A 72,089-nucleotide genomic window follows, 5' to 3' on the forward strand; every position below is an offset into this window, starting at 1 on the left:
TTTCTTTCTAAACACAGCAATGTTCTGGTCACAAAAAATTAGGCTTGTGGACTTTCATGTGAAGCTCTGCTGGTGCAGTTTGGTAAAATTCGCTCTCACGTCGAGAAATAAAACCCTCCTTATGCAGGTATATGGACAGATAGACTCGGACCTGAGCAGACAGAAGAGCAGTGTGCAAGTTTTGGCACCAGAAGCAAACAAGAGGCACAAAAATTACGGTTAAAAAAATCTCTCCGATGAAATACATTCTACAGAAGGATTGAAACACAAAGGGAAAAAAAAAAGATACTAGCAGGTATAGAAAAGCGCTCCACACACACACACACACACACACACATCCTACACTAACAGTACACCTGGTTAAATATAAAGCCCTGATAAAGCCCGCTGCTGATATGATGGATATTTAAGCCTTTATACGTTTTTCCAGATAAAGATACTCTGTTCTGTCAGGAAACTCTCCCAGCTTCAATAATGTCAGTCAAATTCTTCTAGGGAGTTAAATCCAGCAGGTTCTGGAAAAGCAGGAAGGATTTTTTGTTTAACATTTAATTGTAAAAATCGGATTCTTCTTCCCGGAGATACTCTGCGGTGCGGCTGGGTCTCTAACTCACAGCTCACGGTTTGATGCTCCCATCATTTGATTTTCTGTTGCTGCTCTGACAGAACCGTCACAACAAGCCGACTGCGCTTCGTCGTGCTACAACACGTGTAAGAAAAATACAGTTCTAGATGCCGATTGATTGAATAACCAGCGGATTTATTCTGATGGCAGTGCAGAGAACGAAGCCTGCCGTGTCGGAGCTCACGCAGGGCCGCGTCTTAAAACCACAGGGAATGTTGACTTTGATTCAAACTCCGAATATGTGACAGTTCTTAATGAGGTAATTTAATGCCTGGTTTCAGGGATGCACAAATGACACCAGAGCATGACCAACGTTTAGCCAGAGACAAAACACCTTAAAGAGAAGAAAAAAGCTTGTTCTAATTATTTGAAGCGCAGCAGACGATGAAAAGTGTGTTTTTGTTTGTTTTTTAGACCCGTCACGGTGCCGTTCAGGGATCACATCCTGACTTTCAGCAGTCCTGAGGATTACTGAGCTGCCAACGTTACAAAACCAAACACTGCTGTTTTAAAGGAGAGATCGCAAAAAGCTATCACAGATACAAGGCACGGAGACAAAAAAGCATGAAAGCCATTTACAATAAGATCAAATTTTTAAAGGCACATTTCTCTGATTTCCCTTTCACTGATTTTTCATTTGTAAACATTGCAAAGATTTTCATCTCCCAGATCCAACTTCTGCAAAAAGAAAAAATATATTATAATATGGTGATTTATGAGAATAAAGGGTTGTACATGTGTGTGTGTGTGTGTGTGTGTATATTATCTACAGTCCACTTCTATGCTATGAACACTTTAACTTTCCTGCTCTCTCTCTCTCTCTCTCTCTCTCTCTCTCTCTCTCTCTCTCACACAAACACACACACATACTGTACACACACACACTCCAAAAAAAAAAAGAAGAAAAGAAAGAAAAACATGCAGTGTCACTCAGTGAAGCCATGATTGCTGAAGATCTACTCAGGGCTGTTAGGCTACTGGTGGAGTTTAAGGCATCGTCATCTAAGGCAGTCATTTTTGATGAAAGAGAAGTGGCTTGACGCTCCGGTCTTTGAATTTGGGAAGCTGGTTGGTGATAATTTCAGCCAGCATCTCAGGGAACTCCACACTCAGGGACTTGTTCACAAACGTGTAGAAGCAGAAGTTGAGCAGTCCCTCTACCATCTGCACACACACACACACACACACATTCATGAGTTAGCAAGCGTTAAATCATGAGACTGGAACACTGTATACTGAATACTGAATATAGCCTGAGAGGAAAAAGGAAAGTGTTTAATCAGAGAAAACACACATTCTAGCCTATTAATGATTGCTTTACATCATACAAATATTTACATTATATATTAACAATAAAATGCCGAAATGTTAAAATGTTCTCTACTTGACGTCACCATGTCCATCGTGTTAAGATGTGTGTGTTTACGGCTGTTAGCTACGAGGACACAGAGGTCTGGATCCCAGTACTTTTGTGGGGAAAAACTGTTCATCATCTGTTTAAGTTAAAATGTTAACAAGAGAAACACTCATTAACATGCACACTTTCTTATTCATTTCTCTACACTGCGTCTTTTTAATGGGAGACAAAGTTTGTCCAAAAAAAGACTTTGAATTACGTTGAATTAATTCCATTTTCTTATAAATGTAAATATGTGTACTGTTATGGACTGGGAAATGTGTTAGGAACAAAAGGATGCCACATCATTTGATGGAGATGAAAATGATCAACCTACAGAAGGCTTAATTCAAAGACACCCCAGAAATCAAAGTGAAAAAATGATGCAACAGGCGAGGCCATTTTACTGAAATTTCATTGCAGCAACTCAGAATGGTACTCAGTAGTTTGTATGGCCCCCATGTGCTTGTATGCGTGCCTGACAATGCCGGCGCATACTCCTAATGAGACGAAGGATGGTGTCATGGTGTATTTCCTCCCAGATCTGGACCAGGGCATCACTGAGCTCCTAAACAGTCTGAGGTGCAACCTGGCGGCGTCGGGTGGACCGAAGCATAATGTCCCAGAGGTGTTCTATTGAATTTAGGTCAAGTGAGCGTAGGGGTCATTCAGTGGTATCTATTCCTTCATCCTCCAGGAAAAGCCTGCATACTTTCCCCACATGAGGCATCGTCGTGCACCAGGAGGAACCCAGGACCCACTGCACCAGCGTAGGGTCTGACAATGGGTCCAAGGATTTAATCCCGATACCTAATGGCTGTCAGGGTGCCATTGTCTAGCCTGTATGTATAGTCTATGAATCCCCAGACCATCACTGACCCACTACCAAACCGGTCATGCTGAACAATGTTACAGGCAGCATAATGTTCTCCACAGCTTCTGCAGACCCTTTCACGTATGTCACGTGTGCTCAGGGTGAACCTGCTCTCATCTGTGAAAAGCACAGTGCACCAGTGGCTGACCTGCCAATTCTGGTGTTCAATGACAAATGCCAAACAAGCTCCACGGTGCCGGGCAGTGAGCACAGGGCCCACTAGAGGATGTTGGACCCTCAGGCCACCCTCATGAAGTCTGTTTCTGATTGTTTGGTCAGAGACATTCACACCAGTGGCCTGCTGGAGGTCATTTTGTCGGGCTCTGGTAGTGCTCATCCAGCTGTTCCTCCTTGCACAAAGGAGCAGATACCGGTCCTGCTGATGGGTCAAGGACCTTCTGCAGCCCTGTCCAGCTCTCCTAGAGTAACTGCCTGTCTCCTGGAATCTCCTCCATTCTCTTGAGACTGTGCTGGGAGACACAGCAAACCTTCTGGCAATAGCATGTATTGATGTACCATCCAGGAGGAGTTGGACTGCCTGTGCAACCTCTGTAGGGTCTCATGCTACCAGTAGCGACACTGACCCTAGCCAAATGCAAAGCTAGTAAAAACAGTCAGAAAAAATGAGTAGGGAAAACTTTATTTTGTTTTTGGATTTATTCCATTTTCTGATTTGTTATTGTGTTTTGGGATTAGTTATTGTGTTTTGCACCTCTTGGCCAGAGTATATAATATTTAAAATAATTAGCTGTTAAAGGATAAATAAAACAGTTAAAGGACAGCAAAAAATATGCAAAATAAAAGAGAGAGAATGCTCTGTTAGATAAGGTGAAGATTAAAAAATTAAAATTCAAGAAATTAAACATAAAAAAATGTAATGGCACATTTAGGCTTTTTTCCTAGTCTTTGGAGCCTGAAATCAGCAGGTAAATGTTTTGTAAACGTAAATATTTAATTCAATACAAGAGCAGTTTCTAGACTAATAAATGATTCAGATTTAATGTAAAAATGGTCCGGATGCTGAGTATCACCATCTCACCTCCTGCATGGAGTCCAGAAGTTTGGTGAGCTGATAGAACCTCTGCCAGTTCTGGCTGTTGCTCTCATCCCGTTTGACGATGGCTTTACCCAGTTCTTTAATGTAAGACATGCGGAGTTCATCAAACACAGCCTGGCTCTTCAGCCCGTCCTTCGGTACTGGAGAGAACAGATCAAAAACACAGAACACAGAAAACAAAGCTGTTATTCCACACGACATCAACCCCAGATACACAATCATCTCCACAGCTCACAGAGGCTTCTGTGCAGGAAGGGAAAAGTCACAGAGGTCTTAGATTAGATAGAGTTAGATCTGATAAGATGATCAACGTGTACAGAACATCTCGTCAGACTGTGTGTGTGTGTTTATCAGACTGTGTGTGTGTGTGTTTATCAGACTGTGTGTGTGTGTTTATCAGACTGTGTGTGTGTGTGTTTATCAGACTGTGTGTGTGTGTGTTTATCAGACTGTGTGTGTGTGTGTTTATCAGACTGTGTGTGTGTGTGTTTATCAGACTGTGTGTGTGTGTTTATCAGACTGTGTGTGTGTGTGTTTATCAGACTGTGTGTGTGTGTGTTTATCAGACTGTGTGTGTGTGTGTTTATCAGACTGTGTGTGTTTATCAGACTGTGTGTGTCTATTAGACTGTGTGTGTTTATAAGACTGTGTGTGTTTATTAGACTGTGTGTGTTTATCAGACTGTGTGTGTGTTTATCAGACTGTGTGTGTTTATCAGACTGTGTGTGTTTATTAGACTGTGTGTGTTTATTAGACTGTGTGTGTTTATTAGACTGTGTGTGTTTATCAGACTGTGTGTGTTTATAAGACTGTGTGTGTTTATCAGACTGTGTGTGTTTATAAGACTGTGTGTGTTTATTAGACTGTGTGTGTTTATTAGACTGTGTGTGTTTATCAGACTGTGTGTGTTTATTAGACTGTGTGTGTTTATAAGACTGTGTGTGTTTATAAGACTGTGTGTGTTTATCAGACTGTGTGTGTTTATAAGACTGTGTGTGTTTATTAGACTGTGTGTGTTTATTAGACTGTGTGTGTTTATCAGACTGTGTGTGTTTATCAGACTGTGTGTGTGTTTATTAGACTGTGTGTGTTTATCAGACTGTGTGTGTTTATTAGACTGTGTGTGTTTATAAGACTGTGTGTGTTTATAAGACTGTGTGTGTTTATTAGACTGTGTGTGTTTATAAGACTGTGTGTGTTTATTAGACTGTGTGTGTTTATCAGACTGTGTGTGTTTATAAGACTGTGTGTGTTTATCAGACTGTGTGTGTTTATAAGACTGTGTGTGTTTATTAGACTGTGTGTGTTTATCAGACTGTGTGTGTTTATCAGACTGTGTGTGTTTATAAGACTGTGTGTGTTTATTAGACTGTGTGTGTTTATTAGACTGTGTGTGTTTATCAGACTGTGTGTGTTTATTAGACTGTGTGTGTTTATCAGACTGTGTGTGTTTATTAGACTGTGTGTGTTTATAAGACTGTGTGTGTTTATCAGACTGTGTGTGTTTATAAGACTGTGTGTGTTTATTAGACTGTGTGTGTTTATTAGACTGTGTGTGTTTATCAGACTGTGTGTGTTTATAAGACTGTGTGTGTTTATTAGACTGTGTGTGTTTATTAGACTGTGTGTGTTTATCAGACTGTGTATGTTTATTAGACTGTGTGTGTTTATTAGACTGTGTGTGTTTATAAGACTGTGTGTGTTTATTAGACTGTGTGTGTTTATTAGACTGTGTGTGTTTATAAGACTGTGTGTGTTTATTAGACTGTGTGTGTTTATAAGACTGTGTGTGTTTATAAGACTGTGTGTGTTTATAAGACTGTGTGTGTTTATTAGACTGTGTGTGTTTATAAGACTGTGTGTGTTTATTAGACTGTGTGTGTTTATAAGACTGTGTGTGTTTATTAGACTGTGTGTGTTTATAAGACTGTGTGTGTTTATTAGACTGTGTGTGTTTATAAGACTGTGTGTGTTTATCAGACTGTGTGTGTTTGTGTTTATTAGACTGTGTGTGTGTTTATAAGACTGTGTGTGTTTATTAGACTGTGTGTGTGTTTATTAGACTGTGTGTGTTTATCAGACTGTGTGTGTTTATCAGACTGTGTGTGTGTTTATAAGACTGTGTGTGTTTATCAGACTGTGTGTGTTTATTAGACTGTGTGTGTTTATTAGACTGTGTGTGTTTATAAGACTGTGTGTGTTTATTAGACTGTGTGTGTTTATAAGACTGTGTGTGTTTATTAGACTGTGTGTGTTTATCAGACTGTGTGTGTTTATCAGACTGTGTGTGTGTGTGTTTATTAGACTGTGTGTGTTTATCAGACTGTGTGTGTGTGTGTTTATTAGACTGTGTGTGTTTATCAGACTGTGTGTGTGTTTATTAGACTGTGTGTGTTTATTAGACTGTGTGTGTTTATTAGACTGTGTGTGTTTATCAGACTGTGTGTGTTTATCAGACTGTGTGTGTGTGTGTTTATCAGACTGTGTGTGTGTGTGTTTATTAGACTGTGTGTGTTTATCAGACTGTGTGTGTGTTTATCAGACTGTGTGTGTTTATCAGACTGTGTGTGTGTTTATTAGACTGTGTGTGTTTATAAGACTGTGTGTGTTTATCAGACTGTGTGTGTGTTTATCAGACTGTGTGTGTTTATTAGACTGTGTGTGTTTATTAGACTGTGTGTGTTTATTAGACTGTGTGTGTTTATCAGACTGTGTGTGTTTATTAGACTGTGTGTGTTTATAAGACTGTGTGTGTTTATCAGACTGTGTGTGTGTTTATAAGACTGTGTGTGTTTATCAGACTGTGTGTGTTTATTAGACTGTGTGTGTTTATAAGACTGTGTGTGTTTATTAGACTGTGTGTGTTTATAAGACTGTGTGTGTTTATTAGACTGTGTGTGTTTATTAGACTGTGTGTGTTTTTCAGACTGTGTGTGTTTATCAGACTGTGTGTGTTTATTAGACTGTGTGTGTTTATAAGACTGTGTGTGTTTATTAGACTGTGTGTGTGTGTGTTTATTAGACTGTGTGTGTTTATCAGACTGTGTGTGTGTTTATTAGACTGTGTGTGTGTGTGTTTATTAGACTGTGTGTGTTTATCAGACTGTGTGTGTGTTTATTAGACTGTGTGTGTTTATAAGACTGTGTGTGTTTATCAGACTGTGTGTGTGTTTATCAGACTGTGTGTGTTTATTAGACTGTGTGTGTTTATTAGACTGTGTGTGTTTATTAGACTGTGTGTGTTTATCAGACTGTGTGTGTTTATTAGACTGTGTGTGTTTATCAGACTGTGTGTGTTTATTAGACTGTGTGTGTTTATCAGACTGTGTGTGTGTTTTTCAGACTGTGTGTGTGTTTATTAGACTGTGTGTGTGTTTTTCAGACTGTGTGTGTGTTTTTCAGACTGTGTGTGTTTATTAGACTGTGTGTGTGTTTATTAGACTGTGTGTGTGTTTTTCAGACTGTGTGTGTGTTTATTAGACTGTGTGTGTGTTTTCAGACTGTGTGTGTGTTTATTAGACTGTGTGTGTGTTTTTCAGACTGTGTGTGTGTTTATTAGACTGTGTGTGTGTTTTTCAGACTGTGTGTGTTTATTAGACTGTGTGTATATTTATCAGACTGTGTGTATATTTATCAGACTGTGTGTGTGTTTATTAGACTGTGTGTGTGTTTATTAGACTGTGTGTGTGTTTATTAGACTGTGTGTGTTTATTAGACTGTGTGTGTGTTTTTCAGACTGTGTGTGTGTTTATTAGACTGTGTGTGTGTTTATTAGACTGTGTGTGTGTTTATTAGACTGTGTGTGTGTTTATTAGACTGTGTGTATATTTATCAGACTGTGTGTGTGTTTTTCAGACTGTGTGTGTTTATTAGACTGTGTGTGTGTTTATTAGACTGTGTGTATATTTATCAGACTGTGTGTGTGTTTATTAGACTGTGTGTGTGTTTTTCAGACTGTGTGTGTGTTTTTCAGACTGTGTGTGTTTATTAGACTGTGTGTGTGTTTATTAGACTGTGTGTGTGTTTATTAGACTGTGTGTGTGTGTTTTTCAGACTGTGTGTGTGTTTATTAGACTGTGTGTGTGTTTATCAGACTGTGTGTGTTTATTAGACTGTGTGTGTTTATAAGACTGTGTGTGTTTATTAGACTGTGTGTGTGTTTTTCAGAATGTGTGTGTTTATCAGACTGTGTGTTTATCAGACTGTGTGTGTGTTTTTCAGACTGTGTGTGTGTTTATTAGACTGTGTGTGTGTTTTTCAGACTGTGTGTGTTTATTAGACTGTGTGTGTGTTTATTAGACTGTGTGTGTGTTTATTAGACTGTGTGTGTTTATCAGACTGTGTGTGTGTTTTTCAGACTGTGTGTGTGTTTATTAGACTGTGTGTGTGTTTTTCAGACTGTGTGTGTGTTTTTCAGACTGTGTGTGTTTATTAGACTGTGTGTGTGTTTATTAGACTGTGTGTATATTTATCAGACTGTGTGTGTGTTTTTCAGACTGTGTGTGTGTTTTTCAGACTGTGTGTGTTTATTAGACTGTGTGTGTGTTTATTAGACTGTGTGTGTGTTTATTAGACTGTGTGTGTGTGTTTTTCAGACTGTGTGTGTGTTTATTAGACTGTGTGTGTGTTTTCAGACTGTGTGTGTGTTTATTAGACTGTGTGTGTGTTTTTCAGACTGTGTGTGTGTTTATTAGACTGTGTGTGTGTTTTTCAGACTGTGTGTGTTTATTAGACTGTGTGTGTGTTTATTAGACTGTGTGTATATTTATCAGACTGTGTGTGTGTTTATTAGACTGTGTGTGTGTTTATTAGACTGTGTGTGTGTTTATTAGACTGTGTGTGTTTATTAGACTGTGTGTGTGTTTTTCAGACTGTGTGTATATTTATCAGACTGTGTGTGTGTTTATTAGACTGTGTGTGTGTTTTTCAGACTGTGTGTATATTTATCAGACTGTGTGTGTTTATTAGACTGTGTGTGTGTTTATTAGACTGTGTGTATATTTATCAGACTGTGTGTGTTTATTAGACTGTGTGTGTGTTTATTAGACTGTGTGTGTGTTTATTAGACTGTGTGTGTGTTTATTAGACTGTGTGTGTGTGTTTTCAGACTGTGTGTGTGTTTATTAGACTGTGTGTGTGTTTTTCAGACTGTGTGTGTGTTTATTAGACTGTGTGTGTGTTTTTCAGACTGTGTGTGTTTATTAGACTGTGTGTGTGTTTATTAGACTGTGTGTATATTTATCAGACTGTGTGTGTGTTTATTAGACTGTGTGTGTGTTTATTAGACTGTGTGTATATTTATCAGACTGTGTGTGTTTATTAGATTGTGTGGGTGTTTATTAGACTGTGTGTATATTTATCAGACTGTGTGTGTTTATTAGACTGTGTGTATATTTATCAGACTGTGTGTGTTTATTAGACTGTGTGTATATTTATCAGACTGTGTGTGTTTATTAGATTGTGTGGGTGTTTATTAGACTGTGTGTATATTTATCAGACTGTGTGTGTTTATTAGACTGTGTTTATATTTATCAGACTGTGTGTGTTTATTAGACTGTGTGTATATTTATCAGACTGTGTGTGTTGGGGTGTTAATGAAAGACTCCTCAGTTTCTCAGTGACGTGTAAAAGAATCAACATTAAATTCACGGCATTGACGCACTGCAGAAAGAACAGACAATGAAAGCAAGAGAGCGCTCTTTCTTTTCTTTTTTTTTCAAAGCAGAGATGACTTCATGAAACAAAAAAAAAACATTTTTCTTTAATGGACCTGCAATTTTCATTTCTTCAAGAAGTAATCAAGGCACACGTGAGCACGTCCTTTTTACTTTACAGAGCCGTTTTAAGAGCATTCTGAAAGGCAGAAAATGAGTGTTTTAATGCTTGTTAGCGTAAACCATTAAAAACGCTATCTCTCTGACAGACGGAACAGAAAATAGCTTCTTCTTTGCTAAAGCTTTTCTCGTTCGGAACAAACCGCATGAACACAGTTCTGTTTCTACTGTTACTGAGAAATAAAATGACAAATGTAAAAGAGTGAACATAAGAAACACTTCAGTATGTTGCGTGTCGCAGCGATGGAACACGACCTGGAGGAAAACAGGAATCTCAAACACCCCAAACCCTCAAACCTGAAAAAACAGTGTACAACCACATCGGAGTTCAATCACATTCTCATCAACATGGACACGTTTCTAAAGTGTTCGATCTGACACTGTGATGTGGGGATTTTTTATGTCGTTAGGTCAAAATATTTGCTAACTGTAAGTGTGTAATGTTCTGTACGTGGAACACACAGACTTTCACATTTCACATGAATGAACTCAGAACAGTCTCCGGTTACTGTGACTCACGAATGGAGGGGAGGGGGCGGTGCTTCCAGGTGGACAAATCATTCCAGATTCATATGTGGATTGGATCATTTCCTGTTTCTTATTGTGGAGTAAGAGACTGATGTTCTGGAGGATTTATGAGAGAGATCTCCTTCTAGTGTACTCTCATGTTAATCTCATAATATAATATAATGTAATATTATGTAATGTAATATAATATAATATAATGTAATGTAATGTAATGTAATGTAATGTAATGTAATATAATATAATATAATGTAATGTAATGTAATGTAATATACACAGAAGCCTAATGTGAACTCACTGGTACTGGTCCGGTTCTATAGGAGAACGCCGGGTCACTTCCCTCTCCTGTATTTTGTGAATGTGTTGTTGATCCTTAGTGTTTGTCTGTACAAACACGATCAGAAGTGCACATGTGGAAGTGGAGCTCAGGAACAAACAAATGCTATTCATTTAAAAATAATAATGAGAACTCTCTCTGGTTCTGGTACTGGAACTGCATCACTCTCGGGAGTTTAGACTCCATTCAATTTCCCCTGGAAATGATACTTAAATGAATGTAAACAAGTAGAGACCGAATGAGTGGTGATTTGTAGCACGACAGCTAATAAGTGTCATTTTTCATCAGCAGCTCGTTTACACACATGACAGTAACACAACAAGACAGAAAAACCATCAGGAGACAACACAACCATCACACACACACACACAGGTCAGAGGAGGTTATCTAACTGTATTTCCTCCAGACAGAGTTTTAGACTCTTCTTAGTCTGTGACCTAGTGAACCAGTATGGATGTGAGACTCCAGATTGGAAAAGATGTCCACCAAATGGCACAAAATGTGATTTAATGTTAAAGCGAGTGAACTCACCTGTACTGAGCAACAGGAGCACCTTCATACAGAGATACTCTTCATAGGAGATCTCGAGCCGCACCAGCTCGTTGGTGATCTTCAGCATCTGCTCACACTGTTCACTCATGTAAGGCAGCTTCATCCTCTCCCTGCAACACACACACACACACATCAGTAACTATATTATAATCATGTAGTTCTGCTGCTCCTGCTGCATCACAGGGCAGGGAAACATCCTCAGAGGAAATCCCTGTCTGCTCTCTGCCCTCTTCCACATGCACAAGCTCACAGATATCCATGATTTATTTCTTCTTCTTTTTTTTGCCCAAAATGTACATCTCCTGGCTACAGCTGTCTGTGGTATCTCTGTTATTCGAACCCGTGCTCCATGAGTAAAACGGCAACGTTTTCATTCCAACTTACTTATTAATGACGAGGTCAGGGGCGAAGCACAGCATGCCTCCGTTACACTGCTGGTAAGATCTCCAACCGAGGCTGAAGGACATGAGGAACAGCCAGGAGCACTGCAGCAGAGTCATCTGATCATCCAGGTGCAGATTCCGGAAACCTGCAACAGCGAAGGGATGAGTGAATAAATACACAAAGATCAATATAACCTGCACCCAGATTCCTAAAATCACAGGGAATGATCATCTTAAAGACCTTGGAGCTTACAGCTGTCCTCATGGTTCTCCACTGTAGTGTGTGTTGAGTGCTCAGGCTACAAAAAAAAGCAGATTTCAGGTCCACTTCGAAGTGTTTACAGTACCTCTGATAGTTTCTGTACAGCAGAAGGGTCTGCTGTGTGTCTGTCATGTGCCTGGTGTGTGTCTGTCGTGTGTCTGTTATGTGTCTGTCGTGTCTGTCATGTGCCTGCTGTGTGTCTGTCGTGTGTCTGCTGTGTGTCTGTTGTGTGTCTGCTGTGTGTCTGTTGTATGTCTGCTGTGTCTCTTGTGTGTCTGTTGTAAGTCTGTTGTGTGTCTGCCGTGTGTCTGCTGTGTCAGTTGTATGTCTGCTGTATCTCTTCTGTGTCTGTTATGAGTCTGTTGTGTGTCTGCCGTGTGTCTGCTGTATGTCTGCTGTGTGTCTCTCATGTGTTTTTTTTGTGTGTCTGTTGTGTGATTGTTTTGTATCTGCCGTGTGTCTGTTTTGTATCTGCTGTATGTCTGCTGTGTGTCTGTCATGTGTGTGTTGTGTGTCTGTTTTGTATGCTGTGAGTCTGTTGTGTGTCTGCTGTGTGTCTGTTATGTGTCTGTCGTGTGTCTGCTGTGTGTGTCGTGTGTCTGTCTTGTGTCTGCTGTGTGTCTGCTGTGTGTCTGTTGTGTGTCTGCTGTGTGTCTGCTGTGTCTGTCGTGTGTCTGTTGTGTGTCTGCTGTGTGTCTGCTGTGTGTCTTTTGTGTGTCTGTCGTGTGTCTGTTGTGTGTCTGCTGTGTGTCTGTTGTGTGTCTGCTGTGTGTCTGTTGTGTGTCTTTTGTGTGTCTGCTGTGTGTCTGCTGTGTGTCTGTTGTGTGTCTGCTGTGTGTCTGTCATGTGTCTGTTGTGTGTCTGCTGTGTGTTTGTTGTGTGTCTGTTGTGTGTCTGCTGTGTGTCTGTTGTGTGTCTGCCGTGTGTCTGCCGTGTGTCTGTTGTGTGTCTGTTGTGTGTCTGTTGTGTGTCTGCAGAAGATGCAGAAAATGCAGAAGCTGCTAGATGTGTACTTTTCTATGATAAGAACATGGCTGGGAAACACTAAGTGCACTGACTCATTCTGGATAAAATGTTTTTCCTCTCCAGCGATTTATTAATCCCCAAGGATCTGCGCCACGAGGTTGTTTACGCTGTGAGTGCTTCCTAATTGTTTACCCCATGTTCGTGAGACGTCATTTCCTCTGGAGCCGCGTGAGGAAGTCTTCAGAGTCGTCACAACAATGTGACTGTGTGAGAAAGTCCAAAGCTCAATGAATGGACATGAGTTACAGAAAAGAATTCACAAAACATGTTTCAATTTTCAATTCTTTTCTGCTGGCTGAAGTTGTGTAAGCGAACGTTTCTGAGTCTCGTCTGAGACCGGCAGGGGAAAGGAGTAAATACTAAATAGCGACTGAATCATGAGCGTTTCTCGTGACTTTGCTAGCGGCTGAACATCACTGATCTCTGTCATGTTTTACTGTCTGCATCATTTAACATTTAAAGACACAAATCAGTCTGGAGATACTGACACCACTGCTGACTTTCTGTGTCCAAAAAAATTGGCTATCCTCTCTGTTTGTCTGTCTGTTTCTCTCTGTTTGTTTCTCTCCGTCTGTCTGTCTCTAACTGTCTATTTGTTTCTCTCTGTCTGTCTCTCTCTCTCTATTTGTCTGTCTGTCAGTTTTTCTCTGTCTGTCTCTCTACATCTGTTTTTCTCTCTCTCTCCATCTGTCTCTCTCTCTCTGTCTGTTTCTCTCTCTCTCTCTCTCTCTCTCTGCCTGTCTCAATGTCTCAATGTCTGTCTGTTTTTCTCTGTCTGTCTGTCTTCCCCACCCTCTTTCTCTTTAGTTTGTCGTGAAAACACAAAGCGTAAACTTTTCTCTCCCCATGAGTCTAAAAATATTATAAAAGTTATAAAAATCTGAAACGGGAGACTCCTCCCTTAAATGTCACATGCACAGAAAACTGCTGCACCACCAGAAAACTGCACCACCAGAAAACTGCACCACCAGATAACTGCACCACCAGATAACTGCACCAACAAAAAACTGCACCAACAAAAAACTGCACCACCAGATAACTGCACCACCAAAAAACTGCACCACCAGAAAACTACACCAACAAAAAACTGCACCACCAGAAAACTGCACCACCAGATAACTGCACCACCAAAAAACTGCACCACCAGAAAACTGCACCAACAAAAAACTGCACCACCAGAAAACTGCACCACCAAAAAACTGCACCACCAGAAAACTGCACCAACAAAAAACTGCACCACCAGAAAACTGCACCAACAAAAAACTGCACCACCAGAAAACTGCACATCCACAATGCTAGGTTTTTATTCGCTAAATAATGTTTTTCTTTAAACAAATATCAGTTTATGTGGAGTGTCTGTCGTACACATCCCTGTGAACAAGCTGTTGCTATGGAAACGATAACAATAGAGAGAGGGCATTAATATAAACCTGTGATTTGTAGGAACAGGAAGGACAGTCAGAGCTGCTGTTAGAGGAAATGAATGGACTTGAGATCTGAGAATCAAACAGCACTGAGGTCTAAATCACTGCATCACTCTCAGCACAGGTCCATGACCTTCTACATAATAAATGAATTCATATTAAACTGGCAGAATAAATGTTGAGCTGTAACTGAAATGCAGCTAATAATCATCATTTTTCATCAGAAAACAAAAACCTCTTTACAACTCAGTCTGTTACATACACACACACACACATGCACACACTCACTCTCTCTCTCTTTCTCTCTCTCTCTCTCACACACACACACACACAAACACACCCACTCTCTCTCTAACACACACACACACACTATCTCTCTTTCTCTCTCTCTCTCTCTCTCTCTCTCACACACACACACACAAACACACCCACTCTCTCTCTCTAACACACACACACACACTCTCTCTCTCTCTCTCTCTCTCTCACACACACACACACACACACTCTCTCTCTCTCACACACATACACACACACATTCTCTCTCTCTCTCTCTCTCTCTCTCACACACACACAAACACACCCACTCTCTCTCTCTCTCTCTCTCTCTCTCACGCTCTCTCTCACACACACACACTGAACATACACACACATGCTCTCTGTCTCTCTCTCACACACACACTCTCTCTCTCGCTCTCTCACACACACACACACATTCTCTCTCACTCTCTCTCTCACACACACACACACTCTCTCTCTCTCTCTCACACACACACACACACATTCTCTCTCACTCTCTCACACACACACACACACACACACACACTGAACATATACATACATGCTCTCTCTCTCTCTCTCACACACACACACACACTTTCTCCCTCAGTCTCTCTCTCTCTCTCGCTCTCTCTCACACACACACACACACACGTAAATATAGTCAGCTTATCTGTTGCCAGTTTCTTAGAAGACATTTATATGGTGAAACATACTGTGTTACACTGTAATGTCTTCAAGTATCGTGTTGTGCTGTTATTTTTTGGATGAGTTATTTTTGTTCTTACACTCTCAAGGAAAAAGTGAGGGGTAAAAACGGTTGATTCTCGTCTTCTAAACCGTCATGTCTAACAGATTTATTTCCTGATTTGCTGAATTTAATCATGTTGAATCTTTTTTCCCAGTCAGCAGGTGATGGTGCTGCGCTTTAGTTTCACTTCCTCTCACCTGGCAGAGCTTTGGCCCACTTGACGGCGGAGATGACCTGTCGCCCCCCGAGTCGGTTCAGGGTGGTCATGAGGCGTGTGGAGGTGTCGGGGATGGTGCTGTCGTAGCCAGAGTACACGATTTCAGGCTCGATGGCCTTCAGCAGTGACAGCATGGAGGGAACGAGCCGAGGCATGGACTTGAGCACCAGTGAGGGCTGATGCTCGCTGGCCACAAAGGACGAAGGCTCGGCTGAAGCCTGCTGCACTTTCAGACGGATCAGCTTCTTATTTTTGCGTGCTGAAACAGAGAAGAGGAAAAGTTACCAGTTACCACACTAGGGTTAGTTCACCATCTGGGGAAATATTTATATCCCAAAGCCATGGTGTGTTCCTGTAATGTTACACGGTGGTATAATACTCAAACAAATCATCACCATCAGTTGCCTCCACTTTTAAAATTTCCATTGTGAACATTTCTATAGCTGCTATGAGTCTTTAAAGGTGCAGTAGGTGATATTTCGTACTGCACAAATAACACGAGAAAGATGTTGCACATGAAAAACCATGACCTTATACACAAGTGTCTGAGAAAACATTTGGAAACATGTGCCTCCTGTCGGCCATTTTACTCTCTAACACTCACATCTCAGTCTGAACTCATTAAGTGTTAAGCCAGTTAATTCTCCTGTGAGCAAAAAACATCACTCATCACTGACCGAAGCTGCTCCTGGACAGGTGTGTAAACACAATCCATATCCATTCATTCATTTTCTATACCCACTTTATTCCTAATTAGGGTCATGGGGATCTGCTGGAGCCTATCCCAGCACACATTGGGTGAAAGGCAGGGGTACACCCTGGACAGGTCACCAGTCCATCACAGGGCCACATATAGACAGACAACCACACACACACACACACCTATGGGCAATTTAGAATTAACAATCAACCTGATGTACATGTTTTTGGACTGTGGGAGGAAACTCAGGGAAAACATACAAACTCCACACAGAAAGGCTCCTGCCTGTACGAACCCTTGATTCAAACCCAGGACCTTCTTGCTGTGAGGCAACAGTGCTAACCAATAAGCCACCGTTCTGCCCCACAATCCACATGACGCTCTAAAATGTTGGAATGGCGGCTTCGAATAACGAATCATTTAGATACGTTTATTATTTCATAAAAGAAAAACAAAACAGTTTTCGAGGTGTTGTGATCGTCCTCAGAAATCAGTATGAGACTAAGTTTGTGAGTTTGTAGAGGTATAACTCAGCTTTCAAGCAGTTGTCGTCCTGCTGTAGGTTCTGGGGGTGGAGCTCCGTGTACAGGGGGTGGGGTCAAGGAGGAAAAAAAATCATCTTCAAAAAAGACATTAAATCTTATTCAACTCCAGATACTAAACTGTTTGAGACTTAATCTTGACAAATTTGGACACATTTTGCTAATGCTCCTTTATTGACAGCTTTTACACCTCCCTCCAGAATTCAAACACATTTTAATGCCCTCTGAATTCCCCTGAATACAGTCAGGCAAATCTAATCTAACTCCTTAAAGTGTCTTTGAAGAAGCTGTGCAGTTTTACAGAAAGCTGTCGTATTTCCAAACTCCTCGGTAAAACAGCTATATCAGGCGCTCAGGGAAGTTCTGCTGGTCTAAGCTAACTAAAGACCATTCTGTATTTCTTACCTTCTAGGTTCATGCCCGCTTGGAGGCATTTGCGGAAGCGGCAAGCCGGGCAGTTCTTCCTGCGGATCTTGTCGATGATACAGTCGTTTCTGCCGGCGCACAGATAGTTGTGTTGACCTGAGAGAGAAAAGGGGAGTGCGATTATTTATTATTATTATTGTTATTATCATTATTCTGATGATGTGAGAGGATTGTAGTGAAGTCAGTAGTCACTGCACCTGCAGCATTTCACATTACTGTGTATCAGAGGTGCAGAGAAAGAGAAAGCTGAGTCACTCCAGATTACCCACAGATCAGCTCCCATCACACACAAGCCAGAATGTGTTAATAAAATCACTGCTTAAACAGTTATCATAAAACCATCTCAGGATCTGTGTAGGTATTCATCAGTCTGATTTAAGATTAAGGTTATGTCTTCTACAACATTCTTATATTAGACGACAATCAGACTGTCTGTCTGCCTGTATATCTACCTGTCTGTCTGTATATCTGCCTGTATGAATGTCTGCCTGTCTGTCTGTCTGCCTGCCTGTCTGTATGTTTACCTGCCTGTCTGTCCGTATGCCTGCCTGTCTGTATGAATATCTGTCGGTCTGCCTGTTTGTATTTCTGTCTGTCTGTATGTCTACCTGCCTGTATGAATGTCTGTCTGCCTGCATGTCTGTCTGTCTGTATGTCTGCCTGCCTGCCTGTCTGTCTGTCTGCCTGTCTGTATGTCTATCTGCCTGTCTGTCTGTACGTGTGCCTGCCTGTCTGTATGTCTGCCTGTCTGTCTGTATGTCTGCCTGCCTGCCTGCCTGCCTGTCTGTATGTCTGCCTGTCTGTCTGTATGTCTGCCTGCCTGTCTGTTTGTATGTCTGCCTGCCTGTCTGTATGTCTACCTGCCTGCCTGTCTGTATGTCTGCCTGCCTGCCTGTCTGTATATCTGTATGTCTGCCTGTCTGTATGTCTGCCTGCCTGTCTGCCTGCCTGCCTGTCTGTATGTCTGTCTGTCTGCCTGCCTTTCTGTCTGTATGCTGGTCACTTTATTGGCATGTCAGTCTATACACCTGTTTGACTGCAGGGATTCAAAGGGAGGCAAAAAAAAACCCCTCCAAGAAACCTTCAATACCAGGTGATGTTACTGTATGTGACATAAACACAGTGTAACAGCGACACAAATCAGACTGCAAACTGTTCTCAAGAGGAGGAACTACACTACAGCATCTTTCTACAGTAAAGCGAAAAATGGTTAAGATTAAACCTAGAACCCAGAGCAGAGATGGCCAGGAGACACAAAAACATCTAAACACAATGCAAAGCGAGTTACAAAGAAGAAACGAAATCCCTCGCTAATGCAGCGGCTCCTTTCATACCCGCCTGAGCAAGAGAGCAGTTAATAATAATAAACCTGCGCATGTTTACAACCCGCTCCAACTCTAAATCAAATTTTGGTTCATTTAGTCACTGATATGAAATCATCAAGATCAATAAAAGGTGAGTGATGGTGAGGAAATTTCAGCAGACATGCATCCTGAACCAGCACAGCGCATGTTAAGATGTTATCTGAAGCTCGGCGGGGTTTCAGGAGGGTTAAAGCGTTATTAAAGGTAAGTTTATTTACCGTGTGTGTTTTGCCGTGCTCTCCATCCTTCACCATTGCCAGAGCAACCATAGGGAGAAAAACAAAAATAACAGATATACAATATACACCTGAATGTAGTGCACATTCTCCTGACACATGGGCTGCAGTTACAGTGAGAGTGAAGACGAGCTCATGGGGAAAATCACACCAGTTGTGTTGATTTATTCAATTTATATCTGTTATTTTTGTCATGGAAATTTTTTGGTGTTAAAGCGTTTCATTCACAAGCAGCTTCAGATCTTTGATATAATGTAATCTACACAAGCACGATGTTCATGAAATGAAAATCGGAATGAATGAAGGAGCTTTAAAGTCATGCACGCTGTTCACACCCATGTGCTTCTCATTAAAGAAACTTCTCCTGCTCCTGATAAGAGCCGCCGCTCCGTTCCGCCTCAGTGGGATGTTTTTAATAGATCAGCGGTACATGTCACTCCACTACCTGTCTGACCTGAGCTTCATCAACACACACCCAAACACACACCTTCTTCACCAGGGAAATGTGACCCGCAGCAAAGCTTCTCTTACAGAAGACTGAGCAATCTCACAGATGCAGAGATAAAAAACTGAGCAGAAAAATAACATAAACGTTTGAAGCAGATCGTGTTTATATTTTTAACATCGTCTTCTCGTTCAAAGACAAAAGGTTAATTCAGCACTTTTTAGGAAAGGCTTAATAAACGCTTCTAACTGCATCCATCTGACCAGCAAAACAACCTCAGGGTTCAGGTTTTCTCAAAAAAAAGAACAAATGTTGAATGTTTTGCTCAGAGACAAAAATCTGCTCCATGTGCTGAGTGGTGAAGATCATCAACCTCTCAAAAACTATTTAACATGCAGAACCCGACACGAGGCGTGGGCGAGGACGACTCAGATGTTCCTTTACACCTGAAATATCCTTCAGATTTACTCCAAACAGTCAGGAAGCTACTGAAGAAAAACCACTTCGGTCATTTGACTTATGAACTAACAGGACTGAAGATGAAGATGGATGGAAGGCAGGGAAATAAACATGGACATGGATTACTAGAACCTGTGACTGCTTTATTACAGTGTTAGGATTCAGTCTATAGAAATATTCAGTATAAATATTAACACAGCCCTGATCATGATGAAATGTTAGAATGATGAAAGTCATTCTAAAGATCAAGTGAGAAATGTATCCTCGTGTCGATTTTCACTTCAGAAGACTTTTATAAACATGTCGGTTTTTCTTGCATGCTGTCGAACTTTTCCAAGCCAGAAGAAGACGGTCGTGGTTACAGGAAATTAGCAGTTCGAACTGATCTGCGGTGCTCCGTCTCTGCATATAAATCGGAGAACTAACCAACAAACTCCACCTACAACCGACTTCAAGAAACTAAAGATATTTAGACACAATTTAAAGCCTCAATTTCTCTCAAGTATAAACACTCAGAGTTTCTAACATGAGATGTGTGGTTTAAATGTTCAGTCTTTCAGCATTAATCCATAATAATAATAATAATAATAATTTCAGCTAACAATTCTTAAATAATATTTATGATTGAACTGTTCAGTCAGATTACAGTAGCATCACCTGAGTCTTTGGATAACCAGGTTAAGTTGTCTTTATTCGTCACATATACATTACTACACAGTGAAATTTTTTCTTTGCATATCCCATCCTTGGGGGTTGGGTCAGAGCACAAGGTCAGCCGTGTTAAGTCGCCCCTGGAGCAGACTGGGTTGTGTGCCTTGCTCAAGGGCCCAACGTTGGCAGCTCGGCGGTACTGGGGCTTGAACCCCGATCTTCCCAGAGACTTAACCACTTGAGCTACCACCACACCAGGTTTTGTGTGTGTGTGTGTGTGTGTGAATGAATTTATCTCAGATAACTTTGTCATGTCTAAACCGTCTGAAAGACAATATTACATATAATGGGAAAAAAACCATAAACATAACAAATATTCCAAATATACTGTGTGTGGCCCGTTATATCTCTGCTCACCTTCTACAGCTCTTTTGAAGAAAACTTTGCAGCTCCCGCAGGTCAGAACGCCGTAGTGGCACCCTGACGCCTCGTCCGAACACACCAGGCAGATCTTACTGTTTGGGCCTTTGGGTCGAGCCGAACCAGACGAGCTCGAAGCGGCGGCATCCGGCCTCAGCACCGCACTGCAAAAAGCGACAACACAACGTGAGGCTCAAAACAAAACAAACTTCACAGTGTCACAATAGAGAAAAAAAATCTTTTATTTTTATTATGCCTTCACTGGTTGAATTTATGGCACTTCAAAAACTACACAAACAACAACATACCGGAAGCTGTTTCTGTGATATTTAATTGTATAATTAATATCTATGTGTTTTTGTGTAGTTTGCTGCTTTTGTGGCTAGTTCATTCTTATAAAAGAGATTTAACCTCAATGAGTTTCTCTCCTGGTTAAATAAAGCTTACTAACTAGCTATCCCTTGCAACAAAGAGGTGAAGAAGTAGGAGGAAAGGCAACATTCTGTAGGTTAAAGTCAGATTCTAAGAAAAGAAAGTAGGACAGAAGAACGGTCAGAGAAACTGAGGGGAAAAACCTGGAACTGGCTCACCGCACCGATCTGTTCCTCAACACAAGAAACGAGAAGAAATGAGACTCAGCCATTTACTAGTTTAATATCTGGTTAATATTTTCACTGGATTTACAGTTTGTTAGAGTTTTCGCATTTGGCTGAAAACAAACAGGACAAGTCTTTGATTTTTAACTGTAATGGACAGAATCCCTAATAAACACAGTAACTAAAATCAGTGGTAGCTCATGTGGTTAAGGCTCTGGGTTGTTAACTGGGGTTTAAGCCCCAGCACCAGCAAACTCCACTGTTGGGCAACTGAGCAAGGCCCCCCCGCCACCCGCTCCAGGGGTACTTTATCACAGCTGCCCCCACGCTCTGACCACAACTTCCTCATCTGGACGTGAAGAAAAGAATTCCACTGTGCTGTAATGTGTGTGTGGCGATCATAAAGGCTTTGTGTCCCCAGTTCTTTTTCTTCAGCTTCTAACTGATGTTAAATATATACAGAATTTGTCTAATGCCAGTAGAACAGTCATAGAATTTATTCCACATTAAAGAACTTATTCCACATTAATGTCTCCATTCACCAGGACAGAAAACGAGAGCACGAGGTGAAGAGCCTCGGATTCATATGACTGAATAATCAAAACCTTCTACTCATTGTACATCATTATTAAACTCTGGAGTGAATAACACACACACACGCACACACACACACACACACACAATATCATGGAGAAGCACTTGAATCACACAAGCCTAAGAGTACCTTTATAATTCGTAGGGTTTTTTGAGCTAAAAACGCTGATTAAAGTGTTTGTGGTCATTTTCATGAAAAATACAGACTAGCAACATAAAAACAAGGCCAGAAATCTGATGTAAATTCGAGCACAAGGTTTCCTCTTTAACATCAGCCAAGGCTGCGGCTCGCGGCGTCACTCACACTGTCCATGTCCCATATACTGTATACTCTTATTAACTGTGTGAAGTAACAGCAGTGTTGAGTTACTCTGGTTCATCTGGACAGAGATTTGTTCACAGCCTCCAAAAATGACTCATGGATGGATTTGGAGTCGAATGTGCACAAGAACAGCTGCAGATCAAATCCCCAATGCCATCGTTTCCCTTTTCCACTTCCTGTCAATACACAACTGTGTGCATGAGTTTCTGCAGAGCAAAAAGCAAGCACAGGAAACAAACCTGAGCATTTCTTTTATTTATTTACCTCACTGGTGTGTCCTTGAGCATTATAATATCATCATGCATATCAGATGAATTAATGAACAGTTCAATAACATGACAAACTCAGAGACAGAGCTACTGTCTCTGTCTCCTAAACCCATTTCCTGTTATTCAGCCGGTTCTGGAGAGGCAGCACAGGAAGAAATACGTCTAAAGGTTACGTGACCTGAGCTGTCACTCTGAGTTATTTCTATTCAAAATTTTTGAGTGTGTATTCATTTAAGATCAGAGTTTAAAAAGGGGAGGAAAAAACATACATGTAAACACACACACACACAAGAATTGTTTTAGTTTAGTAAAATGGCTCTGTGAATTAAAAGACTTGAATGGTTATGTCCCTAGAGATTCTGGTTATTATTGGACACACACACACACACACACACCACGAGGAAGCAGTTCAATGACCTCAGCAGTCTATACATCAGTGCTGCCTGACCACACAACTCACACAGTCGTGTAATCTCACGCTTCTAAAAACATGATGTGAAACTCTGAAGAGAAAAACTTCTTCTTGAGAAATATTAAGATAAAGGAGTATTTCCCTGTGCTCTGAGCTCTTTTTCTCCTCGAATCTGTCCTCCTTCCTCCATCTGAGTTTAGAACGATCCAGTCAGACTGTGCTGTGCCCACTCCCTGAATCAGCCAATCACATTCATAAGGTCAAGCGCGTCACAGGATTATCGGATTCACCGACCCAGACACGGCACCTCTCCCACACACAGTGCCTTGGCAGAACCTCAGGAAGATTACAGTCCTGAGGGAAAGCTGTCACGCTAGCAGAGCTGGCTCTGCTCTCCATCTCTATCTTAATCTAATACACTGATATCACATACCACCAAAAACGTCAAAATGTACAAATCCGGATCACCTTGTTCACACCTTCAAGGATTCTTCCAGGTCAAATCAGCATGTGTCTGACACAAACTGAAACTTTTCATTTTCCTAACAAATCATCAAATCACGTAGCAGGAGAAAGAGCAAGAGCAGGTCAGAACCTGTTGCTCTAAATCAGTCCCTCCAGGATTTGACAGAGATTACATGAAATCAAGTATACTGTGAAGTAACGCAGATTTTCCACAGACTCAACCCGTCACTATGCAAAGTCCTTTAATATTCATGTACATAGGGATAAAATAGTAACTTTAATTTCAACTCTATCAGTTTTTTTTACACTTCTGTAAAGCTGCTTTGAGACAACGTCTGTTGAACTGAATTGAATTGAATTGAGTTGAGGCGTGTGAACATGAGCACAGCATCGTAGAAAGTCATTACATACGGTATGGGTCTCATGGGGAGGAGAATAGCAGAATCCTAATAAGAAAGAATCTTAATATCTAAAAGGCTCAGCAAAATGAAGCCGCAGTAATCAGAAAAAATCTCGGAGGACTGTGGAAAATGTCATGTCATGATGTTAGTGTCAGAATCATTAAACACAACCGCTTTTACCTCATACCATCAGACCGGAGACGCTTCCAAGCCAACAGGAGACGGTGAAGGAGCTCCATTTGTACATTTAATCTCAGCTCAGTAGCAAACTAGGTTTAGTTAAGAATTAACAGGATTATGTTACTCCGTTAGCAAACATGTTAACATTCTCACCGAGAAGCTGTTTATCAGCAAGTCTTTAACTAGTTAACTCTTTTTAATCATGGTATAATCATCAGACATCCTGAACTTTGTCATACACGATAGCTGGGAGCATGGAGACTCGAGTAGCTTGAGTTTCTCTGCAGTATAAAGATTCTGGGAAACGAACAACAGTCTGATTCCTAAATAAAATTTTTAGGTCGAGCAGGACAGTAGGTTGCTAGGATACTCGGGTCTTTCTGAACGGACAAAAAAAGTCGTGGAATCAGACAATCCAGACAATAAGGACCTCCATGTTCTCTGGCTCTGTGGAGAGTTGTAGTGACCACACTCAGGGATGTTCTGAATGCAACCAGGCTGTAATTTAATTTCACATATGATTCAAGACGTTGGTTACCTCCAGCAGCTTAACATTAATTAGAAGAAAAAAACCATTTCTTCCACCATCTCCACCTCCTCTGCGAGCTGTGCTGCGGTTCGTCTCTTCAACCAACAAAGAACGTCCAGTAATCTCACTAAAACGGACCACAAAACCCTGCATGAACATCGTGTACAATGATGACATCACATCATCTTAAAAAGCTTATTAAGTAAAAACTGAACACAACTTTCAGACTTGCCTTAAACTTGTCACGTCAACAAACTTTCTCTAAATGTGTCTATTAAAGAGCTCTAGTTTTTCTGCTCTTCACTACATTATACATAGCATATATATGTTATTATACATTTTCTATCTTAAAGAAGGTGAAGTGTTGAGAACGTTTCCATAGAAACAACTAATTGCCATGTCGGAGGAGATGAACAGCTCCGGGCAGAATCTCCGAGTCTTCATCTTATAAAGATCTTCGTTCTGTCCAGACGTGAATGGACTATAAAAAAAAGTCCATTAGTGTTCGTTTTTTGCCCTAATGTTTAGTTACAGCTGAAACGACCACTCTGACACAGCTATACACGATACTGGATCACAATATGCTGATTATTTTATTTTACACACATTTGGCAGACACCCAATACACACGTTATCTCATTCTATACAACTGAGGGTTAAGGGCCTTGCTTAAGGGCCCAGCAGTGGCAGCTTGGTGGATTCAAATTCACAACCTCCTGATCAGTAATCCAACACCTTAACCACTAAACTACCACATCCTTATGTTTTTAAAAGCAGGAATCTGTGGTTACATCATATCGAGTATTATGTGTCAGACAGATTTTTTGTCATTTAAGCGATTAATTAATTAACTAACCACAAAGAACATCCTTTCTAACCATCTTTACGGATCTCACTCTTTCACTCTCTTCTCTGAAAGCTGGGATCATGGACCAAACTTTTCTATATCCAGGCACTTGATGCACGAATCAGATTAAAACATGGGAGGACTCATGATCAGAAGGTTATGAGTTCAAATCCCTCGACAGCTCAGGAGCTGATAAAATCCAAAAGAATACGTGGAGATTAGTGAGATTAAGGTTAGATAGATAGATAGATAGATAGATAGATAGATAGATAAATTAATACTAGTGTTTAAGGGTACAAAATATAACAAAAATATAATAAAATAAAGTATAAAAAATACTAAATACTAGAGTTTAAGGGTATAAAATATAACAAATAAAATAAAATATAACAAAAAATACTAAATACTAGAGTTTAAGGGTATAAAATATAACAAATAAAATAAAATATAACAAAAAAATACTAAATACTAGAGTTTAAGGGTACAAAATATAACAAATAAAATATTATAAAATAAAATATAAAAAAATACTAAATACTAGAGTTTAAGGGTACAAAATATAACAAAAAATATATAATAAAATAAAATATAACAAAAAAAATTAAATACTAGAGTTTAAGGGTACAAAATATAACAAAAATATATCAAATAAAATATAACAAAAAATACTAAATACTAGAGTTTAAGGGTACAAAATATAACACAAATATAACAAATAAAATATAATTAAATAAAATATAACAAGAAAATACTAAATACTAGAAATTTAAAGGTATAAGAGATAATAAGTAATAGTTAAAATAAGGCTGTGGTATGAAAGGAATAAAACACTCGCACAGTTTGTGCGATTATACAAAAATAATCCACTTCGGGGTGAAAACGGCCCTCGGATTTGCATCGGCCCGTATCCATGGATTATTTTGATCTAACAGTGTGTTATTTCTTACATAACTCACAGCAGATCAACACATCTCAGCAAAAACCCCACAAGCTTCCTGAGCTTAAAGAGTCTGAGAGACTCATTTACACAGCAAGAAGACACAAGCTGAGTCTGTGACCGTCTCACACATGAGACAAGATATGATTCTAGACTCTGCAGATTTACATAAAGAAGAGCAGCACAGGACTGAAGAGCTGATCACACTGCAGGACGGAGCTCACTGACGCACAGTAACAAGACTCAGAGAAAATGTTTTCCTTCACACTGCTACGGGGCAGAAATAAAAGATTTCGGAGAAAAACAGATTAGATTAGAACCCGACATGTTCTCAGTGCTAAAATAGATAAATGGCACGAGGACCTGTGAACATTGTGCCATTTTCCTCTTTCTTTCATGCGATTACCCTTCAGTTAACACATTACTACTGATGAAGACACACTGTCTGTGGCAGGAGAGTAAATTAGCTTAAGGGAATACTGATCTCTTCTTCCTTCTGTTTCCGGGTTGTGTCTCTTCTGGAATGGGAATAATTTCATGTTCGGTTTATTAATTTATTAAACACAAACACACTATTGTGTATTTTCAGAAGGTTGTACTGTAGGTATGACAGATGAATGATTTATAATCCCACTCTCTGGTGTTTATAATGATTTATAATTCCACTCTCTGTGTTTAAAATGATTTAGAATCCCACTCTCTGTGTTTATAATGATTTATAATCCCACTCTCTGTGTTTATAATGATTTATAATCCCACTCTGTGTTTATAATGATTTATAATCCCACTCTCTGTGTTTATAATGATTTATAATCCCACTTTCTGGTGTTTATAATGATTTATAATCCCACTCTGTGTTTATAATGATTTATAATCCCACTCTCTGTGTTTATAATGATTTATAATCCCACTTTCTGGTGTTTATAATGATTTATAATCCCACTCTGTGTTTATAATGATTTATAATCCCACTCTCTGTGTTTATAATGATTTAGAATCCCACTCTCTGTGTTTATAATGATTTAGAATCCCACTCTCTGTGTTTATAATGATTTAGAATCCCACTCTCTGTGTTTATAATGATTTATAATCCCACTCTCTGTGTTTATAATGATTTATAATCCCACTCTCTGTGTTTATAATGATTTAGAATCCCACTCTCTGGTGTTTATAATGATTTAGAATCCCACTCTCTGTGTTTATAATGATTTAGAATCCCACTCTCTGTGTTTATAATGATTTATAATCCCACTCTCTGTTTATAATGATTTATAATCCCACTCTCTGTTTATAATGATTTATAATCCCACTTTCTGGTGTTTATAATGATTTATAATCCCACTTTCTGGTGTTTATAATGATTTATAATCCCACTCTCTGTGTTTATAATGATTTATAATCCCACTCTCTGTGTTTATAATGATTTATAATCCCACTCTGTGTTTATAATGATTTAGAATCCCACTCTGTGTTTATAATGATTTATAATCCCACTCTGTGTTTATAATGATTTATAATCCCACTCTCTGTGTTTATAATGATTTATAATCCCACTCTCTGCGTTTATAATGATTTATAATCCCACTCTCTGTGTTTATAATGATTTATAATCCCACTCTCTGTGTTTATAATGATTTATAATCCCACTCTCTGTGTTTATAATGATTTATAATCCCACTCTCTGGTGTTTATAATGATTTAGAATCCCACTCTCTGTGTTTATAATGATTTAGAATCCCACTCTCTGTGTTTATAATGATTTAGAATCCCACTCTCTGTGTTTATAATGATTTATAATCCCACTCTCTGTGTTATAATGATTTATAATCCCACTCTCTGTGTTTATAATGATTTATAATCCCACTCTGTGTTTATAATGATTTATAATCCCACTCTCTGTGTTTATAATGATTTAGAATCCCACTCTCTGTGTTTATAATGATTTATAATCCCACTCTCTGGTGTTTATAATGATTTATAATCCCACTCTCTGTGTTTATAATGATTTATAATCCCACTCTCTGGTGTTTATAATGATTTATAATCCCACTCTCTGTGTTTATAATGATTTAGAATCCCACTCTCTGTGTTTATAATGATTTAGAATCCCACTCTGTGTTTATAATGATTTATAATCCCACTCTCTGTGTTTATAATAATTTATATTCACACTCTCCGGTGTTTATAATGATTTATAATCCCACTCTCTGTGTTTATAATGATTTAGAATCCCACTCTCTGTGTTTATAATGATTTAGAATCCCACTCTGTGTTTATAATGATTTATAATCCCACTCTCTGTGTTTATAATAATTTATATTCACACTCTCCGGTGTTTATAATGATTTATAACCCCACCCTCCGGTGTTTATAATCATTTATAATCCCACTCCCTGGTGTTTATGGTAATTCACACTCTCTGGGGTCACCCAAATGAGGATGGGTTCCCTTCTGAGTCTGGTTCCTCTCAAGGTTTCTTCCTCAAACCATCTAAGATGATCCACCTTGCTACAATCACCCTAGGCTTGCTGATTAGGGATTAGGGGTTAATACAAATAATTTGAAATATAAGTCTTATGTTAAGCTTGAGCTTTTTTGTCTAATATAAATATTGAGCTTTTGCATTATATTTCCTATGTTCTGTAAAGCTGCTTTCAGACAATGTCCTTTGTTAAAAACACTACACAAATAAAACTGAATAGAAGACGCAGTTTACATCTCAGTGTACAACTCTACGCTCTCTGACACAGAGTGACCTTCTCTCCTGTTTCACACCTTCAGATTTCACCATCTTCATGTCCAGCTTTTATTTATAACTAATATTAGATTTACATACATAAAATATATGAAATATCTCAGATGAAATATCAACACCTGTCAAATTTGTGAATTGCAGCTGAAATAGAAATACAGAACTGAAGTGTGTTTTATTTATGTATTTATTTATTATTTATTTATTAGTATAATTAGCATACATACACTGCCACAGATGGCACAAACGATAGCGAGGTCTTAGCAGAAATATTTTATCATAAATATTTTTTATGATGTTTACACCCAGAGCTGATATTTAGCTTAATTTGACATTTCTGAGGAAGAATTTTTAACCTGATCACTTTAAAAAAAAGTCATATAAAATCTCTGTAAATGACTGAATACACACACACTGTATACACACACTGTATACACACACACTGTATATACACACTGTATACACACACACTGTACACATACACACTGTACACACACACTGTACTCACACACACTGTACACACACACTGTACTCACACACACTGTACTCACACACACTGTATACACACACACTGTACACACACACTGTACTCACACACACTGTACACACACACTGTACACACACACTGTACTCACACACACTGTACACACACACTGTATACACACACTGTACTCACACACACTGTACTCACACACACTGTACTCACACACACTGTACACATACACACTGTACTCACACACACTGTACACACACACTGTACACACACACTGTACTCACACACACTGTATACACACACTGTATACACACACACTGTACTCACACACACTGTACTCACACACACTGTACACACACACTGTACACACACACTGTACTCACACACACTGTACACACACACTGTATACACACACTGTATACACACACTGTATACACACACACTGTACTCACACACACTGTACACACACTGTATACACACACTGTATACACACACTGTATACACACACTGTACTCACACACACTGTACACACACACACTGTACTCACACACACTGTACACACACACACTGTACTCACACACACTGTACTCACACACACTGTACACACACACTGTACTCACACACACTGTACACACACACACTGTACTCACACACACTGTACACACACACTGTACTCACACACACTGTACACACACACACTGTACTCACACACTGTACTCACACACACTGTACACACACTGTACACACACACACACACTGTACACACACACTGTACACACACTGTACTCACACACTGTACACACACACTGTACACACACACACACACACACTGTACACACACACAATGAACACACACACACTGTACATACACACTGTACTCACACACTGTACACACACACTGTACACACACACTGTATACACACACTGTATACACACACACTGTACTCACACACACTGTACACACACTGTATACACACACTGTATACACACACTGTATACACACACTGTACTCACACACACTGTACACACACACACTGTACTCACACACACTGTACTCACACACACTGTATACACACACACTGTACACACACACTGTACTCACACACACTGTACACACACACTGTATACACACACTGTACTCACACACACTGTACTCACACACACTGTACACATACACACTGTACTCACACACACTGTACACACACACTGTACTCACACACACTGTACACACACACTGTATACACACACTGTATACACACACACTGTACTCACACACACTGTACTCACACACACTGTACACACACACTGTACTCACACACACTGTACTCACACACACTGTACACACACACTGTATACACACACTGTATACACACACTGTACTCACACACACTGTACACACACACACTGTACTCACACACACTGTACTCACACACACTGTACACACACACTGTACTCACACACACTGTACACACACACACTGTACTCACACACTGTACTCACACACTGTACTCACACACACTGTACACACACACTGTACTCACACACTGTACTCACACACACTGTACACACACACTGTACACACACACTGTACACACACACTGTACACACACTGTACTCACACACTGTACACACACACTGTACACACACACACACACTGTACACACACACAATGAACACACACACACTGTACATACACACTGTACTCACACACTGTACACACACACTGTACACACACACTGTATGCACACACTGTACTCACACACTGTACACATGCAGTGTATACACACACTGTATACACACACTGTACATACACACTGTATATACACACTGTACACACACACACACACACACACTGTATATACACACTGTATATACACACTGTACACACGGTACACACACACACTGTATATACACACTGTACACACGGTACACACACACACTGTATATACACACTGTACACACGGTACACACACACACTGTATATACACACTGTACACACACACACTGTATACACACTACACACACAATGAACACACACACTGAACACACACACACTGAACACACACAGGACACACACTGAACACACACACAGTATACACACACTGAACACACACAGTATACACACACTGAACACACATACAGTATACACACACTGAACACACACACAGTATACACACACTGAACACACACACAGTATACACACACTGAACACACACACAGTATACACACACTGAACTGCAATAGTGTTTATTAACCAAAAGTGATGAATGTAACCTGCATTTAGAATGACCTGAGTAGCTCACAGTTCTACACACAACTGGTATGATTCATCTCACACACACACACACACACACACACACACGTGGTGAATGTTCAGCAGTTCACACACACAGATATAAGACATTTGTTTATAGATGAAGGTTATACGCGCATCAGTCCCGAGCTTTTTGCAGAATCACACATAAACACAAAGCAAAACTCGCTCGCAGTGCCCGGAGGATCTCCATAGCAACCGACGCCATGGAGACAGCCATTAAAAAAATCAATCATTTGTTCTGTTGTAACGTGCTGCCTTTCTGCTCCTCAAAACCACGTTATCGATCACACATACACTGCTAATTACACCCAACCTGTGACATCACCACACACAGATAAATACATCATCATTATTTTACTCTGTAACAACAGTCATAACAACCAAAATCCATCTGAAACATCTTAAACAAGCTTCTCCCTTATAAGCCACCTTGAAGAAAACAATTTCATCTTTTTCCCCTTCCTTATTTAACGGAGTACTTTTCCATGGCATACGCAATTCGCTTCCTAATTCTGCTGCAAACAGAACTAATTTCGTCTGTGGAGAAAACCATTTCGCTGTGGGGGAAAAACACAGAGAGGAATGTAATTACTAGATGAAAAGCTCTTGTAGCAGACCAGGGGAAAAAGGTTGCACAAATACATTAGTGGAAAAGCTTTAAGAGAGCAACGCAGCGGGAGATTTTCCCTTAATACCGTGTGTAGAAAAAGGAATCCGAAGTTAAACAACCATCATACAAACAGCACAGGCATAGGAAACGGAGTGTGTCGAATGTGTGTGAGAGGACGAGAGGGACGTGCTGCTACACACTCAATCTAGCCTTCTGTAGAAATGTCTCTATTGACATAACTCAATGTTTATTACCACTTTATACTAACCTACATAAATAATCCCGGAATAAATACTGACTGAATTATCGACGTCTTCTTCATCTTTTCCCTGAGACAGCGAATCGTCTCTCCACACAGATCTTCTGCATCCTCAACACTTGCACCCACTAGCTTCATATCCTCATTTATTCCATCCATATACCTCCTCTTTGCCTCCTGCCTGACAGCTCCATGTCCAGCATTCTCCTACCAATATACTCACTCTCCCGCCTCTGAACACCATCTTAATCTGGCCTCCCTAACTCTGTCCCCCAAACGTCCAACATGAGCCGTCCTTCTGATGTACTCGTTCCTAATCCTGTCCAACCGTCTCACTCCCAAAGAGAACCTCAACACCTTCAGCTCTGCTACCTTCAGCTCTGTCTCCAAACCATACACCATGGCCAGTCTCACCACCGTCTTGTACACCTTCCCCTTGATTCTCGCTGATATTTTTCTATCACAAAGAAGTCGTCTGAATTATCGACTAATGATGCGTTAAGGCGTGGACTAATCCCGAACAAATAAAGAGTTAATGTTAATGACGATGTGTCTTAGGATGAGTTTGTTAGGTAGGGCTAAAGGGAACGGTAGTATAGTGTGAATAAAATGTACTAAACACAGCACAACATATCAGAGTGTTAAGAACAGAGTGAAAGACAAAACAAAGAAGAGCCAACAGCAAATGCTGCGTGATTGATGAAATGCTCAGCAATGTGCCAAGTTACCCATCAGTCTTTGTGACTCTTTTACACTTTCATTTATTTTCTTCCTTTCTTTCATTTCTCCAAACAAATCTCTGATCCAACAGCTTTCTCTGTGGCACATCATCCAAAATCCTAAATAAACTCCAGCTCGTCCTCATCAGCTCACCGGTTCTCGCTCTCATGACCGCTTCACTCCGGGTCTTCTCCAGCATCGTGTCCCACAAAAGACAATTCAACAGAGAATTCCTTCTCTTCGCTCACAAAGCTCTCCATAAACAGGATGAATCTATCCTCTATCACTCGCCTTCCTGTTGTTACTGTTCCTCCGATGCCAAATTCCTGTCTCTAGAGAGCTTCAGGAACGAGTCCTAACACCACAGGAATAAGTTTGCATTTGAGCATCATTCCATCTGCTTCCATCATCCTGAAGTCAGCAGTTTTGTTTGAACAGGTTTTGGGTTAAATGCCTGAAATCTGAAATCAGGTCTGCGGTGATATTTTCCAAGCTCAAGATATTTTCACGTTTTATTCCACAACAGTAATCCCTCTCTCCTAATGTTTTAAGATTTTATATGGATCTGTAATGAGTGGCTAAACAGGACTACAGGGGACGATGTCAGGGACAGTAAAAGTCTTCACACCGAACAGGAAACTAATCTACTGCAGCCTCATTGTGTTTATCCTGATTTCACGCTCTTACTTTCTGAACTTCCAACTCCAACGTTTCATTCATTCAGATACTTCCACAGAAAGTGCAGAGTGGACGAGCTGGCTTGTTCTCATAACCTCCTACTGTGAAATTGTTCGTGGCGGATGTGAATGCTAATGCTTTCAACCAGAATTAGGAATTGAAGCTAATGAAAAGAAAGAAAGAAGTAATCAGGAGGCCAAACCAACAGCCCAGATGTCATGAAGCAAAAACAGGTTCTCTTCTGCGTGAGTTTGCTGACAGACAGATGATGTGTTTCCCTTTTTTTTGTCACCGGTTGCTATGAATCTGTCTGCCGCGGGTTCCTGAGAGTCTCGGGTATGACATTTTAACAGGAGCATGCTGACCAGAGGCCAAAACAGTCATCACATGGAAGGAGCCACGGATGACATCAGCAGATAGATTTGAGCAGGAACATGAGGACCAGGAGTCAAGAGGAGGCAGATAAATGTTCCTTCTGAAGCCATGAGGATGAGAGAGATGTCAAAGTGAATTCACATGTCTGATAATTCAGAGGGAGAAGACGTGAGACGAGAGCGAGAATTCAAGAAATCTGAAAGAAGGGCAGATCAGTTGTCTAAACTTCCTTTATTTTACTGTGATATTTTTCATTTTCATTTATTATCCCTTCTCGCTCTCTCTCTTCCTCTCTCGCTCCTGTAAAATGTACCTTTCACTCCTCGGTTCCTGTTCTGACACCAGCTACTCACTGGGTGTGGTGTGTAACATCATTAATCTCATCCACATGACGGATGAGTAGATCTCCTCAGCTCCACAGTTTAACATCAGAGCAGGCTAGTAAGAATTATTGCTCACAAATATGTTTTTTTAATCTCCAAAGAAACAGGAAATGGTTCGATTTGCTCTGGTGTATTGAACTCAATCATATTAACTGATGCCGCCTGAAAGCTCCGCCCCCTTTCCCCTGCTCTAGAACGGACTCAGAAAACAAACGTCTTCTCCTTTACTGGACTTCAGCGTACGCCTGGCTGCTTCCTCTTCATCATTTCAAGTGAAGCGATTAATTAAGGCGCTCGGAGCAACGCTGGCGCTCGTCTCACTCAGTGCTCCTCAGTGTTTACTTCTCACTTCACATGTTTCTAACTCAGCCAACAAGAAACAGAACAATAACACACGTCTTCCACTTCCAATGCCCAGGATTAAAAAGCAGCTAAGAAGCAGAAGACGTCTCAGCTGGATGTCAGTGACGGCAGTAAACCAAGCAGAACGCGTCAAACTTTCAATAATGAAATGGACGGAGACTTTTATGATGTAAGAAACATGCAGCTTCTTTTGCTTTAGGTGCTCAATATTTCATGCACTGACTGAGTCGGACAGTGGAGGTGTTCTGGTGTTGCTTTGTGTGGAAAATAAATCAAATCTTCAGTCATTTTCCTCTCCAGTGTTTTGAGAATTACTTTTCCTTTTTTTTTTTTTACCTTTCTCTTTTGCTCTTTCAACTAAACTTCATTCTGAAGAAATAAAACTAAAAGCGCCGTCATGCTCCACACCTTGCTAAACGCTCATGTGGTACCATCACCTAATATTGTACACAGTCCGGAATTTCGACATTCCAACATTTAAAGTCTACACTCAGGACTATACCGTAGATCTGAGCGGTTTGTTTGTGTTAAACGTGGATGGAGGCCTGTATTCCGTCTCTTACGTAAACGTCCTAGTGAGTTACGAGTCGACAAAATAATTGCTGCCATTTGCAGCCCAGACTTCTAGATGATTATGATCGGGTTTATTGGCCATTTAGACAGAAATGACCTTGTGTTTTCCTGTGTTTCTTAGAAACGGTGAAGATGAAACATGTCGCATCATTCAGACGTTTATTTCCCAAAATATATACGACACGTCTGCTTGCCAGAGCTCATCAGAGAAACTGATGGAAATGATAAAGCTGCAAGAAAATCAAAAGATATTTTACCCCCCTCAACCCCCCCATCCCCCCCCACACGCACACTCACACTAACACTAACACAAACCATGTAATGTATTCATCTACGTTAACAAACAGAACCTAGTTCTGAACATCAGTCTGCACTTTTTACAGTTTTGCACAATCTGAGTGGGCGGAGCTAAACACCTGTCAGTTACGCCTTTGATCCCGAGGAAGGAATTTCAATCACAAACGTCACATCGCTCAACAATTAATGGAATTGTTTTGGTAATGGACGTCTGAGGTCCAGCTCTGAGCTGTGAGTCATTTTGGTCGAAAGAACACTTTATTAGTGTGAGTCCTGTGAGTAATCGCTCGGCTCGGTGAATATGGACGGGATGTGCGTCTGTGTTGTGTGAGGGGTTGTGTTAGCTGTGTGTGTGTGTGTGTGTGTGTGTATGTCCACATGTCTAATAAACACTGCCTCACTTTTTCCTCACCACCGTCACCTCTGGATTACTCATTAGGGATGAATTTCAGTTTAAAATTTATTTATCTTTTTTATATACATATGTTTTTTTGTAAAGCTGCTTAGGGATACTGTCCACTGTGAAAATTCTCCATTCACCCTTTTTTAACTTAAGCATCTTACCAAACCCTATAACACCCTAAAAAAATATTTTCAAAGACAAGCTTCTGAACAAACTCTAATCTGATTCTGACTGACGGACCGAGTCTGATTGACAGAGTGTGTTTATGTATAGTGTAGAAACTTAGAAACTCTGCTAGTGTCACACACACATATGTGCACACACACACACACACACAATCACAATCAGAACCACAATCCGTGATAAATTATGCATGAGCAGATCTGGGCAAACAAAGGTGAAATACGACAGCAGGTCAGAGTAAATAAAACATGATGAAGCCAAGCTTAAAATAGAGGTTACGAAACCTGGGGCTCTGTTGATTCTGGGTTTTTCTCAAAGCTGAAATTAAGTCATGTTCAAACACACAGATCGACATGGTCAGATGGTTAAAGTACATCCTAAATGATCATTTTATGGTTAAAGCTCTAAACCACACACACACACACACAGACACACACACACACACACAGCACATTCACGTTGTGATTTAGTTTTTGCTGTAACTGATCCTCTCAATAGAAAGTGGCGCTGCTCTTCACATCTTTAGATAGTTTCATAAAGATCAATTAAAAAAGATTAGAAGTTAAAACCTATAAATAAATAAATAAATAAATAAATAAATTCAGTAGCAGATGATTAGTTTTGTGTTGTTTTGTGGAGTTACTAAAAATTCTTACACTTACTACACTGTTATGTTCTTGTAGGAAAAAAAATTTTTTTTAATTATTTTTTAAAAATTAATTATTTCTTTTTATTAGCTTTTTATTAAATAATAATAATTATTATTATTAAATTTTATATATATGTATATATACACGTATATATATATATATATATATATATATATATATATATATATATATATATATATATATATATATATATAAACACTGGAAGCAGATTTCTACTCCATCTACTTATATATTTTATATATTTATTTTTTAACTCATTTTTGTTGGTTTTCATTTATTTTTGTAGGTTATTTTTAAAGATTTGTTTTTAAACACTGGTAAATGGATTACTAAAAATTCTTACACTTACTACACTTATGTTCTTGTAGGAAAAAAAAAAATTTAAATTATTTTTTAAAAATTAATTATTTCTTTTTATTAGCTTTTTATTAAATAATAATAATTATTATTATTAAATTTTATATATATGTATATATATACGTATATATATATATATATGTATATATATACGTATATATATATATATATATATATATATATATATATATATATATATATATATATATTTCCATTTGTTTATATATATATATAAACACTGGAAGCAGATTTCTACTCCATCTACTTATATATTTTATATATTTATTTTTTAACTCATTTTTGTTGGTTTTCATTTATTTTTGTAGGTTATTTTTAAAGATTTGTTTTTAAACACTGGTAAATGGATTACTGTTTTGCTGCCAGTTTGGTGGGAGATCTGTAAATCTACATCTTACGTTGCTCATGCAAAATACTGTGATATAACTTTAATATTCTGACCCCATGATATTTATAATAAATGTTTGCTAAGCGGAGCTAAAGCACTCAGATACACATCCCCGTGTCGGACAGATGATAGAATGATCCTGATTTTTTGCTGTGGTTCCATTTGGGTTTTAAGCCAAATAACAAACAGTCCAGAACGTTTGAGAAGGCAATAAAAAAATCAGCTATTAAATCACAATTCTCAAACAGATGTTTTTTATTAATGTTTTCTTTTTTTTAAATTCATCCAAAGTGTGTTTACATTCCAAATGTGAGAAAGGGAGAGCAGCAGAGATATCGTTGAAGAAGGCAAATTTTTTAAAAGCTGCCATTTGGGAACGCTTTGGCTTTTATGAGTCTGACAGTAAATAAAAGAGCCACAAGACCTGTTACTCCGGCAACACAACCAATCTGACGATCAGCTATTTCCACCTGTAGCTAGCATTCATGGAAAAAACTGTTGTAGCTAACCAGAGAATGCCCGAACATCTGATCTGTCATTCCATTACAATGACTAAAAGTGTGACTAATTGTGTTGAGAAAAAAAAAGATAACTAAATATCACACTGCTTTTCACTGGAGATCTGTGCTCGCGCTCTGTGGTGGAAAAACAAGGCTTTTGTTTTCTCCTTTATGCCTGTGAGCTGAGGTCCAGTAACTCATCTCTTCACTTACATGACTGAATAAAAGAATGTCAAATTAGAAGAAATAAGCAATTATTTTATTTATTTTAATTAACAAGCTGACGTTATCGATCAAATCTGTGGCAAATAAATAGATCTGAGGAGCCTAGGGAAAATGTGGAATGATCATCTGATTGCAAGTTTTCATGGGGTGGAGCACACTGAGTGGGTGAAGCACACAAGGTGGTTGGAGCACAGTGAGGGGGTGGAGCACAGTGAGGGGGTGGAGTACAGCAAGGTGGTTGGAGCACAGTGAGGGGTGGAGTACAGCAAGGTGGTTGGAGCACAGTGAGGGGGTGGAGCACAGTAAGGGGTGAAGCACAGTAAGGGGTGGAGCACAGCAAGGTGGTTGGAGCACAGTGAGGGGCTGGAGCAGAGTTAAAGGGTGGAGTACAGCAAGGTGGTTGGAGCACATTGAAAGGGTGGAGTACAGCAAGGTGGTTGGAGCACAGTGAGGGGGTGGAGCACAGTAAGGGGTGAAGCACAGTAAGGGGTGGAGCACAGCAAGGTGGTTGGAGCACAGTGAGGGGCTGGAGCAGAGTTAAAGGGTGGAGTACAGCAAGGTGGTTGGAGCACAGTGAAAGGGTGGAGTACAGCAAGGTGGTTGGAGCACAGTGAAAGGGTGGAGTACAGCAAGGTGGTTGGAGCACAGGGGGTGGAGTACAGCAAGTTGATTGGAACACAGTGAGGGGATGGAGCACATTGAGGGAGTGAAGCACAGCAAGGTGGTTGGAGCACAGCAAGGTGAGTGGAGCACAGTGGGGGGTGGAGAACAGCAAGGTGAGTGGAGCACAGTGAGGGGGTGGAACACAGTGAGGGGTGGAGCACAGTGAGAAGTGGAGTACAGCAAGGTGGTTGGAGCACAGTGAGGGGATATAGCATAGTGCGACGGTGGAGCACAGTGAAAAGGTGGAGCAGTGAGGTGGGTGGAGCACAGTGAGACGGTTGAGCACACTGAGAGGGTGGAGCACAGTGAAAAGGTGGAGCAGTGAGGTGGGTGGAGCACAGTGAGACGGTTGAGCACACTGAGAGGGTGGAGCACAGTGAGAGGGGGTGGAGCACAGCGAGGGGTGGAGCAGACTGAGAGAGGCTGATTGAGGTGTGATAACCTGAAGAAACTGATTCTATACATTTAACGTATTTAAATAAACTTCATGTGAGATAATGATTCAAACACAGATCACAAAAAAAAAACAACAGAAATAACAAACTGGTCTGAAAGCCTGCTGGTGTCGGGATATCATCAGTGCTGTGTTCAAGACCTCACTCTCTCTGAAGAACCGATTAAATAATCCATGACAGCGTTATCACTCGTTACTGTGGGACTCACACATCACAGCCATCACATTAAATAATGTTTATAAAATAAATAAAACCCAGAGAAAGATTAAACACTTCACACTATAAACTCTTCACACTATAAACTCTTCACACTATAAACACTTCACACTATAAACTCTTCACACTATTAGTCCCTCGAGTGACGCTGTAGAAAATATTAGAGTCACTGCTCTTAAGTGTTTAATACACAGCTTCTGATGTAATAACACAGAGATTGAAGGTCATGGAGATATGACCTGAGCTCAGCTGCTGGTGAGAAATGGGACGCACGCTTTGTACATGTCTTTGTACACACACACACACACACACACACACACACACACACAAACACTCGTTTCTACCTTCAAGTCTGAGAGACAGATAGATAGATAGATTTAGTAGTTAAAGAATGAAGTAAAAAAGATTAGAGGTGGCTGTGTGTGTGTGTGTGGCTTCATTCAGAGACACAGCCACCGTTTCCTAAACAAATGAGAAAAAAGAGAAAAGCCTTGTTTTTAATTAAGCAGCGACGCAAACTGTAATGTGAGGAGAGCGACAGAGATAGAGAGTGAGAGAGAGAGAGAGACAGAGAGAGAGAGAGAGAGAGAGAGAGAGTTAGAGAGAGAGAGAGAGAGAAAGAGAGAGAGACAGAGGGAGAGAGAGAGAGAAAGGGAGAGAGAAAACTAACCGTGCTAATGCTTCTCTTCCCTGTTAATTGTTTGATGATAAATTCTCCAGTCTGCTTGATAAAGAGTACCTGCAAATTGGTTTGAAAAAAATAATAAAAAGATCACACACTGAGTTGACGCTGCTGCTGTGATTCGATTATAAACCAATGAATTTCTCTTTCAACAGAGTTGAAAGTGGTGACACGGCAGAGGAAATGGCACCCAAGTCGATCTCCAGGGCTTAGGTGGATGTGAGCAGAAGCTAGTTTCATCTCTGGCCTGATGAAGAGATCTGAAAGCATTTCTCTCAAGTACACAGGCATATTGACAGAGAGAGAGAGAGAGAGAGAGAGAGAGAGAGAGAGAGAGAGAGAGAGCTTCAAATGGCAACTAAACGAAGGATAATTATAGTTAAAAAAAAAACCCTGCACAGCACTGCTAGGTGAACTGCCAGGGGACAAGCGGTGAGGACACGCCCACTAACTGACCTGGACTGATGTGTCTGGATGAGAAGATCAGGAGAAGCCTCAGATTTCTGGCTGACCTTCTTAAAACACTGTGTCCTGAATTAAACTCCACGCTTCAGGCTCTCACGTTTAAGAGTGCTATAAAATATTTGCAGGTTCTGTAACACATTTCTTCGGAAAGGTAAACATCTCAAACTTAAACCTGGAAGACTATAAACCTGTAGGATCGGCCGTGGCGCTTGTTTTCCTGTTATTTACCTCATTATGACGCAAACGTATTTTTTAAAAATATATATATTAATGTTATAGGGAACATAACCACTCTTAAGGGCTCTCGATAAACTGAAGGAGCAATTCAACATCCCTCACCACGCCTTAGATACTTTATATTCAAAAGTTTTGGCGCCCCCACCCGCCTACTCCCACAGGCCATGTGATCACACAAGAGTCTCATTAGAGATTTCCTTGCATCCCTTTATTATGCAATACTTAGGAAATATTCTGCTATGGCTGCCTCTTCTTTATCTAAAAAAAAACAACCATTTCGATTTCACAAAAAAAGTCAAAGTAAATACGCTGTTATCTGAGGAAATGGACATACTGTGATAACAACATATATAAGTTAAGTTCAGGGAAACTAATAATGAATCTGTGGAGAGAAATCCACCATGAACGACTCATGAATATTTCATCCTATTAACAATCTAATTAAAATCCGCTTTACAGTAGAGTGTCTAAGATTAATTTTGTGATGAATTTGACTCTTTCTTCAGTCAGTTTTCACAACATTACTCACTATGTCTTGAAGTTAAACATTCAAAATGAAATGTAATGAAATTCAGACCTATTGTCTCCTGACGTCATGGCAAAAGGAACATGCCTTTAATTGTCCTGACACGCCTTTAACTGTCCGCATCATAGGCTAGTTAATGAGTTTTTTGAGTTTTAATATCAAATCAATCGGTCATACAGGAGGATGGTTCGAGGGAGGGATGGAGAATAAGCTGACTGTACAGTCATCATGTATGACCTTAAATGTAGGAGCTTTCTTGATTGGTGAGGTCTGTTACAACTCATAATTCGTCTGGATTTCCTAGAGGTTTCCTGACGGGTTTAGACACAGGGTCAGATGTTAGACCTTTTCCATCTCTTCATGCGTATGACAGTGAATGCTATCTGGACATGTTGACATCGTTTCCATAAGTAACTAGCTCAAACTCAAGCACCTGTACATCAGACACGCCGCATAATAAAGATTAATAATAATTTCTTTTTAACAAAGAAAAAAAAAAAATCGCTGCTGTGGTGGAGTATTTCGTTAGGAATAATTACAATAATTATGGAAAGAGTCTTAGTGTGTTTTGGAAAGTTTTCGGCAGGGGAGGTGGGAGGTGTTTTTGGAAAGAGAGAGAGGAAGAGAGAGATGGTGAGAGAGATGGTGAGAGAGAGAGAGAGAGAGATGTTGAAAGAGATGGTGAGAGAGAGAGCAAGAGAGAGAGAGAGAGATGATGATGATGATGAGAGAACGCTCACTAATGGTGATTGTAATAACTTGGAAGTAACTTTTCTCAGACATTTCCATTCTTATTAAATGGTAACACACAACCCTGTGCTGTTATATGAAAATAATCCACTTGGGATTACAGATAAGCCGTGTCGTTTCACAGAACCCTGCGGCGGATTATTTTCATATATCTGTTCGGTCTGTTGTGTGTTAATGCTTACATAAAAATATTATCTTTCCAGTAAACACCTTCAACTCAGCAACACTGACAACGACACTGCCTCAGAGTCACATGTCCTCACTTTCGCCTCTGTGGGAAATCAGAGCTGATTTAAATAAAATGAATATAGTGAAGCTGCCCACAATCCTGCCAAAATGTAAAATGAGTTGTGGCTGGGGATTTTTCTGTTGTTGTTTTTCTACAAAAAAAAAACCTTTCAGGAGCTTTAACTGACCACTAACATGTCCAGTGGTTTAAACCAGTGGCGCTGAGGTCTGACAAATCTTTATTACAAAAACCCCAACCTATTACAGAATTGACTTGTAAACAGATCATAAATGCTGTTAAATATTTGGTAGATATTTGCCTACCTTAATTAACTGGATCTAAAACTAGAACACTACATTATGAAACTTTATAGCGTGCCGTTATTTGTTTGTGATCCAGTCGTCTGCATAAAACGTCGACTCAAAGCAAATTGATTCGAGTAATAAAGTAATATCTGTGGAGTGCAAACAGGATTTTTACTGCCCCATTTTCAATGTGCTTATGATATTAACTCATTTAAACCCCGTCTGCTTTCACTGAACACACACACACACACACACAGCAATGTGATGATACACACTTCTGACAGAACCGACACACTTCATTGACACTAATTATCTCTTCAAGTAATTATTTTAATATCACTGATAGAAAAGCATGTCAACTGTTTAATCAAAGTTAAGTGTAACAACCTCTACTGTAAATAAGGTTTGGGCCTAGATAAAGAACATTTAAATGCACTAATAGTTCCATGTCACTTTTACTCATCTCTATTTCCTGGTGGAAAGGTTTCTCACCAGTCTATTAAAAAAAAAAAACCCCTAAGAAACGGCAACGTGGCAGAAATAATTTATTAATAATAATTAATAATAATGATAATAATAAAGACTGAAATTGATCTAATAAAAATGTTCTTTTAGACTGAGTGTATGAGGTTTCTACTGATGTTCTGTTCACTTCTAGCTACCCAGAGTCCTGGTTCTGCTGGGAGAGAAAAAAAACAAACATAAATAAATGCTCATGTTGTATGAAATAAAAGGGAAATCCCAGTTCTTGTTCTGGTCACTGCTGCACTAATAAAAAAAAACCCCCAAAAAAGCACCACTCCTAGAAAATCGAAGATCGTGAGAAATTTTCAGCTTTCAGCTTTGTAATGACATAACGGCTGTCCACACCCCCTTCTTTTCTCTCTTTTTGAGGTCATATCCTCATACCACTACTCAGCCACTCAACTCTTCCTCCCTCTCTTCCTCAGACCCGTGTTTCTGCTCAGATCTTAGCATGTCTGTGAACATCTCATCACGGAAGGGCAGCTCATCACTACAAATAAATCCCGTTTACTTCTACACGACATCCCCGTGTCAAGATCTTGTGATCTCAACGCACAACTCTCAGATGACTCCATCTGACAATTCGTGAAGCCTTGAGGTAGACCTGTACCTCCAGTTATCCTTCCCTGACCTCATTAACCTGACAGTTTCTCCTTAACATCAGGAGGATCAGCAGGCCATTTTTATCCACAGAGACAGCTCAGGCGCTTAATTATTCCACTGTCGTGTCAAGACTGGATTACTCCACCTCGCTCCCAAACCACCAAACACCACAGCACGCCATACCAAACCCACAACACCCCACCTGTTGCTGCATTCCCTCCACTGATACTCACCTACACAGCCAAACTGCCCAGTCCCTGATTACACTTAGCAAATCCTGCTCTGAAACACATTCTTTACACATCATGACTTGACCCATCGTACCGCATGATACAAGTAATATACATGCATCAAGGGTCTTCTCCTTCCTGAAACCCAGGTGGTGGAAAAAAGCTCCTTTAAGCTGATTATCTGAGTCACTGGCTGTTTTTTTTTCTTTTTGCCTGATGCCAGGAAAAAGGTGGATCGAATATCAGAGAAAAAAAAACCCAACAATGAATCTGATTCTGTAGCAAATAGGATCTGAATTTGTAGAAAATTTTTTTTTTAAAGTGGAAATATTTACATAATAAGACTACATTACACATACACTGATCAGGCATAACATTATGACCACTGACAGGTGAAGTGAATAACACTGATGATCTCCTCATCATGGCACCTGTTAGTGGGTGGGATATATTAGGCAGCAAGCGAACATCTTGTCCTCAAAGTTGATGTTAGAAGCAGGAAAAATGGGCAAGTGTAAGGATTTGAGCGAGTTTGACAAAGGGCCAAATTGTAATGGCTAGACTTTCAGAGCATCTCCAAAACTGCAGCTCTTGTGGGGTGTTCCCGGTCTGCAGTGGTCAGTATCTATCAAAAGTGGTACAAGGAAGGAACAGTGGTGAACCGGCGACAGGGTCATGGGTGGCCAAGACTCATTGATGCACGTGGGGAGCGAAGGCTGACCCGTGTGATCCGATCCAACAGACGTTGCTCAAATTGCTGAAGAAGTTAATGCTGGTTCTGATAGAAAGGAGTCAGAATACACAGTGCATGACGGGTCAGGGCTGTTTTGACAGCAAAAGGGGGACCAACACAATATTAAGCACGTGGTTATAATGTTATGCCTGGTCGGTGTATATTTCTTGTTTTTAGCTATATATATTTTTCCTGTATTTTTTCCAGTGCTTAAAAAATTATCAACATATAAAACATATATAAAATCAGCTTGGTGTCAGTATCAGATACCTGATTCAGTGCCAATATAAGAAAAGAAGAAGTCATATCTTTCCATCTCATGCCAAGTTGTAAGAACAATTTCCAAAATGAAAGAAAATACATGACATAACTGTTGAAGTGTAATAATAGCCATCGAACCACATATCTTTTCTGTTCCCTTTTTATCATTTGATTATTTAAAGGAATATTTCTGTCTCCCTCACCTAGTGTTCACCGTGAGCATTTCTGTTATTTCCACCTCACACGTTGCTTAGAGAAGGTAATTATTTGTTTATTTTACTTCCGTCCAGCTGTATTCACTACCGAATTCAAATAGGAGGAGAGTCTGGGGCACAAACGCTATGTGAGCAATTTACAGAACAGAATATCAAGCCAAGATTACAGAATGTCCACTATAAAGCATATGAGATGTGAAGATAATTATCATGACACGCTGCAAACGATACACGATGTAGGCAAATTAACGATACATGATATAGGCAAATACTTAAACGACAACAACATCCTGCTGAAGGGGACGAATATGATGACGAATAAAAATCGTTCCCATCCTTTCTGTCAGCAGCCTTCAGAGAATATTTCCTACTTCCTCTTTTGTCTGTGATGTTGAAGCTAGTTCTATGGCATGAATGAAATCTAGTAAAAAAAATTTCCAGGAAATGAAAAACTAGCAACATACTTTCTTACATCTGTGCTGTTAATTAAATCAAGCTTGAATTTATTTAATGAAACGCCTGTTTACCACTTTTTAATTCAGCTGCATTTTGATCCAATTTCTCATAACCGGTCAGCCCAACTCACACATACACACACACATACACATACAATAAATACAAACAGAGCGTAATCAGCTCAGATGACACTCCTACCTGCTGCATGTGTAGGTGGAAGGGCCGGGTTGAGACACAGACCTGTTGGCTCTCTGTATCACGGACGTGTCTCTAAATCCATTTCCCTGAATCCAGCTATCATTTCCAGTTGCCGAAGGGCCATATACACCTAACACAGGCTTCTGGTTCGGTAAAGAGGCACTGACTCCATAGTGATATGGCTGGCTGTCCATGCTCAGACTGATGGACGCTCCAGGATTGCTGGACATTGCCGTCATCTGACAGTAGCCTCTCCTCTCATTTTCTTGCTTGATCACGCCAGGTGTGCACAACTGAATAAAATCTGGATCTTTCTCTGTCTTTATGACAGGAACATTGAGGTCATGTTCCAGAATCTGCTGTGGATGTGTTTTATCATTCCCATTAATGTTTTTCCTAGGCAGAGCAGGTTCGCCATCCTTCAGCATGCTGCTATCTGCGAGTGACGCGTCCTCCACCGACAGGGACGGGAAAAAAGCATCGTCGTTTGTCACACAGAACTCGTTGAGGTCTGTAAGAGAGCCAGGAGGCAGCTCCAGACTTTGTAGGATATCCAGCGTGCTCTCTTCTATCAGTCTTACGTTCCCAGACTCATTTTTTTCCGTCTGGTCATAGGAGCCAAAGTCATAGTCAGATTTATCCAAAGAGGAAAACTCCTCCATTTTGAATGTGAAGGTGTCAGGGGTTCGAAAGCACATGTTTTCTGAACTCGAGTTGCGGTTCAAATTGGCAAGGCTCTCCTCCAAGAGAGCCAGGTTATCCTTGGGGTTAAAGCCTTCCTTCATCTTTTGCTGCATCTTGAAGGTTTTAGCGTCTGGCTCGTGAGCATTGTGTCCCATCGATGGCTCCGTGTGAACGTTAACGCTGCTCAGTTTGTTCGAGACGTCACTGGAAGAGGAACTGGTGGGTCCGCTGCTCCCTGGCGTCTGCAGCAGGCCTCTCATGGGATGATCTCTTAAAGATATATTCTTGGCTGGATTATTGCTGAGGTTCAGCCAACAATCCATCTCTCAAGGCTGTGAGACAGAAAGATAAGGTCGTTAGTAAATAAATAACAATAAAAAAAAAAATAATAAAAAATAATAAATAAATAAATAATGTGCTGTGATGATTTTTCAGCTCAACTACACATACATTTAAAACACTGTGTATCATATTAATACCACTTCCTAACTTGTTTAAAAGTTTAAATAAAAGTTTGCGTCAATAATAATAATAATAATAATAATAATAATAATAATAATAATAATAATAATATAATTATTACTATCCAAACTGCAAAACAAATGTAACCAAAAATAAGCAAACATGTACATTGGGCTTGTGCATAAGCAATATAAATAAACTATTTTCTAACATGTTAGTCAGTAAAACTATCAAAAAAAATCTCTCAAAGATAAGCATTAATATAAAAGTCATTCTTTGGTAAAGGACATTTTAAAGAACCCCTTTACGAACAATATGTACCTCGTATCATCCTTTTAAATCTATGTTCAAAACTGTCACCCAGATTAACTCCACTTCCTGCTTCGCTTACAGTTTACAAGCTTAAAAGTTTTTTGTTTGTTTCTAGATTAAGCTTCAAGACTCACGACATTAAACGATTAACGTTTTTAAAACCATAATTCAATGTGATAAATAAACAATAGCAGAACAAACACTGTTGTTAGTCCTTCATAATCTCCAACACTGTGATTCAACATTAGATGAACAGAAAAAAAAATACAAGGTTTATGTTGGTTACCATTAATGAATACAATGTCTATCATTCATTTATTTTACTATTCATAATAATATAGTAATAGTCATGTATATATCATACCACATTGTCGAGAGAGAGAGAGAGAGAGGTGCTGTATAAGACTCATTAACATCTGTAAAAAGGTTAAACCTAAACTGGACACTGAACTGTCTTTATGAAGTCTGTACATATTTATAAACGTAAATAAATGTTAGGAATAAATGCCATGTAGAGAATTAGTGCAACCTGTTGGCTTTGCAGAGCTACTGCAGTCCAAACCCTGCTCACAACGACCTACAAACTCAGGAGATATAATACAATTCACTAGAAAATCTCACACAGCTGTGTGGCTCATAGATCATAGTGCTGGGGTAAAGTTGAGATTTAATATAATAAAGATCCCAACACCATCACATCACATCACACAGCCGTCCGGTTCCTCTGGGCTTCATCTCAATCTCTTGACGGGCGTCATGAAGTTGGTCAGAGAAATGAAACAGAACGAGAGAGAGAGAGAGAGAGAGAGAAAGAGAGAAAGAAAGAAATGCGTTTGCTTCTCACCTGCGACAAACAGACACCAATAACTGACTTCATTTCAGCTTATCCTCGAAATAATCGTAATAATAATTACAATAATAAAAAAATCCGACTGAGTCTTCTTCAGTTCTGTCACGACGAGTTGCGTCTTTACTTCCCCCGCATGTTCGTGTCGACTCCACACACACACACACACACACACACACACAGAGAGAGAGAGAGAGAGAGAGAGAGAGAGAGAGAGAGAGAGAGAGAGAGAGATCGAGCCTTGCGCGTTTTTAAACCGGAAAATAAACTCCAATGAAATAACAAGCAAGTGAATTCCTCAGACTGTTAATCTGCCCACAACAGAACAGCTCTATGCTGCTAGGTGTGGTGTTAAAACTGCGGAATGGCCAACATTACATAAACGGATTGCCAGCTGGATAGATTAGATATAAAACCATAATCAGACAGACGGACAGACAGACTCACATGTGAAGCCGAGGTGTTGTGGCAGTGACGCCTCCTCGAACCCCGCACAGTGACTCCGGCTGTGAAAGTGCTTTACTGCGGTCACAAAACTCAGCACCATGTCCATCAGACCAGATCTTTTTTTTCTTTTTTTTGCTGCTTGATCAGATAGCAGATTGGACGCAAAAAACATTAATCCAATAATAATAATAATAATAATAAAAATCACTCCGTTATCTATTTCGCGCAAACCCTGCAGCTGGCTGAAACTTGATCCGCCAACTATAACGCATGTTTAATGTTATTTACATTTTCATCAGAAAGACTGTCATTTGTTGTTGTTAAGTTTCAGGGTTTTTTTTTTTTTTTTTTATAAAAAGTTGCACAGAAAAGGCAGGAGGTATTAAATGGCGCAGGTCTTTTCGGCAGATGATAAACGGGGCGAAGTGCACGCGCTAACGGAAGAGAAACAGCAAGCCAAACGAAAAGCTCTTTACTGCGCGTCTGATTTGTATTAAAAAAAAATACGGTCTGAAGTTCTGACATGTAAAGCTAAGCTGAGATAGGATAAGTTGCTATAGGTTATGAACACTAAATCATTCCTGAAACGAATAATAATAATAATAATAACAAACTGAATGTACAGCTAAGACTTTGAACTGCTTTGCTGCAAGACAGCACGCGCATGCGCAGTAAACCCTGTCCCTCTTTTCTTTTCTTTTCTTTTCTTTTACAGCTGTATTTTATTTATTTATTCAGTGACAAGAGCATTAATAAAGTGTTCAGATCCGGACAACTAGTGGTTGTTCTGAAGCGGTGGTGATGGTGTTGCTGTAAGGTCTGAAATGAGCGGAATGATTTTTTCCGTCGTGTCAAAGGAGAGCAGAGCTATTTATAGAACAAGTTCATATCAAATAGTTCTGGAGAGAACTTCAACTTCGCAGGCAGGACTATCTGCAGGGGCCCTAATGATTTTTATTATACACTAAAAAACAAAACACACTGAGAACAATGCATCTGAAACTGTCTGAAGCGTCTAGAGTTAACTCTGGAGATCATTTGGCATCTTCAGGGGAATGGAGAGAAAAGAGTGTACAAATCATTGTTACTCAAATCATTCACATTCACAACTTTTTATTTAAATGGTATTTTCTCAGGAAAAGTACATAAACTTAGCAGTAGTCGGAAAGTCTGAGCTTTTTAGTAGCAAGTCCTTTTAGTGGAAGTGTTTTATGGGGGAAACAAACAAACAAACAAACAAAACCATGACTTAAATCAAGTGAGATCATATAAAGGGGGTGTGGTCATCATCAGACAGGAAGTTGACTCAACAGTCTACATATTTATCACGCACACACACACACACACACACACACACACACACACACAGAATTATATACATCAGAGAGAGTTTAATTGTGTGTGTGTGTGTGTGTGAAGTTCATGTCATTTTACAGCTATTTATTCATTTCAAAGTATTTGATACTGTGTTAGGTTGTTTTTTTTACTATGATTGTTACTGAATCTGATCAATCTGACAACATCATACACATGTTTACTGAATCTACGGTGTTTCATGAATATGATATGATAAACGGGGTGAAGTGCACGCTTTAACGGAAGAAAAACAGCGGGATATTGTATGTTCATATAATTTTATATTATAATATGTTTTCGATTAAAGTGGAGTTTTCTTTGTGCTGTTATTGATTGATTAAAGCCATAGATACTGACTGATTACTGATCACATGCCCCTGTGTTTTACTTTACATTGTTGGTCATTTTGATATTTTGGGGTATTTTACATTTTGAGATATATTTATATTTATATACGTTTATTAACATACATTCTTGACTGATAGGATAAATTAACCTGATGAACTGGTTTACAATGACTCTCCCGTGCTTGTATTTGTCGACACTTAAAAGCATGAAATCTGATAAGTTTGGTGGGGAAATAGAGACCAATATCTGACAATCTACCAGCAATGAACTCAACCTACTAAATACCTGATGACTAAATGTAGTCAAATCATGCATTTACAGGAGGAAATGGGCAATAAATTGACCACTTTTACACAACTGCCACCTTTATCTGAAGAGAAGCTGTTTTTCTCAGTCTGAATAGACAGAGAAAGCGTTGTGGAGTACAGGGACATGCAGACCAACACTGCCATGCCAACAAGCTCATTACTGGTTAACGCGCATGGTGCAAGCATGAACATGGGCAATTAATCCAGAGGAGCACAGCCAGAGATGGTCCAACTGGTCTCTCTGGGCCTGAAGGAATCATATTGTACTTTAACCTGGCGAAGCTGAATCAAAGAACAAAACTTCCTCAGATTACCTCTGAAATTAAAGTAAGCCTGCACCTCTGCCATCCCACTTTCTTTGTGGGAGTCGAGTCACAGGTGACCATTTTGTCCTTCATACCCTTTTTTAATGCTGGTGATAAACAATGAGCACCAGGGGAATGAGGAAGGCTCACAGTGGCAGTCTGTAAGCACATTTTCATTTTCACCCAGGTTTCTGGTCATACCTGCTCCAAACAACTGCTCTTCAGGAACTTTCACAACAAGACCTTGGTTATTTTAGCAATAAGCCACGGTTTCCTGTAACTTACAGTAATGTTGCCTGAACACGCAGGCATATAGCACAGAGCTGGATTAAAGTTGGTTCAATGAAGAGGCAGGACAAGTGTGTGAACCTATTACCAGATTTATTAAAGGCAGTACAATTATCATCAATCATCAAGTCCATAGCTAAAACAACACTTTCTAACACGAGAGAATCAAAACCCAGAGACCAGAAGCAGAGCAACACAAACAGCGCTAACAAAATCACAACACGGTATAACTGAGCAAAGAACGAATGATGGAACAGGGAGCAGAGACAGGAGCAAAACTGAATCGGAAACCAGCATGAGCACATGGGGCGTCACCATGGGAACAAGACATTTGTTTTATTGAACAGAAAAAAAAGATTCTGAGAAAAATAATCAAAAGAATAAATTCCCAAATTCTGACGAGTGTGTGAGAACATCATTTAATCAAACACACACATGGACAGATCAGAACACACACTTGCTAACATCATCACCTCATGATCTAATCTGTTTCTGTTACCATCTTTCTTTCCCTAAATCCATATAATAACTCAACTGCAAACCCTTTTTTGTATATTATATTTGGGGAACCTTTCAGTGACCCTGTTCTGAGTAATAGAAAACCCACCACAGTAGGAGATGTTCAGGTTTATTAATCATCACAGCTTTGGCACTGTGCTGCATTATAGCCCATAATTCATCCGAAACATAACAGAGCATCAGGGAAGACAGACACTCCTCAACCAAACCGCACTGACCTAAATAACCAAGCTACTTGTCCGACAACTTCGACACCACATAGCGTGCTATTTATACAACATGATCTACAACATGCCAGCCTTCAACCTCTCCTCTTGTGGCTTCTCATGGAGACTTAGGGGGGATTTTCAAGGGCACTGTGTGATTTTGGTGCCTGTACCAGAGAGGAGCAAATTAAAAATGACAACAATTTAAAAAGATTGACACAGAACATAAATAAACTCTGCACTTCCTGTTTATTCAGTGCCGCTGAGTGAAGACGGACCTGCTTACGCTTGCTCTGCTCATGGATGATTTGCTGTCTGCAGTCAGACACCATGCCTTAATGTAGGTGAATCATTCTGACCGGATTTTCTGATCTGTACATGCACACAGTTTTCTCAATGGGGCCATCACACATCCAGAACGTTCATGGTGCAACTTAATGCAAGAGAGAAGTGACTTATATTTGGAAAGTGTTTCGCAAGAATGCATGATTGCAGCACTAGAAAAACTCTTAACCTTCTCACAAAATCTGAAAATATATGAATTATACAAGCCTGAAAATGAATGTGTTACACAATGACAGTGACACAATGACACAAATGTGTTACACAGTGACAGTTACAACAAATCAGTAATTCTTCTAATGGAAAATAATCCACAATGACAGTGTGCTGGAAGAGAAATTAGTGACTTCTTCCACACTACCAAAGATTGTCTTCTACTGACTCACTGTGTTCCAGCAAAATATAACAAGTTCTGTCATGATTAGGAGTCCTGTGTGAAAGCTCTCGTATTGAATTGTCCATAAATCAAGCACAGTTAGAGGAAAAAATAACAAACGCGGAATAGAAAAATGTTTTTATCTTTTACTTTGCTGCAGTGGATGAAAAATTGTGAAACTGTGATTTCAAAAGAACGATGAACTTACGTGTTTTGGATGCTTACTTACAATTACATGAATCCCATGAGTCACAACATAGTGTGAAATATGGTTTGGTACAAAAGCCAGAAAAGGCGCCTCTGAGGAGGTAACTCTACAACATGACTGTATTTGCCTGGGGTAGCGTGCTTTTGTGCAGTCTAGTTCATTTAGTTTTTATCCACAATCTAACAAACAAGGAATCTCAAGCCAGAACATTAACAGTGAACCAGAACATGCTCGAATTACAGCCAGTGTCTTGATCTTAGAACAGGATTCAATTCAACATGGTTTCAATGTTGAAATTGCCCTGAAGGCTGATGATTAGAAATGGCTTTGGATAGGTCAGGGGCAGATATCAGGTTATACTGACTCGTTACATATGAATTTAAGATTGTATTAAAGAACGCACGATCGTTTTAATATCTACAGCATCAGAGCCATGCTCTACAAGAATGTCAATCCCTTGTGCTTGTCACAGTCAGGCTGACATTTTCCTTCCTATTTAGGTTCTGTAATAATTGAGTTCAGCAAGTTCCAGCCAGTTGTAAGTAAAAAAAAAAGAAAAGAAAAGAAAAGTTGTTGTGGGCCGTGGGAGGCAGACCGAAGACAGAAGCATTAGTCAGCCACAAAGATGGAGGAGGTGGTAATTCAGTGTTCAGAGTTTTCACAAGAGTAAGTACGCTATGCAAAACCAGCCCACTCTACTGACCAAAAGTGTCCTACACACATTTCCCTGACCAATTACAGCCAAATTTGCACTTTTACTACTTACACTCACATGTTATTAGGCTTTACTCCTCACCTAAACACAAAAATCATGTTACTTCACCCTGATCGGAGGAACCTGTCGTTTTATGAAGCTCAGGGCTATTTAATGTTCTCCCACATCTTGTGCCATGAGTAATCAAGGCAAAAAGATTTACACATCACTCCCAATAACCCGAAAAACATGATGAGGCAGATCTTCTGTATGTTTGTTATTCCGAGCCCCACACTGCATTTCTGCCAAGTTCTCCTCTTACACAACAAGACTGCACATAGGTTTCTATTCCAGCCATGAGTTATTGATTACAGTAAATCAATATTTTGGGGCTGTCCCTTTTTTAAAGAACATGTTGTTATTTGGTGTCAGACTGGGCATTCTGTTCAATTCCAGGAAAACTGTGTACTCCATATACATATAAACTATATGTACATATAGATAAGGACAAGAACACATCACTTGCGAATGTTTAGAAACTTATCTGTATTAACAGTTTGATAAAATGGAACAAGAAAAAAAGATGTGTGTCAGATGGAGCCAAACGTCAGACTCCATTTCCCATCACACACTGCAATCTACATGCATGGCTGCACCGGACTCCACTTCCCACAATGCACCTGCACTTCCACCTTCACTGTCACCAAACGTCTGATCTCACCTCACCTGTTTCCAGTTGTCACGCACAACTCACTCCTATACACCACTTTTATTTTCAGCCATGCTGTGAAGCATTTGCTCAGTTTCCGTTGTGTCCTGGCTTCATCAAGCGTTTATGCTGTGGTTGTTTATGCTCATTTCTTTTGCGGCTCTCTGTTTTCCATTCTGCCTGTCCACCTCTGATATTCTGTTGATCCCTGACCTTGTCTGTTTTTTGAGATGGCCTTGCGTTTCGGATTGTCTGCTATTTTTAATAAACATCCTAACATGCACTTACATCCCTATTGATTCTGTTCTGAATAAGTTTTTTTTTCATTCAAACAAAACACAGTTTTATTTAATAAATATGATTTAGAAAAATCCTTGCCTAGTCAGAAAATCAAGTAGCTAAATAAAACCATAGTGTAGTGTGCAGAAATACCTCAGAAATACCTCAGGCGCCTCTCCTACGTACTAACAAACCCAATTCAGCGTGAAGCCTTTCTCCTCACTGTGAGATTGTGTTGCACCATTAAAACCTACACTTTCCACGGCTGCTTTACTGTCTATGGTTTATACACTAAATTCTTGCCAATATTAGGGATTTATTTTATGCTAGTGTGTTCTATTGAACCTGTAGTGTCTCCGAGGGTGTTGTCTGTTTCAGTACCGAAGGCTTTTCCATCATAAAACAGACACTACAAACAAAACCACACTAATTTCTGAGGCCAACCCAGCAGGTAGTGTTAATAGCTTATAGCTTCATGGTTCAGAGTCTAATTCAGAGTCTGCTAAAGTTTCCTCCAGGTTCTTTGGTTTCCTTCATCAGTCATCAGTGTTGAAATGGTGAGTGGAAAGATGCAACGAGCCATGGATCTTCAACCTGCCTCAGGAGATGAAACAAAGTCAGTCAGTCACACCCCAAAGCAATTACCACAGACCATAGAGGTGTAGAGGTTTGTTGCAGTGTTCAGTGGATATCATTCATAGAGGTTTTTTTTATGTCTCACTATGTACACAAAATTGCAGATCATGGGACCTCACTTTGGGATTGGAGGCATGGTCCTGCAAAACAATCATTTCCATGTTTCATTCATTCCACATGGAGTACAGCCTGAAGAAAAAATGTACCAGCTCAGCCAGGGTCAGAAGAGAGCAGGAAGAACTGCTCTTTAGTTGTGGATGCTGGCTGCCATTGGTGGGTTTAACAAACAAGCACTTATCACGTTTCATCATGGCCTCTGGCAAGAGCTCCAAAGTGAACTGGCCTCCATGACAAATCCCTAAGAGGGTCATTTCCGGTTGGATAATTTGCTTTGCAAATGAGCCGATAGAAAAGTTGGATGAGAAATACTGACCCCAGAAGAAAAACAGCACAGTTTGAGGCCATTTGCTTCACCAAAATGATTCTCTACTTATTTAGTGCACATAAGCTCGAGCTCAAACACTGATACCACATGCTAGGAGGCTGCTCATAGCTTTAACACATGATATAAGGCCAGCATGGTAAGCATCTATACAGAGTACACCAACCTGATCCAACTCAGGTTATCAGCAAACACCTTTGGCATGTGCCATAGAACTACTACTAGGGAAAACAGCTCCAATCGTGACCTCACTAAGACTCTAAGATGGATTCATATGACCATCCACTGTTCTTCACAGTTTCTTCTTTGTGGAGAAGAAGGGAGAAGGATTATTGACTATAACATTGCAATGTCACCTGCCACTGTTCCATGCCACCATAAAACCTTGAGTGGACACAGGAGTGAGATGAGAGGAAAACTGCTTTTTCTCACTCACTCTGCACTTTAAAGATGCTCCATGTAGGCTCTCTTGGTCACCAGATGCCTCAGAGGTGGGACTCTCAACAGCAAGAAGATACCTTTAGATAAGTTTAACCCTAATGTGGGCAACTGAGAAATCCTTGCCCTGTAACCATGGGGGGACCCATGAGTGGGGGAACAAGACAAAAAAACCCACCATCCCCGTGTTTTCTACTACTCTCTACACTCTACTTGTTTACATTACAGTGAAATTACAAATTTCACCATACCCATGAGCCTATAAACGGTTCCCAGTATCCTATTCTGTCCACCTACTGAGTTGCTCCCACCTTCTGGGACACTGATGAGTCACTCAGGCATCATACTCTCCTTACAGCTGGTATCTCCTCACATTCTCCTCACAATATACAGACCAAGAACCCTTGGCAGCTCTCTGTTGGAACTCTATTCCATTCTCCAGGTATCTCACAGAAGATGATAAAGAAGCCTTTATTTGTCACATATTCTGTACATTACAGCACAGTGAAATTCTCTTCTTCACATATCCAAGCTTAGGAAGCTGGGGACAGAGCGCAGGGTCAGACATAATACCGCAGTCCTGGAGCAGACAGCATTAAGGTCCTTGGCCAAATCCCCAACAGTGGCAGCTTGGTGGTGCTGGGGCTTAAACCCCTGAACTTCTGATCAACAACCAAGAACCTTCACCGTTTGATCCACCACTGCCCAAAAAGTCTATAGCACCTGGTATTCCTATACAAGTACTAATCAGGCCCAAATCCACTTAGCTTCTGAGATCAGACATTCTCAGAGTGAAAGCAGTTGTAGGGGTGAACAAATGCTTGAGATCCACCAGAAAGCACAGTTTCCAGAAATAAAGCATATGACTGTTAGTTTTTGATAAAAAATTTAAATCAAAGTCATTTATACTGTAGTTCAGTCTTATGAGAATCTGCGTCTTGCCACTGACGACTAATCCCTCATTTATCCCACGTTATCTGGATATGACGCTGGGTGCATTTAGTGTATCAGGTTCAGCAGTCTGTTTTGCATGATTTATTCTGATTGTATCTTTTTCTCTACTATATCCTCATCCTGCCTATTGATTGTGGCACAAAATCACTGTGATAATCTGTTCAACAATTGAGGCACTAATCAAGGCACTTTATCACTTGTCTATATTGAGCATGTAGCATGTTGGCTACAGTTTCCCTCTCATCAACTGTAATCACTCATTACTTCTGATGTTCCTCATTCTGTGTTTATAATGATTTATAATCCCACTCTCTGTGTATATAATGATTTATAATACTACTCTCTGATGTTTAAAATAGTTTATAATCCCACTCTCTGGTGTTTACAATCATTTATAATCCCACTCTCTGGTGTTTATAATAATTTATAATTCCACTCTCTGTGTTTATAATGATGTATAATCCCACTCTCTGGTGTCTATAATATTTTATAATCCCATGCTCTGTCTATAATGATTTATAATCCCACTCTCTGGTGTTTGTAATGATTTATAATCCCACTCTCAGTGTTTATAATGATTTATAATCACACTCTCTGTGTTTATAATGTTTTATAATCCCACTATTAGTGTTTATAATAATTTATAATCCCTCTCTGTGTTTTAATGATTTATAATTCCACTCACTTTTCTGGCTGTTCTTCTGATTTCTGGTCCTATCTATGAAGCTGATTAGAACTTAAAAAATTCTTTACACCAAAAAACGAAAAGTTATTCAGTCTACTATTGACACCCACCATTTGGGAGGTCACAGCAGACAAAAAAAGCACTGGTTTGTTTCCACTCAAACCACGCAGATGAGAAGCCCGAGGTGAGGCGATGGCTTCTGTGAAAAAAAAATTCCCCACTGCAACCAATGTTCCACTGGCAAGACGGAAATACTGCGGTAACTGCAGAATCCTGGCCTGTCCACTTGATCAGAATCTGCCGGTTTTCATTGATTTCTGATTTGTCCTTTTAGTAAAATAATAACTATACCATTTAAACAGCACAGCTATAAATATTTGCATGTATTGGGATTTCTGTGATTAAATTAAATGAGGTCACTGACTTGGTAAAAGTGTTACATAATCATGGGGCGGGAAAAATATGTGATTATATATGTTTCTCATACATGAGCTTAGCGTAGCTGTCTGATCACTAGCGCTCAGTTCTATAGCTAGAGAAGAATTATGACACGTTACACAGATTTACATGACCTTTTTCACTCCTCTTTTACCCTCAGTGTCAGTCAGTACAGGGTGAAGGATAGCACATGAAACCAGCACAAGCACAATACTGTTCCTCCTTTGACAAGATTCAAGATTCAGACTTGCGATATCTTGATGATAAGAAGACCTCTATTCTATTGCGCCACTCAGTGAAATCTTTTACACAGTTAGTAAGCAAGCAGTCATGGGTGTGGAAACCTTATAAACCTTCAGATCCAAAGTGTATCCTTCTCATTGAGAGGTAGTGCAGTGGTTAAGGTGTTGTGCTATGGAAGATCAGAAGGTATCACCAAGATGCCATTTCTAGAATCACGGGACCACCAAGCTGCCACTTCTAGGCCTGCTCAGTTGAGATTAAGTCGCTCTGGATAAGGGTGTCTGCCAAATGTCATGTGGGAATTGACTCTGGTTCAGGATATCACATGAGGAGAACATGTGAAACTCCACACCGTCTATAAGCTGAGCTCAGGACTAAATCACAGACTCTGGAGCTGTGAGACAACCTCGTGTACCAAAAGAAATGCTGGCACATCCCCTTTTCAGTCCTGATAAATCCAGGGATTTGGAATCTTCTGCACTGGTATTTAACTTTTCATAACTGAAACATGCTTTTTGAAGGAATCTCCTAAAATAGCAAGATAACAATCCAGGATGAATCTTTTTTTTTTTAAAAAAAAACAGTGAAAAAGATCAAGTGTAAATATCTTCACTGCAGCCATAAACCTGTTCATCTGCTGTGTGATTTCTGTACTGTAAGCGAGCTCAGCAGATCAGGTCAGTGTTCATTCCTCTCTACTGACCCAATTCATTCAACAAGAAACACTTTAACATCAAAGTACCCTTTAACCACAGTCACATGTCAGTGAACAGTGTGTCTTATTAAAGTGAAACAGGCTCGAACGACACACTCTTGACCGTGGTGAGGGATTTTACAGCGCGGGATGGATGGCTGAATATCTCCAGACCACAACTATACACCAAACCCATCCAACTTTCCCGTTTTAATGCACTGGTCTGGCTTCAAAATTACAAACAAAGATCAGGAGGCCGCCTCCTGCTTTGTGTAGAATAGCATGCTTTTATCACTATTGTGAGCCAAAAGCAGTTCATTAGATGAAATAATGAGGCAGAAAAAAGTCTAAGGCAGTTTAACAGACTGCTTTAGCTTTATTTATAGAACAGGAGCAGGAAAAAAAATAGCACAAATAACTTGTGTATTAAGGATTGCCAGAATAAAGAGCTTAATCAGAACAGTTACTGAATATAGGTGTATGACATGTACTTAAATGAATGAATTAAAAATGGCATGTATTCTTCCAGCAATTCTTTCGCTTCGTTTTGTTTCTACATCAAGCCACAAATAAGAACAATGGGTAAGTTTAGAGACTGAATAAATTTCCCTTTCACACTTAACCTACTGTCTGAATGATGTGCTGCACTGTGGGATGTGTACACCACATACACTGCTATACACCAACCAGTACGTCATCTGGGTATTTTTTACTTGCTGGAAATATTCATGTTGTTTCCTGACTGTGTACTTCACACTGCAAGGGAGGTGTTTTTGCAAGACTTTTCAGTAGTATGAGGAGAAGGCACAGCATAACCCTTACTGAAACCTGTGCATGCCAGTGTTTGTTAAGGCTTCTGGACCACAGAGCGTGAGAAAGTTCAGTTTCTGCAATAATGAGTCATAACAACGTGGACATGTATGTGTGAAAGGCATTGCTATGGATTACAACATAAAACTGTGCGAATGTGAGATACAGAAGGAAGTACTGTAGTCAGGGAGCTATAGAATTATCAAAGGGTTAATAAGAAGATTAATCCTTATATTAACCTTTATGCTGATTACGTGAGCCTGAGAAGATTGGTCGTGCTGGTGGGAGCTGGGGAAAGTGAATAAACAAGACACAGACGGATCTGGAAAACAAGATACTTTATGGCCTGTTTATTGGCCTCCTCCCTTTCTCTACATCACATCTCTCCCCATCTCGCCTTCAGGCTTGTTCAGTTTAATATGTTAACCAGCAGTTAACCAGCAGCTGGGAATTAGTCATAAGTTCTTTTATTGAATGCCACGAACTAATGTTCAATGCTGTGAGAGAGGCAAGCGTTAATAAAAACAAGACTTTAACCTTTATGCTCCTTTATGCATCTGCACTGACATTCCTGTTTATATCAGCAACATAAACAATATCTCTGGATGTAGTGGATGGACAAAATCATAAGAATATCCAAAGGCAAGGAAAGGAGGAACTTCTGTTGGATTTCTACAAAGAGATAAACTGAAGAATCCTTTAGCAGGCTTGACTGAATGGTGTGTGTGTGTGTGTGTGTGTGTGAATTGATTTGAGGTTCATAAAGACAACAAGCCTGAACCTGTAAAGACAGTTTGTACATAAAATGAAGTTGCTTACACACACACACACACACACACTTTACTAATGATCACTGATTAACTTAAGCCCCACGTCTATCTATAAAAATATCAGAATATATTAAACGTTTAAATATCCAACATCCAGAGTTACAGCATTATAACAGCACAAAGATTCCATACTCTGTTACACAGCAGTTTTTCCCCCAAACATTCATGTCATTACCTTTGTACTACCGCCTAATAGAATTCATGTTTATTTGTCTCAGCAATTTGATGTCTTTATTAGAGATTATTAAGAAGAGGCCGTGTTAATTGTGTATTAGTATGCAACCTGGTCCATGTTCTCTTCCTTGTTCTCTTATGGACACAGCTGCTCTGAAAGCCACGTTCATATTAACAAATTTCGCTCATTTAAGCTAAGTCGCTAACACGGGGTTCAGTGGAGATAGACCGAGGCCACGGTCCAGACCAAATATTAGCAGGGATGCAAACAGGCTGGAAGTGAGAGACAGAATTAAGCCTTCATTAGAGAAACCAATAAGCGCGTGGCACAGAGCTTTCTCCAGAAATTAAGCTTGGAGATGATTACTGACACACACTCATCAACCTCGGTATGCTTGATCAGGTGGAGCACAGGCCAAAACCGGGTTACTCTATTGTTTAAAAAGAGAAATATTTATGCTCTAGGTGTAATGATTAAAAAATCATACAGGAATGAAATGAAGAACCGATGAAAGTACACATAAAATAAACGTTCATATCGAACATCAGAATGGAGGAAAACATCTCAGGGGCTTTGAGCGTGGTGTGGGTGGCCTGCTGATTTCACACACTGGGTTTTTCATGCACACTAATCTCTAAAGATCATAAAGACATCATCTGGTCTTCTTTCCATTTCTTCCTGCCCTCCACCAGATGCAGTGATTATTTGAGTTAGCGTCACAGCTCTGGTTGTTCTCCTCTGATCTCTCTCATCATCACAGCAGTTTGGTCTGCAAACCTGATGCTCACTGGATGTTGTCTTTGCACCACATTGTCTAAAGTCTACATTTTCAGCTTTGGAAAAACCCAAATCAACAACCAGGCCACAAGATCACTCTTGATCTGTTTGATATTATCTGTTCTGACTGGCATGTTATTGTCTGATTAAATAACTGCATGACCCAGATGATGTTTATCGTTTGGTGCGCTGGCTCTAATCTAACGCCTCTGGGTGTTAGTGGGGTTTGACGGTCATCGTGATTTATTTACAAAGCGTTCTTGATGAAAGTGAAGTGAATCATTGCTAGGGTTTTACGATAGAACAGTTTATTCTGAGATGTGCAAGTGGAGTTACATTCTGGAGTTGATGGTTTGGAAACTGTTTCTGTTTGGCAGCACTGGCAAACATGGTCTATCAGCTGGACCAGTTCTGCCTGTGTACTGGCAGCTGCTGGCTCCTAATCTAACCTTGTAGGTAATTTACTTCTGAACGTTCCACCCACAATGTAATTGCTTTAGGTTCATGCTTTTAATTCCTGGACCAAGTTCTTAATTTATCACTCTGTCAAATCTTTGGACACAGAGTTGGGGAGAAAAACTGAGACAGAAAAATAAAAAAAACCCACTTTTTACCCACTTGCTATGTTCTTTTCATCATTTCTGGACCTTTACGATCAGAATCAGAATCAGGTTTATTGGCTAAGTATGTTTTTACACACACACCATTAGCACTCCTTCCTATAGAATAAGAAAGGAATCACTGGATATTTATTCTCTTTACATGCACAGATACTTCTGAAGATCTTTCTGGAAAGCAGTTCAGTGGAAATTTTACGGCTTCACATGCAGGTAGTCGAGGTACTTCTTAACCACAAACCACAAACCACTGAGCACAGCCCAAAATATCTCATCCTGCACCATGTCCTGTTCTTCAGCTAAGAACAAAGACTGCACAACAGGACATCCTTTAGGTTTTGCATCTGATTACGTACTGCACAAAAAGGCAAAAATTTATAATTACTTTCTGTTTATTCACAAGTCCAACCATGCTGATCCCGAGGGTTCGCTTCAACCGTCTGATGTTCTTCAGGTTCTGGAATCATTTACTCCTTATGGCATTTATTTCACCATTACATAAATCTCTCTCCCTTATGAGTTCTCAAATGTTCTTCAGAACATCTGGCAGCATCTGAAGGAAGCACATCCAAAGGGGAAAGAGTGTGCCGCTTTGGTGTTCTGGCTTTTCCATGATGCCATCTTCTGCAGCATTAACACTTCTCTTCACATGATGCTCAGAAAGATTATTATTATCTGTGTTCCACTTTCTGCTGGATGAAAGCCTGTTTAGTTAGTTGTGTTTATTACGAGCCGTATCCTGTCTGATGATGCCACATTAAAACTCGGTTACTGTAACTCTTTTCGTGTTGTACAAACAGCTATATTTATGTAATTAAATCAGTAAATGAGAAGATGAAGAGTTATTAGTATGGAGTGGGAATAACAAAACACCAGAGTAAATGTGAGGGTGAAAAACCACATACACACTCCTCTGGGCTGGTGTTATCTTTAATAAACTTTCCTGTACATGTTCTTATGAAGGCAAAGTGATACCATCATCTAAAGTCACGCATTCCAGTTCGATTAGCATTGGACGTTAATCCGTTTCTGTATGAGTCATTTGATCTCGGAATGATACCAACGTTGACGGCTGTGTTCCAGTAAAATAAAACAAAACTAAGAAATCTTTATTATCAACACACTAGCTGTCATTTTTGCTTCGCGATAAGAGAGATACTTATCGTCCATGAGTCACTGTTTGGTGATTCTGATTAATATCTTTTAGCCTGTGAGGTTAATTAAAGTGCACTTGGTTTGCTATGAGTTTAAAAACCCCAGATTGTGAAACCTGCTGCATAGCATTTATGGTTTTGTTATTTTTAGCTTTCTTAATGTTGATATCCATCACATACCATACTCCAGAATGTATGTGACTCATCTCGTGTTCAGAAGTGGGATTTACTAATTATTCAAGCTGGTGACATTGCAGAAAAAAACCAAACACCTCAACAGGAATGAATTATGACCTTTATAGCACAATATAGTATTGTAGTATTGTCCCAATAATGCAGCTTAAAAAACCCTGTCCTTTTAAAAAATCTTGCTAATAATAATTCATGTCCTAGAACTACCTCCTACAGCACAGATACAGGGAACCATCCAACTGTGACAGATCTGAAGGAATCCACAGATGTTCACAGGAAACAAGCTGGTGAAAGCCAACTCTCTGAAAACAACAGTCCCAGTATGAAGCATGGTGGTGGTGGTGGTGGTGGTGGTGGTAGCGTCATACTGTTGCGGCTGTTGCTGATTGGCACCAAATACATGAAAATCCGGTTCCATTCCTGTTCCTGAGAGACTTGAGACTGAGGGTGGAGATTTAACTTTTATCAGGACAATGACACTAAGCCTAAAATGATAGTCTCTTTGTCTGAAACACCTGCTGTGTAACTGCACCTAAACTAAACATTTAAGATTTTTGTCTCATGTCTTCTCTCAGGTTTGTTCTAGTTTCTGTCTGCATTACGGTTTGGATGCCGCTCTGTTTGTCTTATGATGGAAAACAAGAGGAACAATAAATGTTGGTGATGAGGAAAATAAATACTGACGTTTTACTTTTGATAAGTAAATGTTGTTGAGATGTGAGTGTCCATCATGCACTATAGCAGGTAATTAAGCTATTAATTGTTGAATAAACACGGGCCATTTAAGGCGTCTCTCTGTGCGGAGTCTTTCTTCATCATGTGGGAGATCAACTGTACACAAGAAGTGACGGACATCCAGTTTACACTACAGACACTATGAGAGAGAGAGAGAGAGAGAGATGCCCTCAGAGAAATGAGCAATTAAAAGCACCTAATCATTGGTAAGCCTGACAGTGTTATAGAAGCAACCTGACCATGAACACACTGAGCTACACCGTCCTCTGAGGCTGAGAGGGCTGAAGTACATGCTAATCGTGTCAAGTGCCTCTCCACTGACAGGTATCCTTATTAATGTGTTTTACATTTTACTGACCGCTTCAGAGCCGAGCGTGGGGCTGCAGCCATGTGCTGGTTGTGTAGGAGCAGATTGAAAGGTCAAAGAATTTTTGGATTTATTTGATATTTTACTTTTTAGATTTTAGAGTGGACTACAGGAATAATAATAATAATAATAATAATAATAGTAATAATAATAATAATAATAATAATAATAATAATAATAATGTTTTTCCTGTAGGTTTATACACATTTATTAGTGAATATTTTGATATTTTGAAATTCAAATCATCATTTTTATGCATATTTTCCAACTCCAAGCTATACAAACTCAAATGCTTATTGGATTTTAAGCATATCAGGTGATGTGTATTTGTGTAATGAGGGAGGATGTGGCCTAAGGCGATCAACACCCTATATCAAGGTGTGGATAATTATTAGGCAGCTTCTTTTCCTCAGGCAAAATGAGAGAGATTTAATTGACTCTGAAAAGTCCATCTTGAAAGATATTGGGGCGTGATCACAGAACCATCAAACCATTTTTTTTCCAAATAAGAGTTGTTTTGTGTTTGTTGACTGCGAAAGATTTAAGAAGAATTAACTCTAATTGACTCTTGACAAACCAGATGGTGCCTGGATCAGTAATGGGCACAGAGCTCCACTTGGTGGAGGTGGGGTACTGGTATAGGATGGTATTTTTAAAGGCTTTCTGGAATCAAAATCAACTCCCAAACCTGCTACCAGTTTATAGAAGACACTTTCTTCAAGCAGTGGTGCAAGAAAAAGTCTGCATCCTTCAAGAAGACCATGGTACTTATGCAGAACAATGCTCTATCATGTGCATACGTGCAGAGGCGGACTTAACCAATAAGCGAGGTCCCCCCCCCATTATTCATGAATAGTGGAATGTTCCTATCGTACTGCACATGCGTGAGATTCCCATACCTGGAATCGCTTAGGGTCCCCAAATCACTAAGTCCACCCCTGCATATGTGGCTAACCAGTAGGACAGAATGAATGAAACTCAGAAAGGCAGCATGGGTAACTGCTGTATAAAATGAAAACGGTTTTAATGAGCAGGTTACATGTGGAACACAGGAAGTTTAAGAGCAGGACAGGAAGTAACGAAGTTAAACGTACAAAAAGAGTGCCTTGCACAGAGCCCTGACCCTGCCTCTGACTTGCACAGAGCCCTGACTCTGACTCAACCCCAATGATCACCTTTGGAATGAACTGGAACTGGAGTCTCCTCAACATCCTAGCATCAGAGTCTGATCTAACTAATGCTGAATGAACACACATCCTCACAGATACTGTACGCTCCAGGATCTAGTGGAAAGCCTTCAGAGAAGAGAAGAGAAGAGAAGAGAAGAGAAGAGAAGAGAAGAGAAGAGAAGAGAAGAGAAGAGAAGAGAAGAGAAGAGAAGAGAAGAGAAGAGAAGAGAAGAGAAGAGAAGAGAAGAGAAGAGAAGGTCGTTATAGCAGGATAGAGTGAGGAATAAATCTGGAATGAGACGTTCATCAAAAACATATACTCTTTGGCTGTATAGTGTAAAAAACATAAGCAGTCAACTCCTGGAAATGTGATGGGTTTGTATTTGCTATCATCGCTACAAAGTTGGGTTTAAATTACTAACTAAACTAGTAACCGCTGATCTGTTTCTCTCTACAGCAGGTTACAGTGGTGGATCTCTGAGTTCTGTATGGAATGATCCGGTCACACAACAAGCGCAACAATTAACCTAAATGAAAGTCAGACACAATCAGTGCTCCAGCAGCAGTTACAGTGCTGAATATTCATGTGTAATGCTCCATGCTACTGAATATTAATGCTCATGTTTCCTCAACACGCGCTAATCACGCTCATTATTTTTGGACCGTTTCTCTCACACACATTGGATTGGATTGGATTAGACTAAAATTCCCTTCATGGAACAAATGTGGTTCTTTCATAAATATTTCTCTTTTTAACAGATAGGATTATAGTCGTTTCTACTTCATCACCACGAAGCTTCATTCCACCTGAACAGGTTTGTGAAATGTTTCTCTGATTGTCCTGTAATCAGATATTACAAATTTCAGCAGTTATATGCAGCAACCAGGAAACGTCACTCTACAGAATGCTATATAGTGAATATTTATAGTAACAGAGTCGACAACATTAAGTCATCCAGGCCAGCAGCTCAGCTGTGGTTTTATGCCTAGTACCTTTTTTTTCTTGTTCTTGTGTTCTTGCAGGTGCAGCAGGTGTGCTTGTCAGGTTTCAGAAAAAATTCCACCCTGACTTCACCTCAAAAAGCACACCAAAGACATGAGACTTGGGCTTAAAAACAAAACTAAACTGGGGCATCGGAAAATATGAGACGCATTTCACATTTTCTCAGCCTTTACATGAAGGAACAAGGTCACTGTAGTGCACACACACTTCTGATGGACGGAAATGATCCTCTCCACAACTCTTCATCATACACACTCTCTGCACTCACACCGCCACTCTGATTCCATTTAATATCAAATTAATACTTATAATAGCAGGGCAGCTTGACTCCTGCCCCAATGGGCCTCTGTGTATTAGCCCTTGCTGTAGTTCCCATGTTTGACCACTAGGTGCAATAATAACTCTATTAAACTATCTAAAGTTAAGTAGCCTTTATTTGTCACATATACATTACTGAACAGTCTTTCTTTGCATATCCCATCCTTGGGGGTTGGGGGTCAGAGCACATGGTCAGACATGATGCAGCACCCCTGGAGCCTGGAAGCTTAGCAGGGCTGGGGCTTGAACCCTGATCTTCCAAACTACAACCCAGAGCCTTAACTACTTGAGCTAACACCAGCCTAAATAAAAGACTATATGATCATTTCCTATGTCTAGATGTTTTATAAACAGATATTTTTTAAAAAAATTTGCTGCAGGTAAATTGTATTTTTCTAGAAGTGTGAATGAGGACTATATGAAGATTTACATTTGCTGAGCAGTTGATGTTGAAGCTCTGCACAGATTGACCTTATATACAGCGGCAGAAAATGTGAAAATCTCCATCAGCATATTTACCATCTTGTCCAACTTTTATAGCTGTCCACCTGAAGTTCCTCTACGTTCACAGACACAAAGCCTGCATTTAGCAAATTGTTTTTACCGTACAAACGTTCAGCTAAAAGCCTCAGCAGCGTCAACGTGCAACACCGAGACGTTCATGTCTCAGAGCAGTGAGAACGGCAGCCTGATAGTACAGTGTGGTGTCGCTCCGTCACTCTGCTAAGAGATGCTGACACAGCTGCATGGAGCTCTCATAAATCAGGCTTTGATGCTTCTCTTCTGCCTCTTTGCAAATAAACACAAGTTGCAGATCGCATCAGCACTTGTGAAGTGAAGTGGCCTTTCTTTCTTGCTGCTCTCCGGCGCTGGATCTGATTTAGAGATTTGACAGACACACTGAAAGAAAAACGCTCCTCGTTTGAATGTTTTGTGGGAAGAAAATGCCGTAATTGATGTAATTTACCGTGATACATAATTAAGACCATTGTACAATCCTGTTCAGAATATTATAAAGAAAGCATGATAAAGAGACTAAACTCCAAACGCTTGTAGTGAGCCGGTGAATTAAAGCAAACTGAGAAGATTCATGGGGACAATTTATCTGAAAACTGTGGTGAAGCTAGTTTTGCTGATGTTTCTTCATCTCAGAAAAATTAAACGGACCTATATTGCATCACAGGATGTACATTATTATTATTATTATTATTATTATTATTGTTGTTGTTATTATTATTATTATTGTTATTATTATTATTATTATTATTATTATTTATTATTTGTAAAGAGGGCAGATCTGTTGTGAAACTAGATGATCTTATTAACTCATTTACTTTTTTTGCCCATTTACAAAATTCAAATTTATTTCATTTTTAATTTGAATTATTTTTAATTCCTATTTAATTCATATTTACTTTTACCATCAGGCTGATGTAAACAAAACCAAGGCTTCCCCTTCTCACATACTAAAACCTTGTTATTACGTTTTCTCCATGTGTGAAAGAAGAGTCAGATCTTGGATCGTTTCTCTCAGAGGCTACAGATGGACCTGCGTTACACAACTGCTGACAAACACCACAAACCCAGATGGAGCCAGATGGAGCCCTCAGCTCAACACTGCCATCTAATGGGTGAAGATCACTGAAGAACCTGGTGAGAACCTGATGAGAACCTGGTGAGAACCTGGTGAGAACCTGGTGAGAACCTGGTGAGAACCTGGTGAGAACCTGGTGAGAGAGCGAGCAGGTGTGGAATAAACTACAGGCGATCAGCTAAATGCTGTGAAATAATCAGAGAGGTGACCGAACACTGAGAGTCTCAGGGCAGAATTCATTATCACAACATCATCAGATTACCAACCAACACACACACTCACACACACTCACACACACTCACTAGTTATAGTTGTTTTCTTTCTCTCTCTCTCTCTCTCTCTCTCTCACACACACACTCCCAATATAAAAAATGCCCCCTTTGCTATGGAACCCTGAATAAGTTCTCTTGGAAAAAGAAAGAAAAAAACACATCAACGAGTTCATTGCTCTGTTTCGCCCCCTGGTGGACGATCAGAGCTACTTCAAAACCTTCCAATTCAATTATCATCCAAACACAATTTGAACAGATTACAAATTCATTGAATGTGCCGTAGGTCTCACCCTGCTACAGAATCATAAATCAAATATTTCTTGCCTTAATTGAACTGCCTTAAACTTTAATTTTAGCCAAATACATTTATTCTTTTTTTAAATTATTAATGTACATTTCAGTTGCTTCACGTTGCACTTATCTTCTTATCTTAAAATTGTGTTTGCTGTGTTTGTAGCTCTACTCTTCTCGCACTCCTTTGCTCGGCCCATGTGAACAACTGAAGCATGCTGAAAATATTCTGCTAGACAGAAGATCTCTCAGTAAACTGCCTCCACGGGGTGCGTTTTTATATCAACTGGGGCAGAAACCTCCTTCTAAATGCCAGACCCTACAAGAAAGCATGTTTACTGGAGGAAATACGAGTAAATGCTTCTGTAACACTTGAGTGGGTTCCATCTGTCCGTGCCAAACCTCAGTACAGAAGAGTTCAGTGTTGTAAACGAGGCGGTTAGAGGAGCGGATGCTAGCAGGTATTTGTGGAATCAGGTTTGTTTGGCCCTAAACTGTGCTTCAGTCTTTAGTGCTGATGGTCATTAAAATGATTATTAAGCTCAGCTACAGAGGATTTTGATGTTAGCAAAGCCAGTGCACTCTTCCTTAGATTTGATCTTCTTAAAAAATAAATAATTAGCTGTGATGTTAAAGGCTGTAGATCTAAGACAGATAACTGGCTTGGCAGATTCGTTCTAAACACTGAACTCAGCTCTGGTACTCAGTACAGATGTGATCATCTTCTTAACATTAAGACTGCGTGTGCAAATCCCCTTCACACCTACGGAGTCTCTGAACGTTCGCTGGTCTGTGTGTGGACATGTGACGCTCTGTGATGGACCAACATTCCTTCCACATTCCCCGGGATTGACTCCGGATCCAACACGACCCTGAGCGGGATTAATCAAAGGCTGAGACTAGACTTCACGTTGATCTAAAAATTTAGTCTTTCATTTCTAACATTGAACAATATTGTGTTTATTATAGAAGCAGGTCTTTATCCTCCTTTAAACCTTAAATCAAACTATCCTGTGCTTTTGAGGGGGGAAATGCTGAGCTCTGAAGACTTCCTTTAACACTCACACCTTTCAACATCTAACTGCTCTTTAAATAAAAAACAGGAACTTCCCTGGGCTGAAAAACACTTCCTTATTATATTTATCTTCTTTTTTTAAAAGAAGGAACCTTGTGACATCACACCATGTTCAATCCATTTATTTTTTTTATTTTGGAAACATGGCCTGTGAAACAGCACAAGTGTAACACTCAACCATCGTTTAACCCACTTTTCACAGAAGAGATAAAAACCATCAGACTCTCCTAGACGTACAAAACAAAACAAAACAAAACAAAACCAAAAAAACCCAACTGAGATGGTGTATAAATATCGCGGGCCGCTCGGCGTTTGACCTCGGCTTCTGTACAGAGTCAAGCAGAGCAAAGAGCAAACCAGAAGCTTGTACTGGAGTGAAGTTTATCCTTGTGCAAAGTTATTACCTGCCTTTCCAAGAGCAACAAAATCGAAAGTTTCAGCAAAATTACTAAATAAAAAGAAAACACTAGAGGTTTATATATTTGTGCCAAAATGAGAGCCGTGGCTTTTGATCTGAACTCAACGTCACTGAAGTGAACAGGTTTTCAGGGGTCGGTCTGGTTCTGTGGTCATTTACACACTGGGGGAAAGAAATACATGTTTCAGTGTGTAAGACCTCCTGTACTAATCAGAGCTCGTCTCGGTCTCGGTGCCTGAGAACATGCTGAGCACGGAGGAAAAAAAGAAGCTGGTTGCGCGATCTGTAGTGATGCAGTGACACGAAAGCTGTGTGTTGCGAAAGAAATGCGATTTGATTACAAACAATTATTCACTATATATATATGCCTCTGGTCCACTTTCAGCCTTTTAGAGAGCCGTTTTATTTTGTTCATATGTCTAAA

General features: G+C 39.8%; 1 protein-coding gene across 3 annotated transcripts; it reads right to left on the bottom strand.

The window, feature by feature from the left end:
* Nucleotides 1-1,361: 1,361 nt before the first annotated feature.
* Nucleotides 1,362-49,991, bottom strand: LOC131369248 (glucocorticoid receptor-like). 3 transcript variants are annotated; one of them, XM_058415774.1, is made up of 10 exons: nucleotides 49,401-49,991; nucleotides 46,649-47,664; nucleotides 20,780-20,946; nucleotides 18,790-18,816; nucleotides 17,187-17,303; nucleotides 15,520-15,798; nucleotides 11,585-11,729; nucleotides 11,180-11,310; nucleotides 3,935-4,092; nucleotides 1,362-1,789 (listed from the first exon to the last, which is right to left on the bottom strand). In XM_058415774.1, exons 2-10 carry the CDS (start codon nucleotides 47,653-47,655, stop codon nucleotides 1,637-1,639), a joined length of 2,184 nt encoding a protein of 727 aa, XP_058271757.1. In that variant the 5' UTR covers nucleotides 47,656-47,664; nucleotides 49,401-49,991; the 3' UTR covers nucleotides 1,362-1,636. The 3 variants fall into 3 exon arrangements, with proteins under 3 accessions (XP_058271757.1, XP_058271756.1, XP_058271758.1); XM_058415773.1 differs by lacking the exon at nucleotides 49,401-49,991 and adding an exon at nucleotides 48,951-49,354; XM_058415775.1 differs by lacking the exons at nucleotides 18,790-18,816; nucleotides 49,401-49,991 and adding an exon at nucleotides 48,951-49,355.
* Between the last annotated feature and the right edge of the window lie 22,098 nt (nucleotides 49,992-72,089).

This window comes from Hemibagrus wyckioides, linkage group LG18 (genome assembly GCF_019097595.1).
Source record: "Hemibagrus wyckioides isolate EC202008001 linkage group LG18, SWU_Hwy_1.0, whole genome shotgun sequence".
Taxonomy (NCBI): Eukaryota; Metazoa; Chordata; class Actinopteri; order Siluriformes; family Bagridae; genus Hemibagrus; species Hemibagrus wyckioides.

What these genes read in the sequence shown, in the direction of transcription:
- LOC131369248 (XM_058415774.1), bottom strand. Translation starts at nt 47,655, where the DNA reads ATGGATTGTTGGCTGAACCTCAGCAATAATCCAGCCAAGAATATATCT. An exon ending in TCCACCTACACATGCAGCAG is followed by an intron (nt 20,947 to 46,648) that starts GTAGGAGTGTCA and finishes CGCTTTTTGCAG; the next exon opens with TGCGGTGCTGAGGCCGGATG. An exon ending in CCTGACCTCGTCATTAATAA is followed by an intron (nt 11,311 to 11,584) that starts GTAAGTTGGAAT and finishes TGTGTGTTGCAG; the next exon opens with GGAGAGGATGAAGCTGCCTT.